This window comes from Magnolia sinica, chromosome 8 (genome assembly GCF_029962835.1).
Source record: "Magnolia sinica isolate HGM2019 chromosome 8, MsV1, whole genome shotgun sequence".
Taxonomy (NCBI): Eukaryota; Viridiplantae; Streptophyta; class Magnoliopsida; order Magnoliales; family Magnoliaceae; genus Magnolia; species Magnolia sinica.
Window position 1 is genome coordinate 33578715 of NC_080580.1, and position 72089 is coordinate 33650803.

Genomic DNA, 72089 nt, shown 5'->3' on the forward strand with positions numbered 1-72089 from the left:
TCGGCCTCGACAATCGGCCTAAGCGAAGGTCACAATGTGGACATTTAACCATCATTGCTCCCAATGAGTGGCCCACATAAAGCCAAACGTATAGTGGGCCCATGGCCCGATTTTCGAGTTTAGGCCATGACAATGGGCCTCACTCATGGGCCTATATACATCACAATGCCCTGCACCACGGTGGGCCATATACAATCTCGATGGGCTATATCCCATGGGCCTCAAATACATCTTGATGGGCCTCGGCACATTGGCCATAAATACATCACATTGGGCCAGAATGGGCCTAAAAAGGCCTAAGGGAAGGTCAGAATGTGGTCATTTAACCAGCATTGCCCCATCAATGTGGACGTTTAACTAACATTGCTCCCAAGGAGTGGTGTACATAGAGCCAAACGTATAGTGGGCTTATGACCTCATATAAAAGCCTAATATACATCGCAATGGGCCTCATATATGGGCTACATATACATCACCATGGGTTGCATCACATGGACCTAATACACGTCACAATGGGCCGCATCACATGGGCATAATACGCATCATGATGTGCCACATCACATGGGCCTCGAATACATCACAATGGGCCTAATTGTATGGGTTAGAAATATATCACAATGGGCCATGTCTCATGAGCCTCAAATACATTATATCGGGCCTCATACCTGGGCTACAATTACATCATAGTGGGCCTCGATAAATGGGTCATAAATATATGACATTGGGCCGTACATATAAGCCTCTCGAGTGGGCCATAAATACATCGAGGTGGGCCTCATGGTGGGCCATAGATACATCAAGGTGGGCCTCATCAATGGGCCACAAATACATCGAGGTGGGCCTCATCAATGGGCCATAGATACATCAAGGTGGGCCTCATCAATGGGCCACAAATACATCGAGGTGGGCCTCATGGATGGGCCATAGATATATTAAGGTGGGCCTCATCAATAGGCCACAAATACATCGAGGTGTGCCTCATGGATGGGCTATAGATACATCAAGGTGGACCTCATCAATGAGCCACAAAATACATCAAAGTGGGTCTCATGGATAGTCCACAAAATACATCACGGGTTGGCCTATGCAACGCTGTCTAGATGAACGGTATGTATGTATAACAGCTTCATAGCTACGCGGGTCCCACTTGCTGACACAATCATAGCAGCTACATGACTGCGTGGGTCCCACCGCCCTGTGATATGGATGGTGTGGATATGGAATACATACATCAAGGTGGGCCGCACCCACTGCCAAAACAGGTACGCTGCTGGGACCCACCGTCCCTCCACGGACATCGTGGATACAGAATGCATACATCAATGTGGGCCCCAACTCCACACATGCAACACGTGTGGAGTGGGTCCCACGGCTGCCCAAAACGGACAGATGGATATCACATATATCATGGTGGTCTCCACATACGTGGCAGGATGGCTTGGATATAACAATACCTCATGATGGTCCCACACGGCTACTGACGTCCATGCAGTGGGACCCATCATCCCAGTTCTGGTGGACGGACGACTGGATAAAACCCATATATTACATGGGTCCCATATGGATGAAACACATATATAAAAGGTGGGTCCACACGTGTGGGACCCACTAGATTTGGCATAAAGCTGATATTTGTGTTTTCCCTTTCATGTGGTCCAGCAGCCTCTGCTGCTGGATGTCTAATGACTGGACGGTGTGAATGCAACACCTGCATCAATGTGGGGTCCATGTACACGTGGCCCACCAGCCACGCACATCGAGGTGGCCTCACGTCCAAGTGTTGGACAGCATGGATGGCACACGTATAGCACATGGGGGTCTACGAATCAAGCCGATATTTGCATTTTCCCTCTAACAGGGCATGCCCAAACGAGCAGCAATGTGGCCGCGACGTGGGCCCCAGTTGGGGCCACTTGGTTGGACGGCGTGGATCATACATCAAGGTGGGCCATCATTCACAAAAGGAGAGAAAAAGAAGGAGAGAGAAAAAAATTGGATGGTGATGGAGGGACCCTGCCATAATGGGCCCCTCTTAGATACAATGCATACATCAAGATGGGTCCCACCACAAGTGGGCCCTCAAATCATTAAAATCACACAAATCAAACCCTAAAAAAACACCTACCTCAAGATCTTTTCTTCCTTCTTCCACCAATGGGTTCTAGAGCTCCAAGGAAATAAGATTCAACAGTTAAGATTGATTTTGGAGGGTGGAGATGGGAGGTAGGAAGGTGGGCCACACAAGCTCTATCCATGGAGCTTGGAGCTTGGATGTTGGATCTCCCTTTGGGATTTTCTTGAAATGAGAAAATGAGAGAGGGAGGAGTGGTGATGGGATGAAAAGGGATGGGTTCTCTTGACTTTTGGTAAGAAAGGAATGGGTTAGGAATGGGTCGCTTTGACTTTGGGTGAGAGAAGGATGGGTGTGATGGGATATGTACTTGACTTGTACATTGATTGATTGATGTAATGTGTCGTAGAGATTCTCTCAAAATTCACAACCCACAGCATTTTCCTCAAATTGAACATGGGCCCACATCTCCTGGCCTAGGTATCGCCTCGATGCGCGAGACGCGGTATTGGAACCGCGGCAATGGCTTGTCGCACTGGTACAAGCCTCGTGTCAAGCTAACTCTAAAATACAGGATACAACTCAGGATTGCATGCAACTGCTGTCTATGCGTCGCGGGTCATCAGAATTTGACCGGGAGGACCGCGGAATTGATGTACTAAATAACTTATATTCTGATTGATTCCATGCTCTTGAGAAAGTATTCTAATATTCTAGTCTGACTTAAGGTTTTCTTTAATCTCTGATTGATCATTAATGAATTCCTGACACAAATGAAGTCATTATGCGCCCACAGGGGAAAACAGTACACCAACAGGAGGGTTATGTGCTCACAACTGCTATGCATTAGTAGGGTTGTGCGCACACAAGCGTTGTGCGCCCTCAATGATTGTGTGCCCTTGTCCGTTGTGCTCTAGCACAATTGTGCGCCGCACAAGCCATGTCCCGCACAACGGGTGCAGTCGATACCTGGGTTCTTCTGAAGTTTGGATCTCTCTCCTCTCCTTGAATCTTGGGGTATATATAGCCTTTCACACGTGTGAACACATCAACATGCCCATTGTGCACAGGTCCCACTTGTGCGGTCATGCCTTTGTGAGCAGACCACCTTTATGCGGACCACCTTTGTGCGGACACCTTTATGTGGACACCTTTGTGCGGACGCCTCTATGTGGACACCTTTGTGCGGATGCCTTTATGTGGACACCTTTGTGTGGACGCCTCTATACAGACGCAACTCTTCATTACATCCTTCCGTTGTTCGGTGCACAACCCTCTTTTAGGAAGAATTTTTTCCTTTCATCTCTCTTGATCCCTTTTTTATGCCTCAACACGTACAAAACCAGGATAATAAATTTTTCATCACTAAGTGTCTTGTAATAGACACAATGATCATATTTACTCTTGGTAAAACCTAACTCATCATGAAAGAATCAAATTTCTTGTACCATTGCTTAGGCAACTGCTTCAAGCCGTACAACGACCTCTTTAACCTGTAAACCTTCTTCTCTGCTGCTTATTATTCAAAACCTTCGGGTTACTTTATGTAAATCTATTCTTCCAATTTCCAATGTAGGAAAGAAATCTTCATATCCATCTGTTCCAGCTCGAGATTGTATTAGGCAATTAGCGCCAATACGAATCTGATAGATACTTGTTTCACTACCAGTGTGAATATCTTAATGAAGTCCACACCTTTTCTTTGAGCATATCCCTTTGCTACCAACATTGCCTTATACATATCCTATCTCTTCTTGAAGATTCACTTGTACTAAATTGCTTTATGGCCGATAGGAAGCTCCACTACTCCCACATCTAATTTTTATACAAGGAGTCTATATCATCACTCATCCCCGCTTTACATTTCTTGGCATCTGTCTCATCAAGAGCATCCTAAAAAGTAGACAGATTCCCCTCATCCGTAATGAGGGTAAATGCGACATTTGAGTCATCCCTATATATCGTCGGTAAAATGCGATCTTATGGAGGATTCTTTCTTACAGGAGATTACTCCACCTGCTCATGTATCTATATCTGCATCTCAGTATCAGCCTGTTGTTGAGTGTCAAATATTACATATTTTTTCATGTTTATATCTTGATTTTATAAACATGATAACGCTTAATTGGTATATTTGTGCATGTTTCCCTTGCAAGGTGAATCTAAGATCTTGGAACGAAAAGAATGTTAAAAGTATGAATTTAATGCTCAAGAATCACCAAAGCAAGTGATGGATCTTAGGAGACCAATATTGAAGATTTCAAGACCTTAACAGTCAAGAAAACCAAGTGGTGGAGAAATGAAATCAAAAGTGAAAAGTGTAAAAATTCAGAGAACTAAACTTCACTGTCTATGTCATCGACCACATCGAAGGCGTTACGTAGAATTTACGTGAAGTGTGTAAATTTGAAGCGGCTTGTGGATTTTCCCAACTCGGTGAGAAAGTTGGAGTTCCACAACTATAAATAGGAGTCCCTAGGATACTCCAAACCATCTTCTAGGGTTTGGAAAGGGATAAGAGGCCTAAGTGGAATGCCGCAACGTTCTTTTACTTCGATTTCTTCACAGGTTCTACTTGATCTTTTTGTTGTTCTTCTAAGATGTTAGTCTTCTCAAGCTAATCTCTTAGCTAAGGCTAAGGGATGAAACCTATGGTTTATTTTGATGTTTATCTTACTTTGATTTTAGTCTATGTTGAACATCATTGATTTCTAGTTTGATTTGAGGATTATTTTCAGTCTTCTATGATTTATTGTAACTTTAATTACAGCAGATTCTGTGGAGGCTTTTGATATCTTCTTGACCTATTTGGAACTAATCCAATGAAAGTTTAGATTCTGTTTTAATCGCTCCATCAACCGATTGGATAGGATAAGACTTCAATTCCAATTGAGTTATCATTAAATCAAGAAGATTGAATATTGAGATTGCTATAGGTGGATTCCTTGATCCCTAGTCTTTTTATCTTTATTATTTCAAAACCTTTTTCTAAATCACTGGATTAAAAAACTCAGACCAACCAAGTTAGACTTAAATTAGTTCTAGATCGTGTTCTCCATTCCCACTGGATCTGACCTTGTTCTCGCCGAGTTATTACTACAACGCGACCTTGTACTCCGGGTTGTGAACAAGTTTTTTGTGCCATTGCTGGGGAATAGCATTGAACATGATTAAGTTTAGGCTTTTCTAGGGTTAGATTTTTTCTTGTTTTCTGAATTTTTCTAATCTAAGGTTTTTAGGATTTTTAAGTTTTCAAAATTTTGTTTTTAGAATTTATCTTTATTTTTTTTCTCTCCTCTTTCTTCTTCTAACATTACTGACATAGTTTGATTGTTTTTTATTTTATAGGATCTTCAATTATAATTCTTCTCTTTTGGTAACTTCTTCCCTCTACCTACTTTCCATATTGCTATAGAATTTTTTTATAATTTTTTTAAGGAATACATTCAGAATTAAGGTTTCACCATGAACATGCAAGAGTGGACATGTAAGTATGCTAATCTACTTCTAGAATATGAGAGATACCGTGAAGGGCTGTCAGATGATTATGTTAGGAAACAACCTATGTCTCAAAATTTTTCTGAAACCACTATCGAGAACCGACCGGAATATAATGCTCTACCGGTTAAGAAGTCTATACGCGATCATATGCAAGAGAATAATTACACTTCGCAAATTAAGAAAACATTACGTGATTATTGGACTGAGAATAATTATCATCCATCCGGCAAGAAGAAAACAATGGGTGATTACATTATGGGTGATAATGCGTACCAACAACCATCAAACTCTCCCGCATATGACTTTTATGACTATGATCAGTGGAAACATCAATATTGGATAGATGAACCAATAATCGATTATAGTGACTATTCTCTTGAATCCCCTATCTTTGAGATCCAACCGAAAACAATATAAGAGAATTCACTTCAGAAATACATGGATGCTCAAAAATAAATTAACCAACAACTCAACCAATTCATTGCAGACATTAGAAAATTAATAGAAGCGATTTAGTCACGCATTATTGATGAGGAAAAGGCTAGTTTATCCCAGCCTCAACCCAATCTAGAAACACAATGTGAGGAAAGTGATCCTAACTCGATTGTGGAGAATACTGAAAGTAAGAATGAGGAGTTGGATTGTGTTAATAAGTATATGGTTCGATTTCCCGAAGAGTCGATATCAATGATTGTCCAAAGGAATGATTAAGAGACATTGGTATCTTTCAAATATAATGATGATGAGCCACTCCACTTACATGACACACTTGATTCCAATGTGGAGGATGAGCCCCTTTCAAATAAACCACACGACTCTTTTGAGGCGTACTCGGCCCACTCTCATGATTTAGATTATGATATGATTAGGGAGATAAATGACTCGCTTGATATGACTCTGGAGTTTGAAACTACCCAGTGGAGGCCACCAATTGAGAAGTCATCCCTTGACAATATAATGCCTCTACTGATTAGTATCAAGGAACCGAGTCTTCATATTAAATCTTCGCCTTCTGATTCACAATTTGTCTATGCAAGGTAAGGCGAGATCTATCCGGTGATGATTGAATCTCGCCAAGATGAAGAGCAAGAGAGCATGCTTCCATCTATTTTCAAAGACAATGAAAGAGTCCTTGTGCATGTCATCACAGACCTCAATGTGAAAAATGAGCCCCTCTCAACTGAACGTCTCAACTCTCTTGAAGATTACTTGGAACACTTTGCAAATTCAAACGATCCTACAATACAAGACAAAGTGAACACCTTGCAAACAATACCTCGGTAGTTGTTACCAACTAAGGGAATCCTTATTCTGAAGAGCTTCCTTCTACAAATCCTGAATATTTACCATTAAAAGTGGAGCTAGAAATTGAGCCAAAGTCTGAAACTTCGGAATGTGTTGAGACGACACAACCCAATGAGAATTTCTCTGAATTTTACCTACTTGTAGTCTCTAATTCACCATATTACCTTAACATTGAAATTTTTTCTGTCACAAGTGATTCATCTATACTTTGCATACATCAGGAGATTAAACGATAATTTTTTACTGAGGTCCATAAATTTCTTTGGACATTCATGCTCCAAGGTGTCTGAGCTTATTGCAAAAAGGGCTTTTGGATGATCTTGTTGATAGAGCTACTAAGAAATTTATTAAGATAATGGTCGAAGGAGGAACATTGCTACATGATTGAGTAGTTTTCCCTTGCTTTTCTAGTTTAGGATTAGAATTTATTTGCTTTCGTAAGTTTAGTTTGCTTTTCCCAGTTTAGTTTAGTCACTAGTACCAAATTTTATTAGAAGATCGTATTCACTTCACAGGTACTCTTTATCTACTTCCCTTTATTTTCATTGCTCTCAATTTTGCCCTTATTTCATATGCTTATACATTGAGGACAATGTAGATTTTAGGTTGGGGGGTAGGTTTCCTGTCAGAACTTCTTCAAATTTGAGCAAAATTGTTAAATTTTTGAGCTAAAATTCTGCAAAATCCTTGGAAATTTTTATGAATTTAAGTGATTTTTAAGATAATCCATAGGGTAGAATTATAAGATACTTAATGTTGATGATTTATGACTCTTAGATTTTAGTTATCTTTATAGATTTCAAAATTAAGCTGAGTCATTATTTTTTAATCAGAAGTTTTAAACATTGATTGAGTCAAGATTTCACATGTCACATCTAACTTATACATCAAAGTTTTAGTTTGATATTGAATTGTTAACTTAATGATTATTAAGCATGATAGGAACCAACCTAGGAAATTTGTTCATCATGTTCAATAAAAAAAATTGAAGAAAAAGAAAGAAAGAAAGAAAGAAGTAATACCCAACAAAATAATAGTTGTCGTCAAAAAAGGTTACCTATTAAAGTTCATTGAGGACTGTTGAAAAGAAGAAAAAAGTGAAATAGTGTGAAAGCCATCGATGGAAAAATCAAAAGCTAGAATGATGAACTGTAAAGCAAGTTTTGGTTTAGGTTTTAATTATCCTGAATGATCTTTTGATTATTAATGTTATCATGAAAATAGAGAATTGAACCTTTGATTGTGATAAGTCTAGACTTCATTATAAACTCATGGATAAAGATCCTATTTGATTGATTGCACATATGATTCGGCTCTAGGTTTTCAAATTTTCACTCTGACTTCTTTCAATTATACTCATTCATACTTGTTTACACAAAAGATTATTTTTTGGAAGATGCTTGAACATTAAGAATTGAAATATCTTTTGCATGTTTTGCTCGGGACTAACAAAATGTTGGTTGAGGGTATGTTGAGTGTCAAATATTGCATATTTTTCCCTATTTATATCTTGGTTTTATAAACATGATAACGCTTAGTTGGTATATTTGTGCATGTTTATCTTGCAAGGTGAATCTAAGAGCTTGGAATGAAAAGAATGTTAAAAGCATGGATTTAATGCTCAAGAATCATCAAAGCAAGGGATGGATCTTAGAAGACCAATATTGAAGATTTCAAGACCTCAAATTAACTGGAGAAGGAAGGAAGTCGAAAGTACAAAGTGCAAAATTTTAGAGAACTAAACTCCATTGTCTATGTCATCTACCACCGGTCGATGACATCAAAGACAGTGTTCGATGACATCGATCACCGATCGATGACATCGAAGTATTACATGAAAATCAAATTTGGTTGCTGGACAAATTGGATATTGTTCTCGATGACATCAAAGCCTAAAATTAACGTGAAATTCGGCTAGCCCGAGTTTTGGTTCGGCTAGCCCAAACTTGAAATTCGGCCAGCCCAAGAATGTTTAGGTGAAATTTCAGCAACCATTTCTTTTAAAATTTATAGGAATTCGCCCAGCTGAAGGACAAATTCAGCTAGCTCGAGTTTTAGCTCGGCTAGCCGAAGGCGTTACGCAGAGTTTATGCAGAGTGCGTAAATTTAAGGTGATTTGTGGATTTTCCCAACTCAGTGTGAAAGTTGGAGTTCCACAACTATAAATAGGAGTCCTTAGGATACTCCAAACCATCTTCTAGGGTTTGGAACGGGATATTAGGCCTAGGCGGAGCGCCGATAATGTTCTTCTACTTCAATTTCTTCACAAGTTCTAGTTGATCTTTTTGTTCTTCTTCTAGGATGTTAGTCTTCTCAAGCTAATCTTTTAGCTAAGGCTAAGGGATGAAACCTGCAGTTTATTTTGACGTTTATCGTACTTTTATTTAAGTTTATATTGAACTTCATTGATTTCTAGTTTGATTTGAGGAATATTTTCAGTCTTTTATGATTTATTGTGACTTCAATTATAGTAGATGTTGTGGAGGCTTTTGATATCTTCTTGATCTATTTAGAATTGTGGAGATAAATCTTGTTGATCATCATCATCTCATGGGTATGATAGGATGACGGAATTCCTTGCAATCAATACAATGGATCTTCATGTGTGAACTAATCCAATGAAAGTTCAGAATCTGTTTTAACCACTCCATTATCCGATTTGATAGGATAGGACTTCGATTCTAATTGAGATATCATTAAATCAAATAGATTGAATATTGAAATTACTATAGGTGGATTCCTGGATCCTTAGTCTTTTTATGTTTATTATTTCAAAACCTTTTTCTAAATCGCTGGATTAAAAAATGCAGACCAATCAAGTTAGACTTATATTAGTTCTAGACCGTGTTCCTTATTCCCTCTGGATTTGACCTTGTTCTCACCGAGTTATTACTACATCGCGACCTTGCACTTCGGGTTGTGAACACCTGTGTCTCATCTCTATCTAAGTAAACGCCCACAACCAACCTTTCGGCTTCCTTATGCTCATCCCTACAAAATAAGGATCTATCGTTGAATTTGATGTCGCTATTAAAGATAATTTTCCATGTAGTCCAGTCGTATAGCCTATACCCCTTCACACCATTTCCATAGCCAACAAAGACGTACATTTTATCCCTTTGGTGTAGCTTATCTTTCTAAACTGATGGTATGTGAGAGTAAGCATCGCAACCAAATATATGCAGTCCCAAGTAGCTTACCTACTGAATACTCCACACTTCATCTAGAATTTTATATTTAATGGCTATAGAAGGGAATCGATTCACCAAGTAACATGTTGTGTTAACAGCCTCAGTCCACAATTCTTTGTCCAACCCAGTATTACTAATAATGTATCAGGCCCTCTTCAAGAGAGTCTGATTCATTCGCTCAGCCACACCATTTTGCTCTGGTGTGTAGGGCATTATGTTATGCCTCACAATCCTTTCATCTTTACAATCTGATTGAATTTCCCAGAAGTTGTCTATCCTTAACACTTTCCCATTTTTCTTTGATCGTTTTTCCACCATTGCCTTCCACTGTTTGAAATTGGTAAAAACATCAGATTTGTTTTTCATAAAATAAACCCACACTTTTTTGTAATAGTCATCAATGAATGTAACAAACCATAACAACCCTCCACCAAAAACCACGGACGACGGCTCCTATACATCAGAATACACATAATCTAGAACCCCCTTACAAATATGTTTCTCATACTTAAAAGACAACATTAAATGTTTACCATATATACAATGCTCGCATATACTAAAATTAATGATTTTAAAAAATGAAATTAAACAACAGTCAAAAAGTACCTTCATACCTCGCTCACTCATATGGCCTAAGCATGCATGTCACATACGAGTAGACATGGAATCCACTACAGATGTTGTAGCTCCATCCGATGAAGTACTCCTGATTAACCTATAAAGGTTTCCATTCCTTTGTGCCTTCATGATTATGAGTATCCCCTTTGAAACTTTACGGACACGATCAAAACTGGTGAATTTGTACCCTAATGCCTCAAGTGCTTCTAGAGATATCAAACTCTTTCCCAAATCATGAGCATTTTATCAAGATACGCTCCATGTCATCAAACATCATGATGCACACCGATCCAACGGCTACCACTTTACAGGCATTATCATTGCCCATAAATACCTAGCCATCATAGCACTCACTGTAATTGGTGAACCACCTCCGATGAGGGGTCATGCGTTACAAAGCCTCTATATCCAAAATCCATTCTTCATTGAAGTACCCAGATTTTGAGGCGGTCAACATGTCAACTACCATTTGTTTTCTCACTAGATTCCGCAATATTGGCTTTCTTAGAAGAACTATCTGAATTCTCATTTCTCAACTTAGGATTCTGATAATCCTTTTGCATTTGCCCTGATATGCCACAATTCCAACACTTCAACTTACTTTTGCCCTTTCCCCTGGATTTGGACCTCGATCGCGAAGATCCACTGTCCCGCTCAGAATTTATCTCCCTCGTAACTAGTGCATCTTTAGAAGCACCTACGTCACTATTTTCTTTCTCATCGCCTTCGATTGAATAGCTAAGATAATGGTCTCAACACTAATGGTCGTTCTATTAGTACACAGAGTCCTTGAACGACTCATACGAAATTATGAGAGAATTCAAAAGTATATATGCCTGATCCTCATCTTTCATCGTCTCTTCCACATCCAACAATTTGCAAATCAACCTATTGAAGTTACTAATGTGGACTTCAACATCAACCCCCTTCGTTATCTTCATATTGAATAATTGTAGCTTTGAGTACAAGCAATTCTTAAGAGATTTCTTCACATGAATATTCTTTAATTTCTTCCACATACTTGCTACAATTTTCTCTCATGACATTATAGAAGACCCCATCCGTTAAGCACAATTGGATAGAGGTTCTAGCTTTCTTATCCATCTTGTTTCATTCTTCTTTTGTCATAGATTATTCTCGCTTTTCAAGGAGAGCTTCATCTAATCCTTATTGAACTAAAATACCTTTTATCTTAACTTTTCATAATTCGAAATTATTTTTATCGGAATATTTTTCTACATCAAACTTCAAGTTAGATTCCATTGATACCTTACTTTCATACTCGATCTACTTCTCAACGTTAGCTCTAATACTAGTTAGAAATCGTAGAAACACTCGGAGACGAATCAAGCAAAGTACACGCAATCACACAACTAAGTCCAAACAATAACAATCCGAATTTTACATGGAAAGACCATTATGGGAAAAAACCACAGCAAAAAGCGACGAGTAATGCACTATGAAAGCAAATATTACAAGAGATAGAGTCTTACTGATTCGAACAAGCCTCAAATCTCTTTCCACAAACCTCAGCTATGCCCTTAAACCCTTAGGAACAATTTAGAAAGCCCTGAAACACCTCTCTCTCTCTCTCTCTCTCTCTCTCTCTCTCTCTCTCTCTCTCCCAAAACCCGATTACACTTTATATATATAGTGTTACAACCGGAATTGAAAATAACTTACGCACTTACGCAATTTTGCGCACATCTTTGATGGGACCTTCGATGGCATCGACACTCCATTGAGGATATGTTGATAGCATTTAACTCCTTTAATTCCATCGAATAGCAACACCAAAATGTTCCAGCAACCAACATGGATTTTCCGTATTTTCTAGATGGCATCGAGTGGTCTGTCGATGCCATCTACGAACCTCTGTTACTGGTAGATTTAAGACATCAACAACACTTTGTTGGGGTGAGGTTGACTAAAGTAACATCTCGCTCTGAAGAGAAGAAGTTTGCCAACATGTTTTGCATCCGCTCCTAGAAATGGACAGATTCAAGTGCCAAGAAGGCGTACCACCTAAATGCTTTTGTAGTTAAGAAGAATCCAAGTACCCGAAGGCAGAATTGTTGCAATGTTGAGAAGTTCCCCATGGTCGTAAGGAAGTGGGTTAGGTGCTCTTTTAGCAAGCCACTTTGAAAGTCCGGACGCTTGTACTTGATGGGAACGACATCTCTTCGATCTCATGATGAGACAAGATTTGATAAACGAACTACCCCTTTCTTTCACAATCATTCTCTTGGCGAACCGCATTGGTCATTACCTATTTCAGGTCTTCCTGTGTGGCCATGGGATGGGTGCTAGCACGGAGCCATGAGACCCAATTCCTTGATGATGTGATGATGCCGATGCACTCTGAGGAGCTGCAAGTAAATCGTTCATCCGTGAGGAGCCGCAAGTAAATCGTTCAGCACTTCGGCTGACTGATGGTTCAATCCTACAGTTTCATTTGCAGAAGGGGCTACAAGTGGAGCTATTGTTCGGGGGAAGGGGGCTAAAACACATCGCAAGGCTTTGAACTCTCAAGCAGATCCGCCTAAATTGGAAAACCCTGGTAAGAGGATCCTCATGGGCCCAAGGGTAGATTTGTTGAGGGTTGAACACGTGATGTGTTATATATGATTCGCGACCTCTCGTAGACATTCATAAAGCATTTAGAAATACACGAGACAGGCACAAGCAAACCAAATGATATTTTATTTCTCTAGACACACCACATGCCCTTAATTACATTTTAGGTAAAATAAGCCTTTATTCTGAAACAAAGCTCAATAAGCTGTTATGCAGTGTATGATGCGAGGCATGCTACACCCAAGAGCATTAGTTGACAAATGGATCACTTGACCTTTTGATGGCATTGTATCCACAATGCAAGCTGCAATATGTGCTGCTTTGGCGAATAACACCCAGAAGATAGGTGATCACTCAGTGAATAGTATGATTTGTCTCATTATCGACCTATATGAGTTGGCTTATTTCAAGATTAGATTAGCTAGGGTAATGTTGGCCTCCGAGGATGTATCACACGATAGCGTATAGTGACTATGTCAACGTGGCTGACAAAGAGCTTACTGTATCTACTGGCTAGGCTCAAAGACCGTATGACAAGAAGTCTAGGCTCATAAGATGAGGCTAAACGATCTCATCTTTAGTCAGCTCAAAGCTTATGAATGATGAGATGAGATGTAATGGGCATGTAAGTAGGATGTATCACACGATAGCGTATAGTGACTATGTCAACGTGGCTGACAAAGAGCTTACTGTATCTACTGGCTAGGCTCAAAGACCGTATGACAAGAAGTCTAGGCTCATAAGATGAGGCTAAACGATCTCATCTTTAGTCAGCTCAAAGCTTATGAATGATGAGATGAGATGTAATGGGCATGTAAGTGTGTATGCATGATGGTGCATGATTTGAGCTTATGAAGCTAATAAAGAAGAGTGAGACCCCGAATAGAGAGCCAAGGAAAAGGCTCGAATGTGGCAAAGTCAAGATGCTCTATGGCGATGGATGCTGTGAGAGCGAGTGCCTCTTTACGATTGAGGATTGCCTCCAATATGCCATATGTGAAGCACGTATATGATGGCATAGCTGCATGTCTCGTCAAGTATCAGTGAACACGAGAGGTTGCATGCGGAAGAGTCTCTTACTTGCTGAAGCAAGAGCCAAGAGAGTTGGCTAGGGAAGAGCATTTTTTGCATTACATGTCTTAGCATTTGCCAAGGGGTGGAAACCATCCATGCAAAGGTGTGGAAAGTTATCATCGATGGGGGAAATTGCAAGAACATCATTATCTCAAAAGGCCCATTGACAAACTAAAACTCAAGACCGAAAAAACAACTTAATAAACAATGCATCTGTTGGAGAATCAACAGTCTGATCAACAATAATTCTTTCATTATATGCATGATCGTGAATACTAGGCATGATGGAGAGATCAACAATTAGATTCTTTCAACTCGGTAAGGACCAGTCGCCACAATGATGAGTTAATCAAGATCGATACATGAAGAAATTTTTGATCAAATGATTACATACAATTGAGCCTATCAAGTTGAGTGGGTTACATCACCATCATTGACTAAGGACCTACATCGATTCAAACTAGAGGTCGAGTTCTCTCACCGAGGAGAATGATGAGGAAATCACTATCTTCTAACAAGATACTAGATGCCACGAGGAGAAAACAATGGCTCCAATCTAATCTTTCGGCCTAACCCTCACGACCACGTTGGCATGCCCGATAATACAACCGCATGGCCCCTCTTTAAGAGTTTCCTAGTCTTTCCATGAGGGGAGATGTCTTCACGCCCTTGGCCTCTCTTGGAAGGCCATTTGTCGCGCTCCAATTGAATGAGCAGTTTGTGGGACCCACGCGCGTTCAAAGGTCAACCAGAAAGAGGAAAGAAACGGCACTCTTTGTGCATATGTAAGAGCGTTTTTGCACTCCTATTTTCTATCCCATTCTCCTTATTCAGCACAGGATCCCTCCTTTGATGCCAAAGCCTGATTAGCAAAGACTAAAGGAGAAAGCAATCACCCACTAAGGGAGTGGAAGACTCACCAAATGCTACGATCTTGTAAGGTGGGACCCACAGGATAAGCAAGGGACCTCTCTCTCACATAAAGACAAGATTATAAAAAAAACAAAAAACAAATAACAAAATTCCAATAACAAGGCTGCCATACTTGACCGACAATTGAAGCAGGCCTTGACAAGGTCTAGTGAATGACACGAGGACAAAACAATGGCTCTTATCTCAGCTTTTGGCATTTTCGGCCCACCCAAGGCCCAGATTATAGCAGGCCATACTAGCATATTTGGAGGAGATGCCCTTGATCTTCACCATTGATGAATTTTCCATTGGACTTCCTTTGCCGGTGATTGTTTTCTCCCCAACACATTGTCAGCCCCCCACAATCAGGTTCAGCATCATGAAGGCAAGCCCTGCATGTCTTCTTCATCAAGAGAAGTTGCCACCCCACAACTTGCCATCGTCTTCTTCATCAAAGAATTGGAACAGACCCCACAAAGAACAACATCACTGCAACAGTTAATAGAGAGCACAAACTCCATACAAGAGCCGTATATCAATAAGCAAGAGTAGCCCCACGTGTGTAAAATCGAATAGCAGCAATCAGAAGAGCTAATGGACCTCATATAAGTCCTCTAGATCAGTCAATATGGATTGAATAAATTGGTTTACACAGCACATTGAATAAGCAACATGCAAACTCTCAAATCATGTCATCATCATTTAAGCCTTACCACAACTAATTCAGGTCAGCTACATGAATCTTGTTCCACCATTCCACTCTACCAGGGCCTTAACTTCAGTTAGACCATAGCACATCAAGTCTTTTCCTACGGCCTCACATCACACCACCAATGTCTTTTTGGACTCTTCCCCTTACCCTTTCACAGCCTTCAACTTGTACCAACTTTCATTTGTCCTGGGATCATATCAGATCATAAATTCTTAAACAGAAGTTATAGATAGCACAAGTGATCCCAAGCATCCGTGGTCCAATCAACAAAAGCTCTGTATCAGTGAAAGATATTGAGCAGAGGAACACACCAATCACATACCATCCCAATCTGAAACCATTTGGGAGCCACTGACATGCTCCAAACTATAGACAACCAAAATCATGCAATCCAACATGATCTCGATGCCCAGCATAATAGATCTAGATGTACATCAATGTGACATTACGCTAAACAGCTTCTCTAAGTGCACACACATGCACAAGAAAGCTCATCTACACACCACTTGTGTGCCAGCATGGCACATAGCTGTGACATCCAATCCATCGCGTTGGTCCGTACATGTACACGTTTTCCCAAAAATAAAGCTGGTCCTCAGCATGTTGGCCCCAGTATTGGAAACAGGTGGATGGATTAGAAAACTTCCCCCCCGTTTTCTCAGAATATACATATATTTTGCTAAGTGTGACCCACCTTACCTGTGGATAAACCTGATACGTGGGCTAGGGCAACAATATGGTGGTGCCGTTCTGATGGGTGCATTGGATCTTGGACCTATCATGCCATGGTGACATGTGAGGTGTGCATATGAGTTTCATTGCACATGCATACAGGCCAAGAAAGCTCTATGCCAAAACATAGATTCCAACTACGAGATGCATGCTTTAATCTTGCCTTCATGACCTGCGCCAAAAAAAAAAAAAAAAACCCATAAATCCCTTCTTCAAGAGATCCACAATGTTAACTTTCATTTGCTGGGTTTGGAAGTCAATAGTCTGCAATAATTGCTAGAAAAAGTAGAATAGATTTCAAAACAGCAATATGATAAGGTTTCCTTATAACCAATACCATCTTTCCAAGTATAACCCTTCCACTTTCCAATTAAAACCTCTCTTTTTCGCTTGTAGATCCATTTACAACCCACTGATTTTAATAGAATTTAATTTTACATCCACAAATTTCCAAACCTGATTGGAGAACATTGAATCCATTGTCGAAATTGCATAGCTTTCATCCATTTGTTTGCATCTCTGAGGATGAAATGGTTCCTTGATAGGTAGCATCAGTGTCCTTGTCTTAAACACAATGGAGTCTCTCCCTCTTTGGTCAGTAAATAAATCAGGTCTGTGCTTGAGGCAAGGATATCCCACGACCTGAGTGTCCTTGTTGTTCGTAACAACAAGAGATGCTGGAAAACTTCAGGCTCTTGTACTTATTCAAACAGTGTCCTCATTCCATTTTAGTCATTTATCATGCATTCATCCTCCAAGAATACAACATTTATACTCTGATTATAAACATTGTAGCCCTCATCTCATTAAGATAGCCTGTGAAATGGTAAACATCCACCTTTGAACAAAATTTGCTCAACTCAATCCACTTGAGATGTTGCAAGGCATTGCCAAATCTGTATTTGACTATAGAAAGATTTATGATTAGCCCACAACTCATATGGTGTTTTATCGCCACATTAATCATACTCTCTTCAAGACATATGCATTGAAGATCCACATGGCTCACTACAGACTTGATCATATCCATTAGTGTACGATTTCTCTTTATAGACGCCCCATTTTGTTGTAGCATATCAGGTAGTGTACATTGATAAACAATCACAATCCCTCAGACAATCCAGGGAAGCATCCGATCTTTCATGTCATCCTCTACCTAATCTAAGAACTTCAATGAGTTTGCCCATTTGCTTCTCCACTTTGAGTCCAATTTTCAGTGGATTTCTCTATCATATCAGACTTCTGATGAAGCAAACAGATATAGACATATCATGAGTAGTCATTTATAAATTTCATGAAATGCAGAAAACCACCACCATCTCTCACATTCATAGGTCCATAAACTTCTAAATTAACAATTTCCAAACAGTTCATTACCCAGTAGGACATTGCTTTTGGGAAAGTAATGCAGGGGCATTTTCACACCAGGCTCGAGTGGGGTAGCCTGTGGGATACGGGGACACACTCAGGGTGGGTGGCCCGTGCAAAGTGGGTGGTTCATGAGAGGTGGGCCCCACCTGTGTGATTCGGATGGCTCGTGTGAGGCGGTACCAATGTGATTTGGGGCCCACGAGGGGGGTTCGGGCGAGGTCCTAACCAATGAGATGTGGGGCCTGGGCTATGAGATAAGGGATTGATTCGTCATGCTCTAACAGTTCGAGCTTTTAGAGCAAGTGGTTAATTGTCCTGCATCAAATTGGAATCAAGAGAGAGGTCTTGGGTTCAAGACTCCTCACCAGGGGTGATTAATGCAGTGACATTCAAGGTATTCCGTATTGGTAACGGTGGCCGTAATGGTCACCACCATTGCCGATACGGGGGCGTAACGACCGTTATGACCCCCATAACGGTTGAAAATTTTCTTTTGCTCGAAAAATTCTGAAAAAATATCTAGAAATTCCGGAATAAAGTAAATATTTCAAATATGTGTTCATTTTTTTGTTTTGAACATGTTTATGATAGTGAAACGGTCCACTATTTGGTGAGAGTGTTGTATCAGGCTGTCTAGTGAATTTGTGAACATGATTAATATGTATCTAATGTTTACACATCGCAATCAGGTATTAGAACTAGAAACAAGGTATAAATACTACTTTTTCAATCTTTTAAAAAGGTCCTCGGAGTTTCTATTCTCTCAAATCACTTCAATCTATGGTTTTAATCTTAAAAATTATAGTAAAAGTGGTCAAAATCTGTTGTAAAATGATTTAGAAGAGTTTTTGGAATAAGAAAGTGAAAAAAGATAGAAGAAAAATGGATTTAAATAAGGAAAAAATTTGTCGTTTTTCGACCGTTGTGAGGGTAACGGTTGTTTTGCCCCATAACGGCCTTTACGGCCACCATAATGACCGATACGGCCCCAAAAAGCCAACTGTCCCGTTTCACCCCCATATCGCGTAACGGTCATGGTCGTTACCTATACGTATCGGCCTTTACGGGCTTATCGTAACGGATACAGAACACCTTGGTGGCATTTTCACACTGGGCTCAAGTGGGGTAGCCTGTGGGATGCAGGGACTCACTCGGGGTGGGCGGCCCATGTGATTCGGGTGGCTCGTGTGAGGCGGTACCCATGTGATTTGCGGCCCACGAGAGGGGTTCGTCTGAGGTCCTAACCCAAGGGATGTGGGGCCTGGGCTATGAGATAAAGGAATTGATTCGCCATGCTCTAACAGTTCGAGCTTTTAGAGCAAGTGGTTAATTGTCTAATCCTAGCTTGAATGTGCCAATACAACGACCTTCTTTCGGGTCTCTGTTCCCGATTGCAGTCATGCACAATCTCCTTCATCTAGGTACCATATTTTCCTTTACCCCTGCAACAAATTAGACACATGTAGTATGGCACGGGTCTTATTATACCAAAACAAGTAATTCATACATACACGAGTCCTTTTTTTATCATCCCAATGGACCCAGCTGCTAATCACTTTTTATACAATGGAAACACTTGCGTTTGAACCTTTTCTGCTTGCTTATAGCTTTGCCCTTTTAGATGTTCTTGTTGGGAAGAAGATTCTGACTTCAGAGGGTTTGACACTTGTTTTTTGCTGCATATTGCATTTACTCTTTCCATTCTTCTTCATATTCTTCCTCTTATTGGGCTTGAACGATCTCCCAAATACGGACTGACCATCCTGCTAATGTAGTACCTTTTTGTACCAACGTAAGTTGTATATAAAACACTTTGGTGACCACTTAGATATTTTTAGAATTGCGGATCATTTAATTCAAAGTAAAAGGTTCAAGACCCTTCCGTCATGAATTCATGATGGAGTTACTGTTTGTATATACATCTACGTCAACTCCAATGACCTCCAGCTCAAAAATGTATATCATCACCTTGAGAATGTGATATTTCATGTTCGATGCAGGACATTCTTTAAAATGAGCAACGTTTCAACCCTAAGTTGTTCGCCAAAAATCTCCTCATGGATTGAGGAGTCATGTGCCACCCCATTATTTTTATGATGATGCTGGAGAAAGTTAGAAATCAACCCCACGTATGTAGGACCTACCATGCCATTAGCATAGACCCATCTCTCATAGGCATTTTGATCATTCTCAGATGATTCTTGTTAAGTACACCAGGAACGGGAGTAGAAAAGATGAACCTGTGACGCCTCCTATCAACAAAATCAGATCTATTGACTATTGAGCTTCTTAGTGCTGAGAATCTCATTTTATCTACAAATTTGTGTACTAAACTACAGTAAACAACCACTCACCCTATTGGCAAAAATTCAATTATTCCAGAAAAGGAGAGCACGAATTGTAAATAACTCATCTATTCAGGGTTTTTAGAATAAATAGCAATAAATCAGCGAGACAATTGTCCCACATCTTGGCAAAATTGATGGACATTCATTTTACACAGCACAATCGAAACCCCAAGTGACCAATTATTCATGCTATGAGAATTCGCCATAATTCATCATCTTATCTTCTCATATTGAAGAAACACAAATGTGAAAGATGGTGATCCCTTATGCAATGCTCTCCTCTTATATCTGGTTTAGGATGAACATGGCAACTTGAGTGTTATTCCCCCATAATGATTCATGCAGTGTTCAACATTTAACCTTTTGTGTTCCAATGGTTCATACTCCAAGAATCACCCTATGCATATATGGCTTCACACTTGGATATTCTTACATACCCACATTAGTCCCACCTTTGAGGGGTAAATTAATGGATGAAGACTATGCAAACACAACTTTGTTTCCTTTAATGGAAGCAAATCACCACATAAACCTTCCAAAAGTTAAACACTTGGGGGTCGTTTGGATGGGAGTAAATGGGGTAAGAGGTATAAATGGAGGTAAATGGAATGGGGAGTAAATGAATTGGGAGTATATGGGGCAGATTTGATATCCTTAAGAAGATGAGAGAATTGGGAGTAAATGGGATGGAATGCCTTTTTGGACTCCCTTAGAGAATCGCATGAGCAAACGCAGGCGTCGCTACACACGTGTCCATTGTACATGTGGCACGTTGATGATACTTCAAAACAATCCAATTATCAGCTACATCACTAAAATCACACCAATAGAATGATCCAAACTGTCCAAGTGTTGGCCATCTAAATGGATGATTAAAAAACGTTGGCAAGTTGCTTGTTTGTGATCCTTTACGTTTGTGGCCCACTCGAGGCTCGGAATTTCCTCTTCTTTTTTTTTTTGATAAAGCATATATTTCAATGGGTTATTACAACCATTCTATCAAATATCAATATGTATACCAATTTGGGATCATCATTATTATAATTATTATTATTATCATTATCATTATTATCATCGTCGTCGTTGTCGTCGTCATCGTCATCATCATCATCATGTGGAAAACAATTTACCACTGATCAACACTTACCTATCATCCATGAACTTGAACCTATTAACCAATGGCCAGCCATCAAGTTGTAATTAGCATCCATTCAAGTAGGCTCTAGAAACATATGGTATCCATCATCAAGCCATATGTTAATTGTACACCTAATTGATAGATCATATCAATGCTGCGATTCCCAAGGGATCTAAAGATCAATCAACATGATTCATACTAGTTTTCAACCTCCGGGCAATAAAGTCAAAAAAAGACTTTATATATATATATATATATATATATATATATATATATATATATATATATATATATATATATATATATATATATATATATATATATATATATATATATATTTGCTTCATTTAGGCCATCATTTGATGATCCTCTCCATCAAATCAGATTTGGGCATGACTCAGCAAGCTAATCCAGCCGCCTGATTCTGATTATCACAAGGGAAAATCATGGTGTGGCTAGAATCTACATTCCGACCAGAATTTTCTGTGCATTGTTTGTGGAATTTGCAAACCAAACAAATGATATTGGAATGGTCGTACATTTTGCACGGTTGTAATTTAGTCACGGAACTAATTAACAGGAAAAAAAAAAAGGAATGAAAAATTACTCTCCAATCAAAAGATATGGCCTGCAGTGCACAAGTCAGATTACAAGAATCTGTCCTCTAGTAGCATTTTGCTAACAGAATCTGTTAGCAAAATATGGAAATCATCGAGAACCACCATCTTTTTCAATTTCCTCAATCCAAAAGGGGTTTAACGTGTTTAGATTCACCACAAAGAACTAATGGATTACAAAACGACTGAAAAAAATCATCAAAATAGATGATTCCCCCAAATTACAAAAATGGGGACCCAATGAAAGGAAGTTTCCAAAGTTTAGTACGAAACATAATTTCATCAAAATGCTTCCACCAAAAACCTTAAGTTTAATGGCGACCAGTGTCTAAACCTATTCCAATTATGTCTGTAATTATTTTCTAAGAAACTTCTAAAACCAAACTCTTCCTAACTTGGAAAGTTTCCAAAACAAGTAGGGCTTCCTGCCCAGAAACATGCAACCTTTGGGAGGTCTTCCTCTCCACACTTCCTTCTATTATTGGTATAATTAGTGAACTGAAATCAGGTTCACACCATCAGAAAGACAGCCCCAAAATCATTTTAAAGAATCCTTCTGAAATTGGTTAACAAACTCCAGCATCTTAATGCCAAGACCATTGTACATTTGATCCACCAACATTAACATGCTTTAACAAATGAATACAACTGCACGGACTGATTTTACAATGTAAAAGAAGAAAAGAAAACAAGAACAGAGAAGGAAGAAGAATCAGATACATAAACCCATAGAGCACACAAAAACCACATGATTGAGTGTGCAAAAATAAAGAAGAATACCTTATCATCTACCCTTTTCTTTCTTTCTTTCTTCTATCATGACAATAAACTTTAAGTTTTGTTAAACAAAAAGACAAATATACAAGCATCCAACCGGCCTATAAACTATTATACCATAGGGAAAAGTCAGCGACTCAAATGCAACTTCTTGGAATTCTAGCCAAGGAGCCGACATCAAAGTTGCAACATTGAGCATGACAAAAGGAGAGGAGCTGACATCAAAGTTGCAACATCGAGAATGACAAAAGGAGACTGAATTCCGCTGCATGCACCCTAGCATCCTCCATAACATTCAATCTTCCACAGGAATACTCATAAAAAGGTTGTGCAAGGAATCTCCTTCCACTAGATTGCCATCGCAAAGATAATAAAAAAATACTTGATAATGCTTAACACAGTGTGTTTAGAGAGAAAAGGGGCATAATTCCTAGCCCCTGTTAAACATGTAAACATGTATGCAACTCTCTTACAGACACATCTTAACACACTTTGTGTACAAAGAATCTACTACACACAACATAAAACCCCTTGTTCTGATGGGGACATCACGCACGCCACCCCCTATGCACGTACGCCAGATGAAGGAGGGCCCCACCGTCGATCTGGATCGATGACGACGTTCAACGAGGGCCTCCTAATTAGAAGACGGAGTTTGGTTCATAGAAGTGGGCCCGATAGTCAAGTAAATCCCATCATGGGAACTCATGATCGGGGCTCGCTAGTCGGATTGATTTCATATTTTAGGTTTTGATTATTTATATTATTTAGAATATGATGAACGCTTTAGATTTCTTTGATTTTGATTTACTTTATCGCCAAGTAATAGGTTGCGCACATGGCGCGAGTTTTGGAGTATAGAGTTTTCTTATAAATAGGCACCCCCCTTGTAATTCTTTTGATTCATTGAAGTCTAATAAAAAATTCCTGCAAGTTTTTTTCTACTCTCTAAGTTTCTGAGTTGTGGAAAAATTCAAGTGGGTGCGAAGCCCTCCCTTTTCGAAGGGCTAACTACCGTGGTGCGAAGTCACATTTATCCCCATCCGCCCCTACCTTCTTCCATCCATATATCTCACCTTCTACAACCATCCTCGCCTCGAATCCATCAGTTTTGCAATGGATCTTCTCCATACAGCCAGTTTCTAAAATCCGGCCCTGCAGGAGGGTTGAAACTTCAGCAGAGCATTGGGCCCAGCTTGTAGCTCGGACCGCCCTGAAACTTTGGGAGTTTGGAGCCCACCCCTGGCCGACCAGGGCCAAGGAATCGGTTTCTAAGTGTGGAACCTGCTCGCATGTGCGGCCAGGCTAGTGGGCATGTGCGTCAGGCCCTAGCCTGCTGTCCACTAGCGGGAATTGTCTCCCGGTTCAGGTTTTCTCTTATTTTCCCATTTTCATACCTATTTTCATAAACCCTAAACCTAGATTGCATTACCCTTAATTTATTTGCCATTTTTTTCACCCTAGAGTTCCTTGAGTTGAAATTAGTGAATCCCTTGGATTAGGGACTGATTATTGTGCATGAGTGGATGATTATTTCTTATCTTTGAGTATTGTTTGCTTCATAATTTATATTAATATAGCCCTAACATGTGTAGGCCTGGACCCACATAGACTCCTTGAATGTTTGGACTTTCATGTGAGATATGGAATTTGTGTAATTGTTTCTGAACTAACGTGATCTTAAGCCTGAAATCTCACACATAATATTTGAATTTCAAGTCCTGTATCAAATTTGGTATCAGAGCTTAGGGTTCTTATAGGGGAATACATTACTTGTTTAAGAGTTAGTTTGTTAAGTCCTTCATGCATCCAGTCCATTACATGTAGCTTTTAGGAGTCCATAGTCCCTTATTTTGTCAATTATATTGCTGGATTTTAGTAACACTGCATAGTTCCCTCATATAGATAGCATCATTTAGTCCTATCTAGTTGCATATAGTCGTCATAGAAAGCCTTAGGTGGAGTTAGTAGTCGTATGCCCTCACGTACGGGTCTTGGTTGGTTTGCACCCTACACTAAACATGGAACGATTGCAAGAGTCACTAAACAAACTATCCTAGTAGATCGAGTCTTTGGGTAAGCACTTGGAACAACGTATATATCAACGCTTTGATCAATTTGATGTGTGCATTACCCAACTAAAGGCTTCCGTCGGGACAAACCCCACCATTGAGGTAGATGGTCAATCTCAGGCAGGTGGCCAGAAGGATAGACTAATGAATGGAGTTGGCCAAAGAATCAGTTATGCGCGTGCACCCACCCCATGAAGGACATCAAGACCACTATTTTGAGGGGTACAATATGTGCGGCCTTGTAGCTGAAGAGAGTGCACCAGAGGCTAGTGTAGAGTTACCCACTGAGACCATTCCAGTAGTGGATGAGTTTCGTGATGTCTGTCCTGATGATCTACCGGATGAGTATCCCCCTAAGAGGGATATAGAACACAACAGAATATGGGACACTATAATACCTACAGCCAAGTTTGCGTTTAATAGTTCTGTCGATAGGTCCACAGGTTTCAATCCTTATGAAGTCGTTACTAGTTATAAACCTGAGAAACCTATTGATCTTGTCCCTATGTCACTGTCTCATAGGCCGTCAGAGCCTGCAGAGTCTTTTGCGCATCACATTCATTCATGGAATCAAGAAATCAGGCAGAAGATCACTACTAGTAATGAACATTACAAATTTTCTGCAGACCAGCATAAATGTTTCAAGGAATTCAATGTAAGGAACTCTGTGATGGTCCGCATCAGGCCCGAGCGGTATCCTCCGGGGGCCGTTCGTAAGTTACACACGCGTAGCGCTGGACCTTTCAAAATTATAAAATGAAACGGTCTCAATACATATGTGGCAAATCTTCCACCCTCCATGGGAATTAGTTCCACATTTAAAGTGGAGGATCTAGTTGCATTTCAAGGGGATCTAGTTGCATTTCAAGGGGCCATTGATGCATTGAATAACCTTTAACTTAACCATCCTGATTCCCCAAACCTTTCCCTTGATCCATGGCCCCCTCCTAACCCTTCTTCCCAGCCTCTACGTTCCATACCTACCCGTCCCAACCCATTTTCTCAGCCTCTACCTCTCATACCTACCCTTCCCAGCCTATTTTCTCAGCCTCTACGTCCCATACCTACCCGTCCCGACCCATTTTTCCAGCCTCTACCTCTCATACCTACTCTTCCCGACCTTTCTTCCCAGCCTCTACCTCTCATACCTACTTTTTCTGACCTTTCTTCACATCCTCTACCTCCCATACCTAGTCTTCACACACCCAGAGAGGAAATAGAGGATATCCTGGACTTAGATAATTTCAACGTCAAACGGCAGGTTTCAAACGTACCTGGTTAAATGGAAGTCACACCCAGCTTCAGACAGCACTTGGCTCACTGAGGAGGAGCTTCAGAAACTTGATCCTGACATCCTGAAGCGGTTCATGAGTTTTATTTCACCAGTGGCGAAATCTTCGCAGCCGAGGAGAATTGATGAGGACATCACGCGCACACGCGCACGCACGCCACCCCCTACGCACGTATGCCAGACGAAGGAGGGCCCCACCGTCGATCTGGATCGATGACGACGTCCAGGGAGGGCCTCCTAGTTAGAAGACGGAGTTTGGTTCATAGAAGTGGGCCTGATAGTCAAGTAAAGCCCATCATGGGATCTCATGATCAGGGCCCACTAGTCGGATTGATTTCATATTTTCGGTTTTGATTATTTATGTTATTTAGAATATCATGAATGCTTTAGATTTCTTTGATTAGTTTTTATTTTGGTTTACTTCATCACCAAGTAATAGGTTGTGCACATGGCGCAAGTTTTGGGGTATAGAGTTTTCTTATAAATACGCACCCCTTGTAGTTCTTTTGATTCATTGAAGTCTAATAAAAAAATTCCTGCAAGTTTTTTTCTACTCTGAGTTTCTGAGTTGTGGAAAATTTTAAGTGGGTGCGAAGCCCTCCCTTTTCAAAGAGCTACCTATCGTGGTGCGAAGCCACATCTATCCCCATCTTGCCCCTACCCTCTTCCATCCATATATCTCACCTTCTACAGCCATCCTCACCTCGAATCCATCAGTTTTGCAGTGGATCTTCTCCCTAAGCTAGTTTCTAGAATCCGGCCCTGTAGGAGGGCTGAAACTTCGGCGAAGCACCGTGCCCAAGCCGTAGCTCGGATCGCCCTGAAACTTTGGGGTTTGGAGCCCACCCCTGGCCGACCAGGGCTAAAGAATCAGTTTCCGGGTGTGGGACCCGCACGCACGTGCGGCCAGGCTAGTGCGCATGTGCGCTAGGCCCTAGCCCACTGTCCGCTCGCGGGAATTGTCTCCCGGTTCAATTTTTCTCTTATTTTTCTCATTTTCCCTAAACCTAGATTACATTACCCTAAATTTATTTGCCCTTTTTTTCACCCTAGGGTTCCTTGAGTTGAAATTAGTAAATCCCTTGGATTAGGGACTGATTATTGTGCATGTGTGGATGATTATTTCTTATCTTTGAGTATCGTTTGGTTCATAATTTTTATTGATCCAGCCCCAACATGTGTAGGCCTGTACCCGCATAAACTCCCCTTAATTGAATGTTTGGACTTTCATATGGGATATGGAATTTGTGTAATTGTTTCTGAACCAATGTGATCTTAAGCTTGAAATCTCGCACATCATATTTGAATTTCAAGTCCTGCATCATGTTCTATTAATAATCCTTTCCCAATTGCTTGGTTCTCCTTATTTAACATCTTGACACATAATTTTGTAATATTACCCAACAGCTAGTAATATACTGTCCAGACATACCTAAGGCCACCAAAGCTCAAATTCTTACGAAATCCTACCATAAACCAATCATTTGATCCTATTTTAGTGCTTTTTTATCATCCAATAAATTTGTGGGCCAATATCAACTATCAACAGCCCCAAACCCTTCAAGATAGCTTGTTTTAGTGCCATTTTAGGCTATGAACTCCTTGGCCACAATAGCACCTGTGTAGAAGACATCATCATTGTCTTCATCACAAGGGATCCATTATAGTAGGTAGGAAGCCTACTATTGTCTTCATCACATGTGGAATCCACTACAATAGATGGGAAGCCTACTACCTAGGTTTCTTCCTTTTTAATGAATGTGATATGGGCCTACATAGGCCCACTTAGATGGGTTAATTTGGTCTACGACATGGAGGGGATTTTGCTTTTGTTAGTAATGGAATCTCTGTAATTATGAAACTTTCATAATATAAAAGAAGGTGAGGAGAGGGTGTGAGCCCGTACTTCAGCCAATTTTCTTCTCTCTCTTTCTTCTTCTCTATTCCATCTCTCTTTCCACTATTTTACATGGTATCAAAGCTTCGACATTTCTAATCCTTCTTTTACTAATCTTCTTATTCCTTCTCTTCTTTTATCCCTTAGTGTCCCTTATTTTGCTCATGCTGAAATTTTCTTAAGAAACCTAAGGTTTTAATGCAGGGGCATTTTCACACCAGGCTCGAGTAGGGCTACCTGTGGGATGCAGGGGCACACTCAGGGTGGGCAGCCCGTGTGAGGCAAGCCCCATCCGTGTGAAGCGGGTGGCTCGTGTGAAGCGGAACCCATATGAAGTGGCGCCCACAAGGGGAGTTTGGCCGAGGTCCTAACCCATGCGATGTGGGGCTGGGCTATGAGATAAAGGGATTAATTCATCATGCTTTATCAGTTCGAGCTTTTAGAGCGAGTGGTTAATTGTCCTACACCAAAGTAGTATCAGAGCAGGAGGTCTCGTGTTCAAGACTCCTCACCGAGGGTGATTAACGCAGTGGCATTTTCACATTGAGCTCGAGTGAGGTTGCCTGTGGGATGTAAGGGCACACTCGGGGTAGGCGGCCCATGTGAGGCGGGTGGCTCGTGTGAGGCGGGCCCCATCCATGTGAAGCGGGTGGCTTGTGTGAAGCGGAGCCCATGTGAAGTGGGGCCCACGAGGGGGGTTCGGCTAAGGTCCTAACCCATGCGATGTGGGGCTTGGGCTATGAGATAAATAGATTAATTCGCCATGCTCTATCAGTTCGAGCTTTTAGAGGAAGTGGTTAATTGTCCCGCATCATGTTTCTTTTTGGTTTCTTTTGTATCGAGCCTTTTGTAATGGTCTATATGTGCATGGAAGAGCGAAGACATCAGCTTCTTAAATGATATCACCCGAATTGTTGTAAACATGTGGGTTGTTTGCCTGTGTTGGATGTTGTGTTTGTGACTATATTTCTTTGTGGCCAGTTGGAAGTAGTAGACATGTGGGTTGATTCTTCTATCTGAGGTGATATGTGCATCGTGTGAAGTGTCACGTGTGGTGTTCACTGATTGTGCTCAGTCAGCCCGCGTTTATGTGTGTGAGATACTCTTCTTTTATGAGTTATGGAGATAAAAAGTGTCTCGAAATCTAGATTTATAAATCCATTTTATTTTTTAGGGGTTTAAATACCCTCTCTTAAGTTAAATGAGACATTATTTACAATGGTCTAAGTCAATCCAAGTTTTTTTCGAGGCCAAGGGAAAATTGAGATATTTGACCATAGAGAAAACTGATTAAGAATCCAGTACTTATGACCAATGGATATAGGGAAACACCTAATTTATGACCTAGTTATGGAATAATATGGAACCCTTCATAAGTGCAAATGTCATGTTTTTTTATATGGTTAAGTGTGAGATGCTCTACGAGAGATGCATTCATCCAATAAAAACATCTCTCGTACTTCTAAGTTATGTGAAGAAATATTCAAGCTCTAATAATGAGATAAATCCTTAGAGACGAATATTATTCCAAACTCAAAGGAATGTCGTAAAAGTTGAATGTGTATTAGGCCCGGACTACCGATTTGGAGAAATTACATCGGCAATGTGAAGAGTTTCAAGTAGCCAATGAACCGGTTCATGCACATATTTTGGGTGCCAAAGATAGGTCATCTTTAAACAAGTTGTATGCACGCCTCTTAACGTGTCTCTTTAGGCTCTACAAGTGTAGCCAATAATAGCTTGCTCTAGCATCGTTCTCTAGCCGGGGCCACGATGGTGGTAGTTGTAACATGAGAAGTGGCCATGGTAAAGGCCGTAGACCTAAAAAGTGCACACATTGTAGGCTCTCTAATCATTCTGTTGAAAAATGTCAAGAGCTCCATGGGAAACCTGCATGGGCTAATCAAGCTTCCCACACTCGAGAACAATGGGCCTCCTCTAGTTAATTTTACATTTACTGCTCCACATACACATATGACTACTAGTGAGATGGTTACTCTAACTCTAGAAGAACATTCCAACTTGAACAATCTACAGAATCATTCCGTTCCTACTATTGTAGCTACTTCCACCCCTGAAGCTACATTTGTGACCATGTATGGCTTGTTTAGGATCCAAGTCTCATACTTCATGACTAATTGACTCTGGAGTGTCCGACCATATGACAGGTCAGTCTAGTGTATTTTCGTGCATTGATGGCTCATCAATAGGCTCTTCTGTCCATTTGGCAGATGGTACCCAATCCAAAATATGTGAAATAAGTACCGTTCATACAAGTCCCTCTCTTTCATTATCCATTGTTTTATTTGTTTTAAAATTTCCTTTAAGCCTTTTGTCTTTTAACAAACTTACTAAATCCTTTAATTGTTGCTTAAATTGTGTTTACCAAAACCTAAAGACAGAAGAAGATTGGTAGAGGACATGAGCATGACGGGTTGTACTACTTTATTGTGATGTTGTGGGCACAACAGCACAAAAGGACACCTTAGCTTATCAATGGCACTACCATCTTGATCATCCATCATTAAAGATCCTTAAGAGTGCTATTCCTTTTTATTTTTTTTCTTTTTTTTTTTTTTTTTAATCGTCGATGTCCTATCTAAGGGTGCACATGGAATCGGTACAACCGGTAAACCGGACTGGAACCGACCAAACCGCACGGTTTGGTTCGGTTCTGAAGTGCACCAGTTCCAGTTCCGGTTCCGAGAATCAAAGAACCAATTAGTTTGGTTCGGTTCTCGGTTTGGGATTATGTAGAACCGAATCGAACCATGAACCGAACCGTGGAACTGACGTTGGAATTGAACTTGGAACCGAACCATCCCAAGCAATAAATATTTTAAAAAATATAAAATCATAATCTCTTTGTTATCTTCATGCCACCCCTGTTGCCCCCATTCCATTCTCTCTCTCTCTCTCTCTCTCTCTCTCTCTCTCTCTCTCAAGACTAGAGGAAGTTTAGAACTTATTTTAGACTATAACCAGGCCTTTGGAATCAAACCACCATACCTGAAAAAAGAAACAAAAAAGAAAAAAAAAAAGAAAAGAAAAAGAAAAAAAAAAAGCGAGAGATATTAGATTAGATAGAGTAGGTAATTGAATAGATTCATACCTGTGGAAGGAGAATCTGCCGCTGCGGAGGGATGGCATGAGTTTTAGGGTTTTGAAAGAGGGGTCGAAGCTATTTGCTTTAACTTTACCTTTTTAGCTTTTTCTAAAGTATGCTTTTTCCACCGTTTAAAAGCATATGTCACCGCCCGTGGAACTGACCTTGGTATCGAACCTAGAACGGGACCATCCCAAGCAATAAATATTTTAAAAAATATAAAATCATAATCTCTTGATTCTCTTCATGCTGCCCCTACTGCCCCCATTCCATTCTCATCTCTCTCTCTCACAAGACACCCATCGGCCACCCACTGCTTGATGCTCCACCTCAACCAGCAGGCATGGCTTTATTTAAGGAAGGTAAGATCTAAATAAGTTTGGGTTCAAGTATTTTGTCACATTTGATGATTGTTCAAGAATGGTATGGCTTTATTTAAGGTAAGATCTGAATTATTTTCTATTTTTAAGACTTTCCACATGAAAGTGCAAAATCAGTTTAGTTCAAAAGTATTTATGTTTCGGTCTGATAATGCCAAGGAGTACATGTCCCAAGCTTTTATTTTATTTTATTTTTTTTCTAAAACGAGAATCCTACATCAAACATTATGTGCACACACCCCACAACAAAACAAAGTTGCAAAATGGAAAAATTGTCACCTCCTTTAGGTAATTGGAGCTCTTTTAATTATATGAATGTTCTTAAGAGTTTTTGAAGTGATGTCATACTCACAACATGTTTTTTGATAAATCGAATACCCTCATCTGTTTTAAGGGATCAATCACCTCATCAAGTTTTGTTCCCAAATATCCCGTTGTTCTCTCTACCTCCTAAAGTTTTTTGATGTGTTTGTTTTGCCCATCAATTAGAGTTTGACCGTGATAAATTTGATCCTCGAGTACTTAATATATTTTTCTTGGATGTTCTTGCACAAAGAGGACTTATCATTGTTATAGTACATCATTTCAAAGATTAATGTATATGTGCAAATCAATGTTGTCAAATCGCATATGCGATAATGTGCGATCGCATATGCCTATGCACATATGCAATCGCACAATCGCATATGTGGACGCTTTTTTTAAAAATAAATAAATATAAATAAATATATATATATATATAATGTAAAAAATATAAGAAACTAAGAAAACTTTTCTAAGTTAATAAATAACTAATTTTATATATTTAAAATACATTTGCGAGAGATAAAATCAATTAAACATCAAGTCATCGACATCTAACAATATAGTTAACAAGAAGTAACAACAAAATCAACAAGCTATTTATTTATTATTGTAGAAAATCAACAAGCTATCTTCCTTGAAACTTGAAAGTTCTTGAATCTTGATCTTCCAACTTCCAAGAGAGACGGAATGTAGGAGAGAGAGAGAGAGAGAGAGGGTCTGTTTGATTTTCCATGATACATGTAAATCCTAGTAAATATAATTATTACTTTTTCACTCCGTTTGAAAATTTGAGAGTAATTCCATCTCGAAAATCGATATAAAAGTGTTGACTTAAATCTGTGGACCCCACCGTAACGTATATGATATATCCGCACCGTCCATCTATTTTATTAGAACATTTTGGCAAATGAGCCGAAAAATTAGGCAAATCCAACGATTAAATGGCCCACACAAAAGGAAACAGTGGCCTTAATTCGTCCACCGTTGAAAGTTGTTTACTTCACTGGGCCCACATTGAGGTTTTTTTCATAATCTAATCCATTCATAGAGTCACACAGACATGGATTAGGCGAAAACACAAATATCAGCTTAATCCAAAACTTTTAAGGGCCCCTGGAAGTTTTTAATGGTAAGCGTACAATTCCCGTTGTTTCCTGTGGTGTGGTCCACTTGACATTTGGATCTACCTCATTTTTTTGCTCATGCCCTAAATCTAGCTAGCATAACAAATGAGCAGTGTGGATAGGTCACATACATCACGATGGGCCCCACATTGATTTCATAAAATTTTCGATTTAAGTATTAAAAAAGTAAGTTGGCACATCTACATTGGAAAATATGCGGTAATTACCCAGGTAAATAATTATTACCCATTTACATGGTAATTACGGTTGAGCTGAAAAATCAAACAGGCCCTAAGATCACTTAGAAGTAGGAAATACAAGAGAGTGAGAGATTAAGACCACTTGTAATTAAGAAATGTAAGAGAAAAAGAAAGTGAGAGAGTTTTGGAGTGAGAATATTGCAAATGGAGGAGATTTGGAAGCGTTTTTATAGGCAAAATGTTATTGTTGTTGTTCCATGATCACATATGCAATTTGCATATGGATATGCGCATATGCGATTGCATATGCGGTCGCACATGACAACACTAGTGCAAATGTTACCTTTTTTCAACCTACCCTGTTCTTCTCAAAAGATATCAAATCTTTGGATACAAACGTATTCATATACCTATCACGGTCAACAAAGATATCCAACCTCCATCATCTACTGCTTCTTCCATTCCCACCATGCCTTGGCTGAAGGTCTACTCATGACGAAAATGAACAGTTGGTATAATCCGATCATTATGTGTTGTCCAACATATCTTCTTCAAAGACTTGTGATCTAGTGAGTTCTCTTGATACTTGTGATCTAATGAGTTCTCTTGATACATCTGATATTCATATTGCACTAAGAAAAGGTAAGCGTGTGTGTACCGATCATCCCATCTCTATATATGTTTCCTTTCATTGCTTTTCTCCAAATTTTCGCAACTTTGCCCAGTCCTTGTCTTGTCACTTTGTTCCCAAGTCATATATCATATGAGTAAGCTCTGTTACATAAGAGGTGGAAGCAGGATATGGAGAAAGATATGGATGCACTCCATCGGAATGACACTTGAAAACTGACCACTCTTTCGACTGATAAAAGTTTAGTGGATTGCAAATAGATCTACATAATCAAGTTTTATCCTAATGGTACGGTGAACGTTTGAAGGCTCGTCCAGTCGCTAATGGGTATACTCAAACACTTGGTGTTGATTATGGTGAAACTTCTCTCTTGTGGCCAAGTTGAATTCCATTTGAGTTTTATTGTTTGTAGTTGTTAATCATGGATGGCCCCTCTTCCAACTTGATGTAAAAAATGCCTTCCTCTATAGTAATCTTACAGAAGAAGTTTAAATGGAGCAACCTACCAGATTTGTTGCTTAGGGGGGAGTCTAAAAAAGTGTGTAAATTGCGAAAGGCAATTTATGGGTTAAAAGTCATCTGTTTTCGTACGGAATGATATCTCAAGTCTCACTGTGCTTGTAGTATATGTAAATGATATTGTTGTTACTAGAAGAGACAACAAGGGAATTGAAGAACTAAAGAAGTATCTTTAATAACATTTTCTCACGAAAAGATCTAGGTTGTCTTCGATACTTCCTTGATACAGAAGTAGATAGATCTGAAGGAGTTAATTTATCTCAATGGAAATATCTTCGAGATTTACTCATGGAGATGGGTCTTCTTGGGACCAAGCCAATTGACACTCTAATGGGTCCTCATCACTAGCTTATAAGTGATCATAGAGAGGCAGTGGAGGATCCGAAGAGGTACAGAAGAATGGTTGCAAAACTTATTAACTACTACTCAACCAAACAAATCCAATGCAGTGAGTGTGGTAAGCCAATTTATGAGTTCTCCAAGAGTACCTCACATCGAAGCAGTTATTCGAATTTTGTGCTACCTGAAAGGAGCACCAAGTCAAGGAATTTTGTACAAAAGGAATCGTCATCTTCAAGTCACAGAACATTCCAATGTCGACTGAGCAGGTTCCTTAGAAGATAAGACGATCCACTAATGAATATTATACACTTGTGCAAGAAAATCTAGTTACATGAGAAAGCAAGAAGCAGAATGCAGTGGCCCAATCAAATGTCTAAGCAGAGTACAAAATAATGGCTCATACCTCCTATGAGTTTATGCGGATCGAGAAATTATTGTAAGAATTATGATTTACAATGCACTTACCTATGTAGTTATTTTGTGACAATCAAGCTGCTTCACACGTCCCAAACAATCCAATTTATCACCAAAAAAAAAAAAAAACAATACATCAGATCGACTATGACTTTATATGTGAAAAAAGTTTCCAGTGGTGAAATCTCTACTCCGTAAATTCAATCTCGGGACCAACTCGCCAGTGTGCTCACCAAGGTTCTTCGTTTCATTTGGGCTACACATATATTCCAAGTTTGGCATAAAAAATATCCATGCCCTGGCTTAAGGGGGAGTATTAATGAGTGTGATAAGGGCTTATAATGGCTCATACCTCCTATAAGCTAGTGTGGATCAAGAAATTGTTACAACAATGGGATTTATAGTGCACCTACCTATACAACTATTTTGTGACAATCAGGCTACTTCACACATGGCAAACAATCTAGTCCATCACAAAGTCGACTACCACTTTATGAGTGAGAAAGTTTCTAGTGGCAAAATCTCTACTCTATATGTTCGACCAACTTACCGGTGTGTTCACTAAGGCTCTTCATTCATATATATATATATATATATATATATATATATATATATATATCCAAGCTTGGCATAGATAATATCAATGCTCCAACTTGAGGGAGCATTTTAATGAATGTGATATAAGCCTCTACTTGTACCCACTTAGATGGGTTATTTTGGTCTAGGAAATAGAGAGAATTTTTGTTCTTGTTATTAATGCCATTTTTGTCATTATGAAACTTTCATAATATAAAAGGAGAAGGGAAGGGGAGGGAGGGAGGTGAGGGAGGGGTCAACCCAAACCTCACCTCATTCTCTTCTCTTCTCTCTTCTTCACTATTCCATCTCTCTTTCCACTATTTCGCACATCCCTCTTGAGCATTGACCTCTACACATACATTCAACCTCACTTTGGCCTGCATCACTTTAGAAGGTTCATTGTATGATTAACTTGTCAACATTGCTAGTGACAGATTTTAGAAAGGGGCATATGTACACGAATCAACCCTGACTACTTTAAGGAAAGGGTGTCAACCCAACAGATTGAGGACCTCTCAAAATCAACTTGGTTTGTCAAGATCATTATCGTATCACAAATCGTAGTAGAGGTTGAATCAAAACAAATCATAAATCCTATCGTAAATCATAAGATTTTTTTTCCTAATTTGTTTATAATATTTTTTTAAAAATGAAAATGTACATAAATTAGAAAAAAAAAATTAAAAAGTCATTGATCATTCATTTCACATCAATTTGCTCCATGAAAAGTAATACCGGTCATCATACTGGCAATTGAGAACTTGTATACAGATTACTTATTGTGATAGTGTTAAAGGACTTGTTCTGCCTTTATGATTTGTCTTTCGATAAATTTACCTTAAAAAACATGTAAGTGTCCTTTAATAATTTTACTGTCGTTGAGTGTAGAATTAATTATGTAGGGAAAACCAGCACTTGATTTTGTTAAGTGAAGAAAAAGATATTTTGATTTGTCTTTTTTTTTGGGGGGGGGGGGGGTTAGATTTTTTAATATCAAAATCCCTGAGAATAGTCGACAATGCTTGGAAGGTTCTTCAGTGGAGCCTGGTAGCAATGATCAGGGTTGGGGCTTCATTGTTGAAGGCGAGGGACTAGTCGTTTCAAGGGTTGGAGGAGGAAGAAAGGGTACTAAAACCGATAAGCAGCTCAAAGCTGTGGACCTCTCTTTAACTGAATGAGAACCTCGACAAGATAATCTAGGCTAGTTTCCTTTTCAAAGATGGGTCCGTCATCTCCATCTGCCAATGGAACAAGTGGTCTTTTTTATGGGAGGATGTATGGTACCAAATCTAGGAGCTCCCACATTGGGGTCCTGATGTCTTTACAACATTGGGGTGGGTCCTGCATCGGCGAGGCGATCACCTTGATTCCGTTACAAAGGGATGCAAGGAGCTCCGGATAGCTAGGGTCTGTGTCAGGAAGAAAAAGAAGATGCAGGCCCCAGAAAGGATCTTTATAGTGGTGGGGGAGGAGAAAGTGTCATTGCAGGTGGTGAGGGAAGAGAGGAGGAGAGAAATGACGAGTGGAGGTAGGAAGGTGGGTTAAGGATGCCCTAAAAGAGGTGGTCGGAAGCGAAGAAGCAATGGCAAAGGACAACGGAGTGCAGCTTTGATGCTCCTGTGTTCCACCTAAAGGCACGGTAGTTACGTGTCGATCAAAGAAGAAGGCGTAAGTGGCGTGGTGTCTAAAGGCTTGCCACCACCCTATCAGCCGCCCAATGGACCACGAGAGAAGAGATGGCTCACCACATGTCCGATGCTCTGACAACCCAAGTGACCTCTAGGAGGAGAGGGTGACCAATGTAATACTAGCTAGCAGGCTTAGAGTAGGGTCGGAAAAGGCTTGGGCTATAGGTTGTGTTGAGGAGCAGTCTGGAGGCTGGTGCTGAAGCGGTGGGGTCAAGCCAGACACAAGTCCAACTTGGAAAGCAAGAGAGCGAGACGTGGGCCATGTGTGTGATGGAAATCATAGCAGTGGGGGTAGGTGATGTGCCTAACCAGGAGATGTAACCACATATCTTAAAGGGAGAGGCTTCTAATGCCCTCGCACGCGTCTCTTCCTCCACATGTGTGGAGGGTTTAAATCAAGACCCACGAGAGGTACTTTCATCTTGTGTAGATGAGATCTACCAAGGAGCATGTGTGCCCAACTACTTGAATTGTTGCACATGGGAGGCCCCTCCTTTTATTCACAATGCTATCATTTCCTTATTCTCATTTAAGGCAGTGGGCGTGGAGAAGAGGTCTGGGGGCCCTAGGGGAGTTCTGGAGCTGAGCACGGTGACTGATGGGAGCAGAAAAGAGGCTGAAGAGGGAATAGAGCAAGCTCCAATGATCGAGCATCCTCTCTTCCTTTTTCTCAAGAGGCTTAAAAACAAGCAAAATAGAAGTCCTGCTAGAAACTGAAGAATCAAGAGGGCATTTCCAAATCGGGTAACTTCCTAATTCATCAAGGAATCGGGTAACTTCCTAATTCATCAAGGACTATGCAACTTCAGGGGTTTAAAATTTACATTCTTCATGCACTGCTCTAAAGCACATAAAATGTCTGACAAAATGGAAAAAAAAGGAGAAATAAAAAAGAAGCAGGCCACAGGTACCTCTCTGATGAAATATAAAACAGAAGGAGAGCTTCTTCAGTATTTACCCATTCATTTGACCAATCTAGGCAGCTAATTTCAAAATTTCGCGATGCATCCATTGCTAAACTTCAACCCCAACTGAGATAAAATAGAAAACAAGATACAGATAAATAAAGCTGTTCAATGCAACAAAGGAAGCATTTCTTTAATGAATTTACAGGCAGGTGCAGAAATTTGGGGGTGGTGGTGTACCTGGGACCTCACAAAGTGCTGTCCTTTCCAAGCAGTGGAAACGTTAAGTTGTCGCCATTTGAACTTAGCATCTTTCTGTCCGTGTTGTGGCATGGTGGGTAGCTTTCGGTGTTGAAGGCAAATACCTGAGCCGGTAACTAACGAGTGCCGGTCCGAAAATGCTGAATTTACCAGCACTGCTGAAAGCTGCTTCTGCATCAGCACGCCTTTTAAAGACTACCCTTGCACGACGGGTCTTTCTCACTACTTCTGTTTCTGATTCTTTTAGACACCCAAATCGGTTGAATATCTTGCTTAGATCCGTTCCGGAAGGAAGAGAATCGGCTTCAGTAAAATTCAAAATCAGTGCCGTAGGGGAGCAATCCTCCTCACAATTGTCATCCAAGTTGCCCCCTTGGTTTTTTGCTGCATATTCATGATTTGCGTCATCAACCAGCAGTTTCTGTTCGGATTCCAACTTTGGGCTCAGTTCAAGAGAATTTGATGATTCACTTGCGGGCCTTTTCTTCTTCATTGGGCTCTGCAACTGGGATTCTCCCTTTCTCTTGTGGCTTTTGTGTGGTGGTGATTCTTGAGGACCGCTAAGTACAGTAATGTCCGTCCAATACGTATCCTTCATATCGTTTTGCTCAGAGTTGAATGATTTTCCTGCATCGGTTTTGCTATCATTTTCATATTTATCCTTCATATTATTGGATTTAAAGGTTCCGGGCTTAGAGTTGGATGATTTTCCTTTATCAGTTTTGCTACCTTTATTTTTCTCCAGTGGTTTCTTGTGCTTTTCAGAACCAGAAAGATTCCAATAGAGCAGATTCCGGAAACTGGTGAAGAACCTAACTATCGTTGACATGAAACTGTAACCATTCATAGGATCTCGTGCCATCAAGGAGAGTTGTGATAGCATCTCATCAGGAGAGGAATACTCCTTGTCAGTTCCAATCCACCTGTGTTGGGTCTCTTCAGGAGAGCGGAGACAAACACTGACATGGACAGCTTTATGTCCACTTGGTTCTACCTTAATTGCATTCTTCTGTAACCTTTCTCCACTGTGCTTATGGATTTGAGAGGGCCCACTTGGCTCGCTTGCAATTCTACAATTGCGCCCCCCAACCTTTAAAGATTTTTTCAGAGGCAGGGAGTCAGTACCAGCAGCACTTAGTGAGGAAGCCCTTTTTTCCCTAGTTTGCAGCAAGTCATCAGAAAATGAGTCAATGGCCTTATATTTCTTAGCAGAAGAAGGTGAAGCCAAATTACCACCAACTTTTCCATCAGCACTACCTCTGTCACCATCTACGAGATTAATAGCCTTCTTCCCAAACATCAATTCAGCCAAGCTTCTCTTTTTTCTGTTGTGATCAAAACCATCGTCCCAAATGTATTTCCATTTATGAGACAAACCGTCCTGGCTTTTCAGATTTCCCTGTCCAGAATCTAAATCCAACACCTGCCCTTCGTTTACTGAAACTGGGATTCCACACTTGACCGTGCCTTTGAGAGGTTTTCCATCAGCAGGTGAAAAGTCGGCACCGTTCTCTAGTAACCCTCCATATACATGGAATACAGGCAGCTTTGAAAAGCCCTTTGATCGATAAAAGGCTGTCAATTGAGCCTTGGCTATCACGAGCTCGAGTTCGTCGCCTCCTGATGGGAACAGAGCTAATTCCTTGATATACTCAATAAGCGTATCAGGTTCAAACGGAGAAATGTCAGCACCACCCGCATTGTTTGCTTCTTCCCGAATCCCAGTGTTCTCGATCATCTGGCACTTGAGGTTGACATATTGTTCTTCACCCATGCATGAGCATGCGAGCCCCAGCTCTACGCGCCTAGAAACTTCATCCAAGGCACAATCAACAGCATTAACAAAAGCCTTCAAATTGCTCTGCTTTACCATTTGCGGGAAGTGCATCTTGAAAGGCTTTAACTGGGATGCTTCACACCAAGAAAATGTTTGATCCCCAAAATATGCCACCAAAAAGTTGTCCTTCTTCTTATGTTTCATTGCCTGTTTCGATGAATCTGAGGGATAAAAAATCTGTCCAGGCCACCAAGGATGGCTCCTCACTTTACCCCAGACCAAATCATAAAAGGAAAACTCAGCTTTTTCCTCGGGAAGGTAGCAACTGGCACTGTGCTCTTTTTGAACAGTATCAGTTCCATGACTTGCAGCTGTACATTTCACAGTTCGCTTCTCTGCTGTTTTCTGAGCTGATGGCGAATTATCAGTACACACCTTCATAACATCATTGCCCTCATGCTCTTCTAATACAGAAGATTTCACATCAGACCCCACCCCTTCAAACTCATTTCCTGCAATCCCATTTTCAACTGTGCCATGAGAAGCACCCAAGTCTACAACTAGGCTACCCACCATATGATTCTCACAAAGCAAAGGGCCAACTTTAAAACCATGGGCTCCGACAGTTTTCTCTCCATCAATGCTATGATAATGACCCAAATCTACCACCAAACTACATGTCATATGCTTCTCGCTAATCAGAGAAACTCCCAGGTCAGGAACAGGCGTTCCCACAATGTTCTCCTCATCGACCCCAAGATCTACAATCGAATTATCCATAATCTGATTCTCATCACAGAGAGCCCCCACTTCAGAAATGCCATCCCCCACTATTTTCTTTTCACCCGTGCCCGCAATCTGCTTTTCATCTGCACTACGATAAATACCCATATCTGCAACTAGGCCAGCCACTGCCTCATTCTCATTAAGCAAAGGAAACCCAACTTCCACAACATGGGTCTCCATGATTTCCTTTTCATCTGCACAAAAAGAAGTGCCCAACTCTACAACAGGACCATCCAACACCGGATTCTCAACATGAAGTGAAACCACTGGTTCAGAAACATTGGCTCCCACAATTTGGCTCCTAGAGCTGCCAAGAGAAGTATCTGAATCTATACCCAAACAGCTTGTTATCTCATTCTCAGTAAGCAGAGAAACCCCAACTTCTGAAGCACAGGTTTCCTCAGCTTCCTTCCCAACCACCACGACAGAAACAGGAGAACCTCCTTCTGTCTCGTCAGGAGGACTCTTTTCCTTTTGATCTGTTTGAATTTGAGCTCCAATAATCTGATTCTCCTCATGTACACAATAACCAAACTCAGAAACATCAGCATCCGTGTTCCGTTCTTCACATAGCAGAGAAACTTGATCTTCCGCTGCAGGAACTCCAATCGCCATATCATCATGTAAATTGTTTCGTACAGTAGCTTCCAAGACCTTCCCATCTGCCTCTACATGCACAAAAGCACCTCCTTCCATGACACATCCACCCAATATCCGATTCTCATCAGGCAAACAACTCTCTTCATTTCGATCCGTTTGAAGGCGAGCACCCATCATCTGATTCTCCTCTTCATTTACACAATCACTCAACTCAGAAACATCAGCATCAGTGTTCTGTTCTTCGCATAGCAGAGAAACTTGAGATTCCACTACAGGAACTTCAATGGCCATATCATCATGTAAATCATTTGGTACCGTAGCTTCCAAGACCTTCCCAACTGCCTCTACATGCACAGAAGCACCTCCTTCCGTAACACATCCACCCAATATCCGATTCTCATCAGGCAAACAACTCTCTTCATTTCGATCCATTTGAAGGCGAGCACCCATCGTCTGATTCTCCTCTTCATTTACACAATCACCCAACTCAGAAACATCAGCATCCGTGTTCTGTTCTTCGCATAGCAGAGAAACCTGAGCTTCCACTGCAGGAACTTCAATGGCCATATCATCATGTAAATCATTTGGTACAGTAGCTTCCAAGACCTTCCCATCTGCCTCTACAGGCACAGAAGCACCTCCCTCCGTAACACATATACCCAATATCCGATTCTCATCAGGTGAACAACTGTATTCCTTTCGATCCGTTTGAAGGCAAGCACCCATCGTCTGATTCTCCTCTTCATTTACACAATCACCCAACTCAGAAACATCAGCATCCGTGTTTTGTTCTTCACATAGCAGAGAAACCTGAGATTCCACTGAAGGAACTTCAATGGCCATATCATCATGTAAATCATTTGGTACCGTAGCTTCCAAGACCTTCCCATCTGCCTCTGCATGCACAGAAGCACCTCCTTCCGTAACACATCCACCCAATATCCGATTCTCATTAGGCAAACAACTCTCTTCATTTCGATCCATTTGAAGGCAAGCACCCATTGTCTGATTCTCCTCTTCATTTACACAATCACCCAACTCAGAAACATCAGCATCCATGTTCTGTTCTTCGCATAGCAGAGAAACCTGAGCTTCCACTGCAGGAACTTCAATGGCCATATCATCATGTAAATCATTTGGTACCGTAGCTTCCAAGACCTTCCCATCTGCCTCTACAGGCATAGAAGCACCTCCCTCCGTAACACATATACCCAATATCCGATTCTCATCAGGTGAACAACTCTCTTCCTTTCGATCCGTTTGAAGGCAAGCACCCATCGTCTGATTCTCCTCTTCATTTACACAATCACCCAACTCAAAAACATCAGAATCCGTGTTCTGTTCTTCGCATAGCAGAGAAACCTGAGCTTCCACTGCAGGAACTTCAATGGCTATATCATCATGTAAATCATTTGGTACTGTAGCTTCCAAGACCTTCCCATCTGCCTCTACAGGCACAGAAGCACCTCCTTCCGTAACACATCCACCCAATATCCAATTCTCATCAGGTGAACGACTCTCTTCCTTTCGATCCGTTTGAAGGCGAGCACCCATCGTCTGATTCTCCTCTTCATTCACACAATCACCCAACTCAGAAACATCAGCATCCATGTTCTGTTCTTCACATAGCAGAGAAACCTGAGCTTCCACTGCAGGAACTTCAATCGCAATATCATCATGTAAATCATTTTGTAATGTAGCTTCCAAGACCTTCCCATCTGCCTCTACAGGCACAGAAGCACCTCCTTCCATAACACATCCACCCAATATCCGATTCTCAACAGGCAGAAAACTCTCTTCCTTTTGATCCGTTTGAAGGTGAGCACCCGTTGTCTGATTCTCCTCTTCATTCACACAATCACCCAACTCAGAAACATCAGCATCCATGTTCTGTTCTGCACATAGCAGAGAAACCTGAGCTTCCACTGCAGGAACTTCAATCGCAATATTATCATGTAAATCATTTTGTACTGTAGATTCCAAGACCTTCCCATCTGCCTCTACAGGCACAGAAGCACCTCCTTCCATAACACATCCACCCAATATCCGATTCTCAACAGGCGGAAAACTCTCTTCCTTTCGATCCGTTTGAAGGTGAGCACCCGTCATCTGATTCTCCTCTTCATTTACACAATCACCCAACTCAGAAACAACAGCATCCATGTTCTGTTCTTCACATAGCAGAGAAACCTGAGCTTCCACTGCAGGAACTTCAATCACAATATCATCATGTAAATCGTTTGGTACCATAGTTTTCAAGACCTCCCCATCTGCCTCTACAGGCACTGAAGCACTTCCTTCTGTACTGCATCTGCCCAATATCCGATTCTCATCAGGCAAACAACTCTCTTCCTTTCGATCCATTTGAAGGCGAGCACCCACAGTCGGATTCTCCTCTTTATTCACACAATCACCCAACTTAGAAACATCACCATTCATGTTTCGTTCTTCAAATTGTAGAGAAGTCTGAGCTTCTTCCACCACAAGAACTTCAGCGGACATAGCATCATTTACACTATTAGGTAACGTGACTTCCAAGATTGAAGAGTTTGACTCAATAATCTGATTCTCCCCACCAACAGAGATACCCAATTTGGAACCATCTATATCCGTCAGTTGATTCTCATCCAAACCATTAGATAACTTAACAAAATCATCATCGGTCAGATTCTCATCAATGGACGGAAGCAAAGAAGAATGTACTCCATTGACGATCCCACTCACAGTTCTGGTGTCCTCTTTCATTTGACACTTTTCGGGGCAAGATGAGCCATCTGTACGTCCTTCGACGGTATCGACAACACTGCTCTGATTTTGGTCCAGAAGAGAAGAGTCATCGATCCATTGAGCTCCATTGTCGGGTTTCAGAGAAATTGCAATGTCTTGGAATGTGGGAGCGTTTGGGTCGTCGAGGTGAATGTGGGTGTCGTGGAATGAGGGTTTTGTTAGGGTTTGGAATGAGGCGCTGTCGGAGGAGGAATTTTTAGACGCCATATGTGAGAGAGAGAGAGAGAGAGAGAGAGAGAGAGATAGGACTGGGAATGACTGTTAGGGTTAGGGCTAGAGTTTGAAGGATTGGGCGTACCTGAGAGAGGATGCGCACGAAGTCCGACACAGACGTATGGAGTTAAGGGCGGGAACGGGAAGGAAAATTTTTGGGCCTTCGTTTCTCGTCTCTCTTCTCAGAGGGGGGGAGACGTGGGAAACGCGCACATCCGCATCCCTTATATGCCAGTTGGCAGGTAAGAGGGCGATTCGCGCGAGGAGAAACTGAAATGGCGTTTTTCCAACATCGTGTACGTGTAGGAAAGATCGGAATCCTCTGCAACACCTGTTTTACGCCCCCGTAAAAGACCCGGACGCGGTTTGGCTAGTGACGCTGCACTAGCCAGGTGGCTAGTGGTCTGTGCTATGTGGGCCCACCATGATCTATTTGTTTTATCCACACCGTCCATCCATTTTTACACATAAATTTAATAATTTATTCCATATATGAGGAAGATCAAAATCTCAGGTGGACCACACCATGGAAAAACAGTAGTGATTGAGTGTCTACCATTAAAAGTCTCCTATGGCCCACTGTAATGTTTATTTGACATTCAACCTGTATATTAGGTCGTACAAACCTAATGAAGCTAAAAAAACATAAATATCAGCTTGATCCAAAACTGTTGTAGCCTTAGGAAGTTTTATGTGGAGAGAGTTCAATCAACGTTGTGTGGCCCACATGAGATTTTGATCTACCTAGGATTCGGGTTCATTCCATAAAATTATCTGTAAACATGGATGGACAGCATGGATGTGACACATACATCATATTAAGGTCCACAGAACACCGACCATCGGCCATTGGCCAGTGGCAGGGGAGTAGCCAATCCGTTTCCACCGCCAGGCTGTATTCGGGGACGCGGATTTCCTGTCCCAGGAAGTTCCTGCACAAGGATGCTGGGTAGGGCCCACTACCATGTTTGTTGGAAATCTATCCCGTTCATCCATTTGGCAAGCTCATTTTAGTACAAGTGACCAAAAATGATGTGGATACAAAACTCAACTGGGCCACACCAGAGGGAAAATTGGGAAAAGAAATACCTACCGTTGAAACCTTCCTGGGCTCTGCCTTGATGTTTATATCCCATCCAAACCGTTTATAAGGTCATTACCACTGTGATGAAGTGAAAATACAAAAACTTTATCCTAAAACAAAGCTTTTACGGTCATAAGAATGTTTCAACGGTTCTCACCGAATCCCTACTTTTTTCTCTCATGTGGCCACTTGAGTTTTTGATCCAACTCATTTTTGGTCGGATGTTGTGAAATGAGTTTGAAAAACAGATAAACAGAATAGATTTCTCACTAACATGGCAGTGGGCTCCACCCAGCATCCTTGTGCAGGAACTTCCTGGACAACTTCCACCATTAGTAGCGGGCCCAACGGGCCTCACTTCAATGCCGGACCTTCCATCTGATTCATCCATTCTGTTCAAAAATAATTCTAGTGAGCCCATCCATATATATTTCGGTTCCGAAGATCAGCCAATAGTGTTGTGCCTGTGCCAGCCCCCTATAAATCATCGCTATAGATCATAGTTGAATCATTATTAAAGGTGACTACTAATAAAGGCGTCATACCATAAAATACAGGTCAACTACGAAAGACCAAGTCACCCACTATAGTGACATGCCATACGCTTAGTTAGGATTCATCATCATAAATAATGGTTGAATCATTCTCTATTGGTAGTTGCTGAGAAAGGCATTGCCTCATAGGATAGGGTTTAATGTGAGAGACTGAGCCGCTAGCCATAGTGTCTAATCATGAGGGACTAGGCCGCTCGCTACAGTGTCAGGTTTTACCCTTGATTGGGGCTATGTATACTAGGGGCCTGTAAATCATCACCATAATGGTAAGAAGAGTCCATCACTTGTGGGTGGTAATTTGGTCACCGTCATAGGGTGGTAATGCATCACTTAGTCAAAGTACTATGGTAAGTGAAATTAGGCATCACTCTGACAGATTACTATGATGAGTAGAATTAGGCATCACTCACTCAAATTACTATGATGAATGGAATTAAGCATCATTCATTCAGCAGCATGATTATAAGTGGATGAAAGCAAAAATAGCCTTGACCATCGGCATATGACATCAATCGTGGATGAGAACCAAAGTAACCTTAACCACTTAGTATGCAACCTTAATCACAAATGAGAGCTGAAGCAGCATTAATCACTTGGTGCGTGACCTTAATCGAGGATGGTGAAGTAGCCTTAGCCACTAAGCTCTATCCATCAAGATGCATAATATGGATTCGACTCACTCTAACTAATTACTTATGAGCTTAACCTATAATCACGCCAACTACTTACGAGCATAAATTGTATTATTAAGTCATCCCACTCAGGGTTCAAAAGGCAAACTAACATGCTTCAATCACTTACGAGCTTAAAGGATCGTATAAACTCCAATTACTTGTAACTTAAATTTTATTTGCTCCAACTATTTATGAACTTAAACTATAGTTTTACTAATAATACTCTAACTACTACGAGCCTAAATTGTATTTGTTTTAATTACTTACAAGCTTAAATCATGGTCTTACTAAAAATGTTCCAATTACTTACGGGCTTAAATTGTGTTTGCTACAATAAACTGTTCGGAAAACCCCAAGTGCAGGGCTGCGATGTAATAATAATTTAGTGAGACCGAATTTGTACCCATATGGACTTATAATTGTGCAATTTTTGGAACACTTTAGAACTAAAACTAGAACTAAACTAATTAATAGAATCTAAATTAAGAAGTAATTGTGAATGAAATTATTAAAGATAAAATACTAGAGCGCTAAGGATCCACTTAAAGTTATATCTTAATGTTTAATTCACTTGATTCAATTGGATTACTTAATTGAAATCAAAGTTATGTCCTATCATATCTAGCTGAATAATGGAGCGGTTAAATCATTATTCATATATCAAAAAACATTTGAATTTCAATTGAATCAGTTCCCACATCATGCACTAAAGTATTAATTGCAGGGGCTTCAAAGCATCTATCTTGCCCGTAGTCTACGATAGATCAATCGATTTTACATATCAATCTATTACAAAAGAGATAAGAAATTACTCTTAGTCTTCCTAAGCATCTAATGTACTTAGAGTCGACAATGGTTTAAAGTAAATTAGAAATAAATTTTCATTCAAACCAAATATCAATGAATTATTCAACAATCAAATCAAATACTTTAATCAAAGTAAACTAAAACATTAAGAATAACTACAAGCTTTACCTATTAGTCATAGCTAAGAGATTAGCCAATCAAAGACATGTTGAGCTAAAACTTAAAAAGCAAAACATAAAAATTAACTAGAATGAAAGGATCGAAGAAGAAGAACAACACGGAGGCTCTATAATTTATTGATTTATCATTTCTACCCTAATTCATATCTAAGAAAGCTTAAAACATCCATTTAAATAGAAAAAATCTACACCAAATTGAAACTAATTTCAATTTATACATTTTTGTTATGCCTCAGCAGCAAACGACTGGAACCTTTAATCTCATTGAACATAGCATTCAATCGCTCTGAATTAACTCTCGATTACAACTGAATTTCTTCGATTTTCATCTGAAGTCTCTGTTTTCCTTAAGTTGCACCGAACATATCTTCAATGACACCAAACCTGTCTTTGGTTGGACCGAATGTCGAGCCAAATTATGTCTGAAAATCATAGTTAGTTGTTAGACTATTCTGTGCACATTTGGTCGGATCGAACCGACCTTAGGTGGGACTGAACTGTCTGTTAATTCTGTTGTCAAACTTTGTGATTTTGCCAGTCTTTTCTCTCCTTTACACTTGGTTTTCTTAGATCTTTAGCACTTGAATTCTTCATTAATCACCTCAAAATCTCTAAATCTTCACTTGGTCATTCTTTGAACATTAAATTGTCTTTAATCATTCTTTTCATACGTAGGAAAACATACGTAATTGGATCAATTAAGCGCATCTATGCTTATAAAACCGTTGCATAATGAGAAAAAATATATATAATATTTCACACTCAACACACACCCCCCAACCAGCATTTTAATCCCAAGCAAAACATGTAAAAAAAACTAATCTCCAAAATTCAAATTTCTAACATTTCTCAAAAAAACAGCATTATGTGCAACCTTATATATATGTAAGTATAATTCAAAGATATAAAGAAATCATCGAACTAGTAAACCATTAAACTAAGTTATCTTTTATTAATTAATTAACAAAATCTATTCAAACATCAAGTTTTTAGTGTGCTTAATGAATTTCTAACTTATAATTCATAAAATTTAAACTCTTCTCTTTATAATGTTAACTATGATTATTACCTCAGAGTGGACAGATCAACACAAGTTATTGATTTCAAACCCATCTCCTTTTCACTTATTTTTCTAACTTTTGATTTTTTTTTTTTCATTAACAACTTTCACATTATCTTTTCTTCTTTCTTTTCCTTTATTATTTTCTCATTTAGGTATATTCAATAGGTAGCTATTTTTAATTCTAATTTTCTTTAGATGGTTTGTTTATTTGTTTTCATACCAAGGTAGATAAGGATCTCCAGAATTAGTTCTTAACACTCTTAAGTAATTATGAAGTTAAACATTAAGAATTCAAGTTAACTTCACAAAATATGAATTAGGCATGAAATGTGAATTAGGCTCAATTTATGTTTAAATTTTCTATCAATAAATTGATTAAAAGAACTTACTCAAAAATCTACTAATTAATTGGACTCTAGACTTTCAAAAATTACTTTCTATCTTATCATCATACACTCAAATATATTTAAATACACGTAATATCAATTTCCAAAAAGAAATTTGAAATCTTAAATTTGAAAATTTTTTAAAATATTTTGCTCAAAAACTTATATATATATATATTATTTTGTTCCATCTAATCTCATCCCCTAACCTAAAATCTATGTTGTCACCAATGTAAAAGATATGCAATGCATTATAACATAAGACAATGAAAATACAAGAGAAATGAGTAAGAGAGAGAGTACCCAAGGAATATCAATGTAATTGTATGAATTCTTCACCATTTAAAGGGGTTAATACTGAAAAAATTAAAACAAGCCTAACTATTCTATCCTAATCCTAAGAAAACAATAAATGGATAGATTGACCTCCATCAGATTAGAAGGTCAGTCTTGATAGACAGGCTCATTCAGAGGGATGAACAAATCCTCTGAATCAAATTTCTCAACAAATGGTTTAAGGCGATGACCGTTCACTTTGAAAATGTTACCATTCATTGGATTTTTTATCTCGATAGCTCCATGAGGATAAACCATTTTGACTTTAAAGGAACTGGTCCAATGAAAACTCAATTTACCGAGAAAAAGATGAAGTCTCGAGTTATACAGGAGAACTTTCTAGTTTTATTCAAAACTTTTTTAAAGAATGTTCCTATCGTGAAACACTTTCATCCCGTTCTTGTATATCTGAGAGTTCTCATAAGCATCATTCCAGATTTCATCAAGTTCATTCAATTGTAACTTACGCAGTGAGTCGGCTTTGTCAAAATTGAAGTTGAAATTCTTTATAACCCAATATGCTTTATATACCAACTCTACAGACAAGTGGTAAGCTTTCTCATAGATAAGTCTATAGGGTGACATACTAATAAGGATTTTTATATGTTGTACAATAGGCCCACAATGCACCAGTCAATTGAAGTGACCAATCCTTGTGATGTAGGTTAACCATTTTCTTCATAATTTGTTTAATCTCCCTATTTGATATTTCAATTTGGCCTCTCATATGAGGGTGATAGGGGTGCTCACTTTGTGCGAAATACCATATTTCTTCATTAATGATTCAAAACGTCTATTGTAAAAGTGAGATCCTCCATCACTTATGATGACTCGAGGTGTTTTGAACTGGGATAAAATATTTTCCTTTAAAATCTTAATGATTGTTCAATGATCATTATTTTAGCAAGAAATTGCCTCGACCCATTTAGAAATATAATTAACAGCGAGTGGAATGTAAATAATTCCTAAGGATGGGGGGAATGGTCCCATGAAATCGATGCACCAATAATCGAAGGCTTCAATGATAAGAATGGGGTTTAGTAGCATCATATTTCTATGGGATAAACCTCTTAATTTCTAGCATTGCTTGCACGTTTTACAAAGTTCATGTGTATCTTTGAGCATAATGGGCCAATAAAAGTCATACTGCAAAACTTTTGTTGTGGTCTTTTTAGCCGAAAAGTGGCCAACACAAGCATATGAATGAAAAAGGAGATGACGCTTTGTTGTTCATTATCAGGCACGCATCTCCTAATAATTTGATCTGAACAATACTTAAAAAGATATGGATCATCTTAGAAGAATGTGCGTACCTTGGCAAAGAATTTCTTTTTATCATGCGCAATCCAGTGAGTAAAAATTGTAACTATAGCAAAATAATTAGCAATATCAGGGAACATGTCATTAATAGGTATTGTCTCCATGGAGTTAGATAAAACAACCCAAGAGAGATGGTCAACCACTACGTTTTCTACTCATTTCTTATCTCGTATTTTAATTTCAAACTCTCAGAGTAAAAGGATTCATCTTAGCAAACAAGGCTTAGCATCCTTCTTAGAAAGAAGGTACTTTAGCACCTCATGGTCAGTGAATATAATGATTTTGGATCCTAGCAAGTAGGATATAAACCTGCCAAAGTGAACATTATGGCTAGGAGTTACTTTTTCGTATTAGAGTAGTTTACTTGGGTAGTTTTTAGAGTTCTAATTGTATAATAGATGACGCAGGGTTTATGTCATCGCGATGAGCACGATTCCATCTCTCTTTGGGTTATGATCATTAACCCAATTCAATTTCCCTTTAGGTCGCAATCATAAGCCCAATCCCATCCCCATTTAGGTCTGGCCGTGAGCCTGATTCCATCATCTCTTAGATCACGATTAAGAGCCCGATGTAAAAAAATCATAAGTGTCATGGCCATAAGCTTGGTATTCAATCTATAAAGCTCGATCCTATCACCATTCATGAATACATCCATTTTAGAACTTTATGGTATATGGCTTCACGTACCCATGATTAAGTTCTATCCATAACCATTATAGTGAGGGACTGAGTCACACAACTGAGTCCTACTTTTCGTATCTTTGTATTTGGCTACATGTCACACCTTTAGATCAGATCGGGCTCTATCTGTTAAAGTTAACTATGGTGCTCCAAAAGCCTTGTATGACCATAAATTCTTGCATCATTAATTGATTACGATTTATCTTACGTGCAATCAAGCATTACAAAAATATCTCATACATCATGTACACAATTTACAATATTTATATTTGGTTATGTCTCATGTGCCATTTATATCCTACTACATGCCTAACAAATAAGTTGAGTGCATGTACAAAGTATGGGAAAGTATATTTCGATAGTTGGGCTAATTATTCTTTCAAATCTTATATCTCTACTTCGTTATGAAACATATCATCAGAATGATCAAGAATGTATGTTAAGTTCACTTTAAAGTCTTTATTGATACGTGTTTAACAAGCAATGCCTATTATAGATTGGATAGCTATGGTGATCCTTCAGTTTTCCTAAGCCTAATAATAGCAACACTATTCCTTTACTTTACGGGCTTCTAACATTATCATCAGTCCTTCTACCTAATGAGTTTTTGGTATTATTATTAGTTATTCCACATTATAGTGAGCTGCTCTATGTAATATCTATGGACCCGTCGCATTCTATTTTGCCCTACCTTTATAGTGTATCAGATGACCTCTCGATATATATTCTCTTTATAATGAATTCTTTTATGATCGGAGTTATGGGAGATCTTTCTAATTTTAGATTTCATGGGCTATAGTAGCTTAGACTCTTATATCTTTTGGATAAGCATCAAATTTAAAGAATTTATAAAGAAGATTATCTATAGGGTAAAGTTCAACTTTGCTACCATGGACAATTGATGAAGATGAAATCACCATCCAAGGGCTCCCTTATGTTCTTTTAGAGTAGAGATGAGCATACTCTCTTGTTCTTTGTTAAGGTGGGAAGAAATCACCACCGGGTATGTCTCGTCTTGACCCAAGTAAACATATTTAAGATCGGCGGGCAAAGGTTTTAGGTCAAGTTTCAGTGCCTTGAGACTAGACGGTAGAGGCATTGTATTGGTTTGGGGAAAAGTTTCAAATTGTGGCCTCCACCGATTAATTTTAAGTACCAGTTTCACATTGAACAATTTGGCCATCTCCCTAAACATGTCAATTAGGAGAGTGGGCTAGCAAGTCTCCTAAGAGTCAGAGTATAGAGTTAAAAGTGTTCTATCTTCCACAAATGAATCGAACAAGTTAACTTTGTGGGTATCATCAATATCATTCGCTTGTTTGCATGTGTTAAAGATGTTTAGCTCTAATTTCATATTCCTAAAAGATAGTTTCATTACTCCATTCCCACAATTAATGATTGCATTTGATGTATCGAGGAATGGCCAGTCAAGAATGACAGGAATCTGAGTGCTCACATCTATGATGGGTTGAGTGTCTAATACAATAAAATCTACTAGATAGTAGAATTTTTCGACTTGGACTAACATGTCCTCGATCATCCCTCTCAATATATGAACCAAATGATTAGCTAATTGTAGTGTGGTCCTAGTAGGTTTTAATTCACCTAGGCTAAGCTGCTCATAGACTGAGTATGAGATCAGATTTACGCTTTTTCTTAAGTCAAGAATTGCATGCTCAATCTGGTGATTCTCAATCACATAAGTGATGGTTGGGCTACCTGGATCTTTGTATTTTTGTGGCTCATCTTGCCTCAGGATGACACTCACTTTTTTGGTAAAAAAGATCTTCTTTTGTATGTTTTGTTGTATTTTGACCGTACGTAGATCTTTTAGGAACTCAACATATGAGGGAATTTACTTAATGGCATCCAAGAGAGGAATATTGACTTTCACTATTTCAGAACCTCCAAAATATCATGAGTGTTAAGACAGAGGTTTTAGTGAAATCAATCGTTGAAGGAATGGCACAACCGACTTGTATCGTCTTTCCGGTTCATTTTCTTGTGGAGCATTGTTAAGTCCATCATCTCTCTCAGCTTCTTTTGAATCCTTAGGCTTCTCAGCCCACTTGTATGTGTTTAAGATGGGTCTGTTGAATGGTCATTGATAGTTGTTCATGACATTTGATTGCTCATGTAACAAATCTTGAAACACAGGAATTGTGGGACAATCTCGTGTTAAGTGTATGTTACTAGCACAAATACCACAAGCAACCTCAATGGTCTCGTCGGGTTTGATCGTCTTTACCTTCTTAAGTTCCATGGCCTCGACTTTCCTTATAAGATTGGCTACCCTAATGCACATATTATCGTCTTCCCTTAAGACATACATTCCTCTCTTCTGCCTTGATTGAGTTGGTTTAGAAGTGGTGGCCCTTGAGGAGGTGTCCCATGATTACGCGTTTTTAGCAAGTAGGTCAAAGTAATCCCATACATCATTAGCCTCCTTATTCACGAATTCGCCATTACACATCATATCTACAAACTGGTGTATGGGTAAAGTCAATCTGTCATAGAAAAAACTTATTAATCGCTATATTTCAGAGCCATGATGTAGACAAGAATTCAAGAGATACTTGAATCTCTCCCAACATTGGAAGAATGTTTCTTCCTCTTCTTGGGCGAAATTCATGATTGCCCTCCTTAAGGTAATTGTCTTATGGACTGGGAAGAACTTTTTACGGAACTCTTAGGTCATCTCAACCCATGTTCCAATGGATTGCGGCCTTAAGGAGTGGAGCCATGACTTGGCCTTCTCTTTCAGAGAGAAGGGAAATAATTTCAATCTCACAGTGTCTTCAGAAACATTATTGAATTGTAGGGTAGTGATTATCTCGTCAAATTCTTTCAGATGTAAATATGGACATTTAGAATCTAGTCCATAAAACTTTGAAAGTAGTTGAATCACTCTTGGCTTCAAATCCATGTTTCCTGCATTGTGTGGGAACACTATGCAGGAAGGTGTACTCGCCCTCGCCAGTTGTAGATAATCTTATAACGTTGTAGGTGGGGGAGTATTATACACCTCATTCTTGAAATTGTGGGTAAACCATTATTAGTAAAGTATGTAATTATGCCCAAGTGTCCTAGAAGGGGGTGAATAGGACTTTTAAAACTTTAATCCTACTTAAAAGTTAATGCTACTAATCTAAATATAAGGAAGTAGGATTAATATAAAACTATTCACACTTAAAAGATAGGATAATGCAACATACAATAGTCGTAATGCATCAAACATTTAGTGTGCGAAAATTAATCATATCATGAATCAACACAACATAGACAAAAGCATGTATCACAAACATATCTATATATAGTGGTTCGACTATGTGCCTACTCCACTCTCGGCTGACGCACTCATTTGCTTGAGTGTACCGGATTTCACCGTTTAATGGTTTTAAATCAAGTTAATCATAAACCTTTACAACCTACACAAAGTTAATTAGGGTGCCTACACAAGACAACTCATAATGACTACACAAGGCAAACTCTAATCCTCCACAAGGCAGTAGGTCCTACACAAAGACTTTACACGTATTCTCCTCTCAGAGGCTTACGAAAGGTCTTAGCGAGTTTGAGAACCAAACTCTGAATCACCATCTTATACAAGGAAAGGGCTTTCGACATAATAGACTCTATTACTTATAAGTGAGTGAGCCCCGTTTAGCACATGCTGATGACGATCCTTATCCTGATGACGCGTCTTTAGCTCCTTTGAACCACAACAACTTGTAGATGCTCTAATCGAGTACAAGGTTATTGGGTTAGGGTTTGGTTCAATCTTCTCTAATTAATGATGGGTCTTTAAAAGCTAGAGAAGATTCTCATAAGCTAAGCATTCATGAATCCTAGCACAATAATTTGTCATTAAAGAGTGCTGCTAGATGATCAATGAAGGCCAAAAATCATTCTTCAATCCAAGCTATAAATATACCAATAAATGCCTTTAAGCCATGGATTAAATGATGATCTCCTATGGGAAAGAGGGCTTGAGAGGAAGGGAAATAACTTAGGTAATAACTCTCTTAAAGCTCTCTTCAATGCTCTCTCAAAAAGCCAAGTAACAACTCAAGTATTTATATAAAGTCAAATCCAAATAGTAAAAAATCAGGTAGAAATATGTTCTTGTCGATGCCATCGAAGTTTCCTTCGATGTCATCAAACATTCTTCAATTGCATTGACTTTCTGCACTATGGTTTTCAAATAATCGCATAACAGATTCTATCTGATGCTATCGAACATCCTTTAATGCCATTGAAGGGCCCTTTAGTGTCATCAAGAGATAGCTCGATGCCATTGGGATTTTCCTTAAAAAATATACACTGGTTGCTGGACAGATTGAGCCAAATTTCGATCGCTTTCGATGTTATCGAAGATGTCATCGATTGCATGTCGATGCTGTTAAGTATCAAATATTGCATATTTCCCCCTATTTATATCTTGGTTTTATGAACATGATAACACTTAATGAGTATATTTTATACGTGTTTGTATTGCAGGTGAATTTGAGAGCTAGGATTAAAAAGAATGTTAAGAGCATGAATTTAATGCTCAAGAATCACCAAGGCAAGGGATGGATCTTAGGAGACTAATATTGAAGATTTCAAGACCCCAAGATTCCAAGTAACTAAGTGGAGAAGGAAGGAAGTCAAAAGTGCAAAGTACAGAAATTCACAGAATCTAAACTTCACTGTCTATGTCATTGACCGCCGGTCGATGACATCGAAAAATTACATAAAAATCAAATCTAGTTTATCGATAAATTGGATGCAGTTCTCGATGACATCAAAGACCTTTTCGATTGCTCGAAGACCTGCTAGATGACATCGAAGGTAGTTCGATGACGTCGAGATTTTTAAAGATTTCTGGAGTAACCTGCTGGAATACTCTGGACACATTCTCGATTGATCAAACACCCTTTGATGACATTGAAGGTCTGATCGATGACATCGAAGGTATGTTCGATGACATGAAGAGTTACATAGTGCGAATGGCATTACGCAGTGTAAAAAGACGCAACTTCTGGATTCAAGTTACATTTGATGACATCGAAGGCGTTACGCAGAGTGAGTAAATTTGAGGCGTTTTCCAAAAATGGTCAGACAAAGGCTATAAATATGGGTTCTTTGAGGAGTTCTAAACATGAATTAGGTTTTCAGAAGCAGAGCCAAAGGGTGGAACAATCTTCCAAGAGTTTTTCTTCCTTCCTTATTTATTTTTAATGTTTTCTTTAGGAGATTTAGTTTCAATCATGCCTATGATTAGCTAAACCTCTTAGCTAGGGCTAAGAGGTGAAGCTTGTAGCGTGTTGGGATGATTTTCTTGTTTTGATTCGTATTTTTCTTCAACTTTATTGATTTTTAGATTAAATTTGAGGAATATTTTCAGTTTTCTATGGTTTATTGTGACTGAAATTATAATAGATGCTACGATAACTTTGAATATCTTCTTTTTCTATTTTGAAATTGTGAGATCGGCAAATCCTATTGTTCACTATTGTCTCTTGGACATAGTAGGATGATGGAATCCATTTCAACCATCACAATACTTCTTCATGTGTGACTAGGTCAATGAAAAGTTCAGATTCAGTTTAATTGCTTCAATTTCCAATTGGATAGGATAAGACTCCAATTCCAATTATGTTTATTGAATCAAGTAAGGTAGCATTCTGATAGCTACAAGTGGATCCTTGGTGCTCTAGTTCCCTTTTGATTATTGAAATCTTATTCACAATTACTCTCTTTTATTTTAGATTTATATTTAGAGCCCTTCAATATCATCTGGATTTTTCTTGAAAATATCACTTGGTTGTTGGATATATTGAGTCAAATTTCGATGTCATCAAACATATTTTCGATGCCATCGAAGATGTCATCGATTGCATGTTGATCCCATCGTGAATAAAATGATTTTCCTATGAAAACTCTCTAGATTATTTGGTCCATATTTTGATGCCATCGAACAACCTTTTGATGTCATCGAAATTTGAATTTCGATGTCATTGAATGGCTTTCGATGCCACCAAGAATATATGATTTTTCCTTATAAGCTTGCTGGATAAAATAGTCCCATTTTCGATGCCATCGAACTGTATTCGATGCCATCGATAACTTACTTTGATGCCATTAAAAGGGATTCAATTGCATCGAGTATACTAAGAGTTTTTCAACGTTTGTTAGAGAAAAGTGGCCTTTGATCGATGCCATCGAAGTGGGTTCGATGTCATCATGCTTCATTCGATGCCATCAAACTTATCTAGGATTTTCACAGTTTGATTATTGGACTATTAGGCCTCCGTTTCGATGTCATCGAATAGGTGTTCGATGCCATCGAAGCTACTCGTTTGCACTTCGATTGCAATCGGCAGAACATGAATTTTACCTATATACTTCTATTAACATAAACTTTAAACAAACTTTAATTTAAGCTTACCAAAGGTTTTACAAATATGATTTTGTGCAAGTTTAGATTTATTTTAAGTGGGTCTTTTACCTGATAGGGTTTGCTTGGGAGGTGTGGCTTAATATACCTGTAAAGCACACTCAACTTCTTCAACTTGGTGAGTCTTTGGTCTTGTAGTCTTCATATGGGGCTCACTTGACACTACAACTCAACATTTACGTATATTGACAAATGAGGGCACTTTTAATCTCCCCCTTTGTCAATTACGTGACAAAACCCTAACAAACCTTAGATAGTACATATAGCTCAAGATTACATAATTTTTAATATTACAACTCAATTACAATGAATATACGAAGATTCGATCTTGGTGCTTGAGTTGAGTTGTCTTGAGTTAATACTCCCCCTATCTTCTTGCATCACCATTAAGTCACAACAAACCACACCTAATGGTGGGAGATTGTTTCTTACCCCCTTTTGTCAGTTATTAGCAAAGGGTTAGTAGTGAAATTAGCATGCCATACATGATTGAAGTTGGAGAATTAAATACTTATGCATAATTGGAAGATAGATGGAAATAATTAAACAATCACGTAATTTAGAAATAGGAATTAAGTGAAAGGAATTACGTAAAAAGAACTACTACATGCCACAAATATATAGATATATAAAAAAATGCCCAAATATGGCATGATCATCCTGAATAAAATATCATCATCCACATAAGCCCAAAAAAAAATCATCCATGCACCATAATAACAAGCCCAAGTAGGGCGCAAATATCCACAAACAACACATATAAACATCTGTTGGGGCATAAAAAATGATTAAGGAGGGAAAGGCATGAAAGGAGAGAGCGAGTTGCGCAGGTCTCAAGTTGCGCGGGTCCTACGTTGCTTGTGACCGCGCAACTCGCTCGAGTTGCACTGGGGCACGCAAGTTCCATTAGAGAAAGAGAACCTAGTGATGTGAAGTGGGGTCCATGGCATAAGAATCGAGGGCTCACACGTGTGAATGCCTATAAATACCCCCTTACCCCCTCATTTGAGGGGGGGATGTTCAGGAGATTAGTCTCTCTGACAAGTATTGAAGGCAGAGAGAAGGGAAGAAGGAGGGTTACGCGGGTTATCTTTGAGGGCAGTTGTTATGCTGAGATTTTTGACAGATGATCAAGCTATTTCAGATATTTTTAAGGGATCCCATCAAGGGAAACCCGCACAACTCGTCTCCCCTGGAGATTTGATAAAAATGCACTGGAATGCTGTCAAAATTTACATTTTGATTATATTTGATTTATGTATTCTTTTCTTTGTTAAGAGATTTTATCTTGGAATCAGAGGATTAAGAGGATGTTAATGAACTCAAAATAAATTAAATTGATGAATATTCTCTTTGTTCTACCTTTATCGATGTTAAATAAGACATTCTCCCGAATCAAATGCATTTCGTTTCTGGTCGAAACAAAATGGCAACTTTGTTGGGGAATTCTCTCTTATTCAATGTTAATTTAGGTATAACTTAGGGGATTTTATCATTGTTTGGTATCTTATAAGATGCTAAAATGGCAACTCTCAGTGGAGACATCCTCCCTTTCATCTCTAAAATAAAATCCATTTATAAATAAGCACCAGCTGAAATTGCACATGATATCTGACAGGAGCGTATGCATTCAAATTATAGTGGAAGAATGGGTAACCATTATCCTTTGGAATGAACGGGTAAAGCTGCGATGGTCACATTACGTTCTGGAAAAAGGGTAAAGAGTCCTTACAGACATAACACAAAGGTAATAAGGAAAGAAATACACGAAGAGGTCCATAACAGTACTAGAGAAAAAGGGAAAGATAAGGTGGAAGAGGTGGACTACGATGTGGTTAGTCATTTAAAAGGCATACCAGCTTGGCTAAGTGTATATGATGCACTGCGATTGTTAGAAGATTCTATAAATAGTTTAATACAGGCCCTATCTTAAAAAGGCCGAGCTAAGAGTCCTAGAGGGGGGGGGGGGGGGGGTGAATAAGACTATGCCAAAATAAAAATTAAATGTAAAATTTAACAAATATAAATAAAGATAGCAATTAAACAATCCCACAATGCAGAAATGAATAACAACCTTAAATGTACATGTATTGAGAGGTTGATACAGATATTGTTTTAAGGACAACCTTACACAAAAAAACTAATGGCTTATGGTAGGACAATCTGATTCTTAGAACGGTTTGTGTATCAAAATCCCAAACTGATATAAAGGAATAAAAAATAAAATAGCAAAGAAAATAACTAAGCTATTACATCATTCCTACACATATATAAAAAGATTACAACATTCTCCACAAATGCATAATGAGAAATTACAACATTCACACAAATCCACAATCAATCAATCAATCACCACAAGACAAGAAATTATTGTGGTTTGCTTGTGTGTATACCAACTGTATACCCTAACTATTTAGAAAAACAGCCACACAACTACTCCACTCCCAATATCCTCACATAGTGGATATTGGCGTTCACTATGAAATAGATTTTTCAAGGTTCACGTAAAACCCTCACAATTGTGTCTTTTAAGTGGGCTTACACAATTAAAAACCCCACACTCTGAGTTTTCTAGATCACCTCAGACAAACCACAAAGAAAGAGATTTTTCTGGCACAATCTCAAAGAAACCAAAAGAATAATTGATTTATAAAACAGTAAAATACTTATCTAGATATTCTCCTTTGATGAAGCCCGGTAGAACTAGTTCGGAGTAGAAGTTCAATGTTCATGCTTACTTATGAAAAGGTTTTAGGTTCTAAATGATTTTTAGATTAAATCACTTTGGGCTAGCTTGATTTAATTTTGATTCCAAGAAATGGGAAAACTTCAATCCCTTCTTCAAATAAGATTGGAATGTAGAATACAAAATCAAATGCAAACAAAGTTAAATAAAGAGAATATTAAATGAACACTAAATAGCTTAAGAATATCACTAACTTATCTCTCAGAGTGGTGTCTTGATTTTGCTTGAATTGAATATCAAACATTGAAAATCGTGCTCATTCAACTGGCCTAGAGGTCTGCTCGACTGGTCGAAGGAGCAACAAACTTTTAAAAATTTGGGCCCGATAGGATCAGGCCATTCCACGACTGGTCGAAGGGCCTACTTGACCGGTTGAGTGGCCTCCACGACCGGTCGAGGTTATATAAGAAAAAAATTTAAAAATTAGTAACAAACCTTAGACTGATCGAGGAATTTCTTAAACTGGTCGAGCCAGTACTAGGACTAGTCGAACATAGTCTAAGACTAGTTGCGAAATAGTTTATACACTTATGTAATGACCCAATTAAAGTATGCAATCAACAATGACCTAACCTATGGTCAATCTAGGGTCTTTCATACCTTATAAGCGATGTTTGAACATTAAAACATCTTTTACTTCGGTTGATTGTTGATCTTGATGAACATGAAGCTTGTTATCTTAACGTACATGAAGCTTGAATTTGAAACATTTTGAAGCTTGAACTTGAAATATTTTGAAGCTTGAACTTGAGGTACTTGAGTTGTATTTCACCTTGAGCTTTGAGTACCAAAGTAAAGGCTATTATCTTGACTTAGATGAAGCTTTGAACTATCAGTTGATGTTGTACTTGAATTCTTATACTTGTAATGCTTGAATCTTGAAATGGAACACCTTGTAATGGATCATCTTGAACTTGTACAAGAATTGCATGATATTGAACATGAAGATGAGCTACATAAGATATAGATTTCAAGAGGTTTTGACACCACAAAATTTGACAATCGTAGGAGCTAGGAAACATAGCACTTACATATCTGATAATAATGTCAGGAGAGCATTACTTATAGAGATGGAACATGATGAACGAAACAATTGTATGCCAATCGTTTCTTTCTCTGATGAAGACTCAATCTGTGGTGAAGATCATAATAGATCGCTGATGGTTGAAGGCCATGTCGGCAGTAAACAAATAAAACGTATAATGTTAGATAATGGGTCTACAATGAATTTACTGCCACTGATGATGTTAAGTGAACTTGGATATTGCTGCTCTCATCTGCGCCCCAGTGGGATGATGATACAAGGGTTCAACCAAGATGGACAAAGAGCGCTCGGCAAAATCACATTGACATTAGAAATCGGGGAACTGATAATGGATGTTGGTTGTCATGTTATCGATGCAGTAACAACATATAATCTCCTTTTAGGAAGACCTTGGATGCATCAATATGGCATCGTGCCGTCAAACCTTCACCAATACTTCAAGTATTGTAAAGACGGGATTTAATGTAAGGTGATAGTTGATGCAAAACCATATATGGAGGCAGAATCTTTCTTCACTGATGCCAGTTATTATGACGAATTTGCCACAGGAAATAATGAGAAAAGCAATAATAATGAAATGATGAAAGATAACACTATCACAGCACAAAATAGAATTGCAAAGATAGCGATGTCCGATAAAGAGAAGGTGAAACAGAAATTCTATTTTGTACCAAAACTTTTGAGACGGCCAGGACAACCTCCGCTGACATTATTATCACCCGAGCAGATATAAATTTTGCAGGAAAATTATACAATGCCTTTATCACAAGCCAAAAGGAAGAAACCATTCTCAGTTATGCCTAAAAGGTTCCATGTTGAGGCCAATAAGTAGAACCCTGAGCCTATCGACTTCTATGTAGCATCAGAGGGGCAGATAGAAGCAAAGGGAGATAATAAGATGAAATATGCAAAGTTGACACCCAAAGATTTGGAAAGGTACAGCTTTGCTAGCAAAAGAATAATGAAGAATATGGGCTTCAATTATGAAGAGCTAGTTCATTTGAACAGTGGAAAAGGTATTTTAATCCCGGTTGGGGTTGATGAGAAGAAACAGGAAAGATTTCATGGGTTGGGGGGGGGGGGGGGGGGGAGTCTTCAGTAAACACAATCACCGTAGGGGCAATAGAAGAAGAGGAAATTGAAATGGTTAAACATCCCGAAGTGGCTCCCAAACAAATAGAAGATGGGGGGCAACCGGCGATTGATAGCTTGCGAGAAATAAAATAGGGACAGAAGAACCCCGGAACATATTCATAAGCGCCGATCTTTCTGAGTGGGAGGCCAATCGATATTTGAGACTTTTAAAAGAGAATAAAGATGTATTTGCCTAGACATATGCTGAAATGCCAGGCCTAGAACCATCAGTGGTAGTGCATCGGTTAAGTATTTCTAAAGACAAGAGACCAATTAAGCAAGCGCAATGGAGATTCCATCCGGAGCTGGTTCCTTTGATTGAAGAAGAAGTGGGTAAACTCATCAAAGTTGGGTTTATTAGGGAAGTCAAGTATCCTAAGTGGATATCAAATATCATCCCAGTGAAAAAGAAGAGTGGACAAATCAGGGTATACATCGACTTCAGGGACTGGAACGAAGCATGTCCTAAGGATGACTTCCCACTTTCGATTACAGAGCTGTTAATCGATAGTACGATGAAATATTCTGTCATGTCCTTTATGGATGGTTACACGGGATATAATCAAATAAGAATGACTTCTGAAGATGAGGAAGCTACGACATTCAGAACCTCGCTGAGAATTTATTGTTACAAGGTTATGCCGTTTGGTCTAAAAAATGCTGGTGCAACATATCAGAGAGCGATGCAAAACATATTCCAAGATATGATGCACAAACATGTTGAATGTTATGTAGATGATTTGGTGGTTTGATCAAACGACCATGAAGAACATTGTGAACATCTAATTTCAGTATTCTACCGTCTCAGAAAGAAGCAACTGAAGCTGAATCCTTCTAAATGTGCATTTGGCATTTCGTCAGGGAAGTTTCTCGGTTTTGTCGTTAGACATCGAGGAATTAAAATCGACCCAGGAAAGATCAGAGCCATATAAGAAATGCCACCCCCAAAAACACTAAAGGAATTAAAAAGTTTATAAGGAAAGTTGGCATATATTCGCTGTTTTATTTCAAACCTTGCAGGAAGGTGTCAACCATTTTCTCATTTACTGAAGAAAGGAGTAGAATTTGCATGGGACCAGTCATGTCAAAACGCATTCGATTCAATTAAAGAGTTGTTGAAACATCCCCCAGTATTGGCAGCACCTGTGAATAATAAACCCCTTATTCTCTATATTTCTGCATCAGAAAGTTCATTAGGGGCTTTGCTAGCACAAACGAACGAGCAAGGGAAGGAAGTCGCGCTGTATTATCTGAGCAGAACTTTAGTGGGAGCCGAATGCAATTATGTGCTTATCGAGAAAGTGTGCCTAGTTCCGATCTTTGCAGAACAAAAATTAAGACATTATTGTCTCTCCCACAATATAATTTTGATTTCGTGAGTGGATCCTCTGAAATTCTTAATGACAAGGCCAATGTTATCAGGGAGATTAGCCAAGTGGATGCTTTTACTACCAGAATATGTGATCACGTATGAATCGGCAAGAGCAATAAAAAGACAAGCAGTAGAAGATTTCTTGGCATCCCATCCCATGTCGGATAGCGAAATGATAAACGATGATTTTTCAGATGAACATGTGATGATAACAGAACTATGTGGCCCGTGGCAAATGTATTTTGATGCTTCTTCCAAGACTTCAGGAACCGGTGCTGGGGGTAATATTTATTAGTCCACAAGGTGATCTATTGCCATATGCTTTTACATTAGGCACAACATGCACCAATAATGAGGTTGAGTATCAGGCCCTCATTATAGGGATGGAAATAGCCCAGGAAATAAAGATAAGGGCCTTGTGAATTTTCGGCGATTCTAAGTTGGTAATAAATCAGCTCACGATAAAATTTGAAGTAAGGAAGCAAGAACGCTTCCCATGTCATCACCGTGCGTAACAACTTTTGGAGTAATTTTAAGATGTTGAAGTCAAATACATACCTAGGTCAGAAAATGCAAAGGCAAATGCTTTGGCTAGTCTGGTTGCAGCCTTAGCTTGTTCTAATCGGAGCCCTCTATAAGTAACAATCGAAGAAAGAAGGTTCTTACCGCTTACTGACGATGTCAAGATTGCTGAGGTATTTCCCATATTATGTTTAGAGATCACGATTGATGATTGGCACCAGCCTTTTGTGGATTATCTCAAATATGATATCCTACTGGAGGATCCCACACAAAAGATACAAATAAGGTAAAGAGCAAAGAAATTCATTATGTATAATGAAGAAATTTATAAAAAATCCTACAACAAGGTATTGTTGCGATGTTTGGATACGAAGGAGGCGAATCAAATATTGGGTGAAGCACATTCAGGAGAATGTGGAGCTCATCAGGCTGGTAGAAATTTATTTCATCGAATACGTCGAATAGGGTATTATTGGCCTACAATGTTCAAGAATGCAATTGATTATGCAAGACGATGTCATGAATGCCAAATACATGGTGATATAGGACATGTACCTCCTGAAGATTTACATTAATTAGTGGCTTCTTGGTCCTTTGTAGCCTGGCAACTTGATGTTATCGGTCCCATAAATACATCATCATCCAGAGGGAAACAATATATCTTGGCAGCGACATATTACTTTTCCAAGTGGACTGAAGCTATTGGGTTGAGAAGTGTTAAAGAGAGGGACGTCGTGAATTTCATACGGCATGCAAAAATATATCATTACGGTATTCCGAAAAAGATTGTCACTGATAATGGGATGCCATTTAAGAATAAGGGAATGAAAAAATTGTGCTGGAAATATGATATTCAGCATTCGTTCTCGACACCCTACTATCCACCAGCTAATGGATTAGCTGAAGCTTTTAACAAAACAATTGTGAAAATATTGAAGAAAACTGTTGCAGGGAACAAACATGATTGGGACGAGAAGTTGCAAGAAGCTTTGTGGGCTTATCGAACTACTCATCGTACTGCCACGAAAGCAACACCATACTCTCTAGTCTACGAGGTTGAAGCTGTTATCCCTATAGAGATGCAAGTTGCTTCGCTCGGAGTGGCAGTACATCAGTCAGTGACAGATGATGAGAATGCTAAGATCAGATTGGCTGAATTAGATCTGATAGATGAAAAGCGATTAGCAGCTCAGCAGCGATTACAGTTGTATTAAGCAAGAATCTTTACCACTTTTGATAAAAGGGTTAAGCATCATTCTTTCAAAAAGGGTGATATGGAATTAACGCTGAAAAGACCAATAGTGGTCACTCACAAGACAAGAGGCAAATTTAACCCTAAATGGGATGGCTCGTATATAATATTTGAAATGTATTCTAATAGGGCATATCGAGTAGTGGATCAAGACGGACAGGGTATAAGTATACCAGTAAATGCACGTTTCTTAAAAATATATCGTCCATGAATATGCGTATAGTTTTGATTCAGAAGACCTGTGGCTTGACTCCGTAATTGTTCTCATTCAAAAGGGGGCAGGCAAGAGTGCAATAAAGATGGATCTTTATATTCCTTTTTAGTGCTATATTCTCTTTCTTTGAGTATTAATGAAATGCAGACTTTCGAGGTGTATCAAAAGCATCAGCCATACCGCATCAGCCATACCGTCAGGTGAAAAGCACCATATATATATATGTTGCCAATCGCCAAAATGCCAATGATAACACCGATGATTATCGCTAATGATTATCACGAGAATAGGTCATTAGATGGAAAATTGAATGATCTATCACGCATGATAATAAGAAAGCATTTCTATAAAATTGAACCATTACTACTATGCGACCGAGTCAAGACCAAGCATTGATGATAAGTGCCATGGATATCGCCATAATTGCCAAATTAGCAATAATCGCTCGTATAAGGCTATCTTATCAAAATTACTATCACCACCAAGCTGATATTATCTTCCACCAAGCTGATATTATCTTAAATATTATATGAATGTTGGCAGAACATTATCAGCAAGGATGAAATATCAATTATTGATTTATATGGCTAACCACATATAAAGTTGATGACAGTGATGACAGCTTATCATTTAAGGCAGCTTGGCCAAGCCTTATATGGCCAACCATGCATAAGATCTATCATTGTCAGCAACATATGTATATCATTCGGGCAACAGTGGAGTCTGTGGCCTTAAAAAGCCTATAAAGAGCTTCATATGCACCCATGCGGGGAATTGATGAAGCAGTTATGTAAGACCCATGCCGTTTGTACAGTTTCAGGCAGCGTCATGAGGATGGCCGGAGAGCGCCCCTTGTGAATTGGTTTGACCTTGCAAGCGAAGGAAAAGTGAGTTTCCGAAGCAGGATGACTCCTTAGATCCTTGGTTTGATTTCAGTAATAATGCATGGGGGCAAGTCTCTGAAGTAGGAGACCCTCCATTAATGGACTGGCGACCTTAGATTTGGTACACTAACGGTAGCCTTACATGCCTCGTGAACTCTAGAGAGTTACTGTGGCCAACCTTGTGCGTAAATCTTATCAAGTCCACAACCCTAGTAGCTTCACTGGGCCCCTCTGATGGATCATGGTTTGTGAACTTCCCAGCTGCGATAAGCCCTGCGAACTCTAGAGAGTTACAGCGGCCATTCGCGTAAGACCAACTCCAACTACTTATGAGTATAAATTGTGGTTGCTCCAACTATTTATGAGCCTAAAATGTGTGTGTAACTAACTAGAATTGAAGCTTAGTCTCGCCCATTCTGAATATCATTTAGGCAATGTTATTCTAACCATTATTATAATTTATCATTCATGCTCCACATATCTATCAAATATACTTATGAGAATTGCTTAAGTTCAAAATGATGCAATGATAAGATAAATATATACCACATGAAGATATGATATTAAGATAGATAAGTTTCATATCAAATATTAAAAAAAAAGAAAGAAGAAAGAAGAGAGTCATATTTCCTGTTCAAAATGTACTCCTACTAAACTTAACCGAATGTATTTACTATTGTTCTATTCCGAAGAGGATAAGCTTTCAATGATGATATGCATGTTCTTTTGAAGAGAACGATGGTGCCTGTCTGTCTCTTGTCTTCTTGACGCCTCGGGAATAATGTCTTTCACAACTTGTAAAGGAGGAGGAGGAGGATGAAATTGCACAGAATTACCATCTTCTTTTGAAAAATTTAGAGATTCATGGGTACTTTGCAGAGATACTCCAAAAGCTATCCAACCTTCAAGAGTATCGGCCAATGGTGCTTTATGAGAAGTGTGTTCCGAGAAAATCATTGCACAGGATTAACCAGAATAGGGGGAATGGTTAGTCTCCCTGTAATAACCGATGCCTTGGTCTTCTTGATAACTCCTTAGTCGAGGTGGAGGAATGAATATCACATGGTCAGTTGAATGATATCTACACACCAAATAGTATTGGTGGACCCACCAATGCATCAATGAATAGGAAGAGTGAACTGGGTATCCTTGGCCCGAGAGTCTAAAGCCAGATCTAGTGTTAACACTCAAGAGTTACCTCCATATTGAAGCCCAATTATTCGGTTCGATGCCATCGTTCCTCATGGATCCGATAACAATATCACAAGTCACCGGCATGGTTTGGTCAAACCCAAACTCACGGGCAAATCTGCTTGGATAATAGGGTTCACGCCAAAACATGCTGCCTTCTCTTAAGGGAAGAGTACTAGATCTGATGAAAACAAGGAATGAGTGCTCACCATGAGAGATGGAGTCATTATCAACAGCTTCTATGCCTTCCGAGTGAATAGTGAAAGGAAATGATGAAAGTTAATAGGATCGCCGTCTTCTATTTAATGAGAAACCCAACCATTTGATTTTTCAACCATCTTCCTTAGTTAGTAGTGTTGGAGAGGGAGCCGATGAGTATTTGAATATGCTTTTGGTGAGTCAACAAAAGTCCAAGGGAAGTATACTCCCAAGCAACCTATAAAGAAATTCCAAGGAGCGTAGATCGGGAAAGGTTAGAGTGATGAATCTATGGGCCCAAAAATTATATCATTAAAAGCACGATATAAGGAACATAGAACTGAAGGTGCTAATGAATGCTTTTGACCCTCAGCCATAGCGCCAGCATCTACGAAAAGGGATGGTCTGATGGCTTATTCTGAACTAGGGGAATATTACCAAGCTTAACCAATAAGCTAGGAAGGCAGCTAATTCACAAGAGTGACTATATTCGGTAGTGCTTATAATATTCTCACGAATGGTTTTAAGATTCTGATGGTTATAGCTTACAAAGCTATTAAGGTAAAATAATAAGGTTATTTTAGAAGAAGGATGAAGATTTAAAGAGAAAAGAATTAAGAGAAGAGAAGTATACTGTAGTTTGTGAGAGAAATGAGCCAACCATTCAAGAGGAGTGATGTGTTCAAGATGGGGAAAATTAACCAGTTCATTGAAAAGTTCTAGAGTAGTTTTCAAAATCCTGGATTTAGTTTTTCTACAAAAGCATGAGACAATTCTTCATTTGAAGGAATATAAATATCAAGGATGTCACCCATGATAGGAAGACCTGTTATATAACAAAGGTCCCATAAGGTAATACTCATCTCACACAGAGGAAGATGGAATGAGTTGGATATGGGGGACCAAAAGTTAAGAAAGCCTCCGAAGATAGCTTTGTTTCCATAAAAATACTCTGATGTGGCTACGATGGCATCATAAAGATTAATTCGTTCCAAAATGACCACATGTTTTCAAGCAATAGCACGGGCCCAGGCACGATGAAAATCTTGAGGAGACAGGAGACCCTCGACTATGAAGTCATCTGTCCTCCAGGGGGCACGATCGATAAAGAAATGTTGACAAGCAGTCTCGAAGAAATGAGTTGGAAAAGGCCGATGAGAATCATGGCAAGGTTGTAGAAATCACATTTTGTATATCATGCCAGCTTTCTGATGTGAATCCTTTCCTTCTATCCGGCCTTCTAGGATTTGGAGTTCTCTCATGATCCAATTATCTATGAAGACAAGGCAGCCTTCGTTGGTGGATGGTTCGCTATGAGGGATTGACCAATGCCGTTGAAGATTCATGGGATAAGAGATAATTTTATCCGAGTAGGGGTGGTGGAATTCCAGTAGTTTTTTATTAATCTCCACGCATGTCCAAATATGACGAGGGAATTGTTCACGTGTGGAAGAAATCGAAGGATTCCCTTTTCTCGAGGATGAAGCCTTTGAAGGATTCATAGTGATAAGGAAGAGAAGAGTTAAAGAAATTTCGATAGAGTTTCGAGACAGATTTATCGCACCAAGGGCGAATGAGTTGCTCAGTTGAGTTCCACGCGATAGTAACGTGGATAATCTGCGAGCAAGGTGGGTTTGGTTGGAAGATTGAATTTTGAAGTGAGGAACAGTTGAATAGACCAGTATTTATAGGCTCGAGGCACCGCCAGAGAGTTGCACAGGCAAGAGAGTTGCGCGAAGTTGGGCAAATTAGATTCTCCATGACAAAGTTTGATCCTTCAAATTGATTTAGAAAAAAATTAAATTTTGGATCAAGGGGGCATCTATTGGGGCATCAAAAATGATTAAGGAGGGAAAAGCATGAAAGGAGAGAGCAAGTTGCGTGGGTCCTGAGTTGTGCGTGACCACGCAACTCGCCCGAGTTGCACTGGGGCGCACAGGTTCCATTAAAGAAAGAGAACCTGGTGATGTGAGGTGGGCTCCATGGCACAAGAATCGAGGGCTCACATGTGCAAATGCTTATAAATACTCCCTCACCCCCTCATTTGAGGGAGGGATGTTTAGGAGATCAGTCTCTCTAGCAGGTATTGAGGGCAGAGAGAAGGGAAGAAGGAGGGTTGTGCAACTCATAGCAAGTTGCGCGGGTCCGCGCAACTCACCAACCGCGCAACTCCTATATGAGTTGCGTGGGTTATTTTTTAGGGTAGTTGTTATGCTGAAATTTTTGATAGATGATCAAGCTATTTTGGATATTTCTAAGGGATCCTAGCAGGGGAAACCCACACAACTCGTCTCCCTTGGAGATTTGATAAAAATGTGCCGGAATGCTGTCAAAATTTTCATTTTGATTATATTTGATTTATGTATTCTTTTCTTTGTTAAGAGATTCTATCTTGGAATCAGAGGATTAAGAAGATGTTAATGAACTTAAAATAAATGAAATTGATGAATATTCTCTTTGTTTTACCTTTATCGATGTTAAATAAGAAATTCTCTCGAATCAAATGCATTTCATTTCTGGTCGAAAAAACATCACATCTGATTATTGATATACAAAGAAATGATAGATCAGACTGGCTAGGGCATCCAAAATGATAACCAATGCTACATACCTAAGACTCTAACTATGCAAGTTGAGCTGATCACTAGGCTGAAGGACCATCCTTGCGAGGAGTTTTATCGTCTCGTCGACACATGAGTGCTTCTAGGATGTCCTGAGTGGCTCACTCCACTCTCTCAATGGCATGCTACATAGTCTCTGAGGCACGCTGCAGCCGCATAAGCCGCTCACCATGATCGCTGAGTCTCTACAAGGACTCCCGACGATTGTAAGATCGCATGTGTCGTCTGGTGCTCATGTCGGGAGTGCAGTGGAGCTCACGAACTGGATGACAATCATCCTCTATAGGGTAATCTGTCTCTGCCACCTCTGTCTCTGCTGCCTCCATCTCAGCTGCCTTTGCCTTTGCCTCGGTCTCTCCAGGAATGTCATCGTCATAAGGAGAAGATGCTAAAGTGGATGTGGTCTTATCCTTGAGATTCATCCTCTTGATGTTTAACTTAGTAAATTTAGGAGGAGACCGCGGATAGTCGGTAGTGGGTAGCAACCCCACGTGCTAGGACAGGAGACATACAATGTGTGGAAAGGGAATGAGAATGTCTCGTGTACTCTAATTTGAAC

At 39.4% G+C, this 72089-nt stretch overlaps 1 protein-coding gene across 4 annotated transcripts; it reads right to left on the minus strand.

Annotated features, from left to right (window-relative positions):
* Nucleotides 1–15834: 15834 nt before the first annotated feature.
* On the minus strand, nt 15835–44788 carry LOC131253211 (uncharacterized). Of its 4 annotated transcripts, XM_058254111.1 has the most exons (4): nt 38639–44788; nt 38452–38524; nt 16661–16865; nt 15835–16147 (listed from the first exon to the last, which is right to left on the minus strand). In XM_058254111.1, exon 1 carries the CDS (start codon nt 44565–44567, stop codon nt 38703–38705), a length of 5865 nt encoding a protein of 1954 aa, XP_058110094.1. In that variant the 5' UTR covers nt 44568–44788; the 3' UTR covers nt 15835–16147; nt 16661–16865; nt 38452–38524; nt 38639–38702. The 4 variants fall into 4 exon arrangements, with proteins under 4 accessions (XP_058110094.1, XP_058110095.1, XP_058110093.1 ...); XM_058254112.1 differs by lacking the exon at nt 16661–16865; XM_058254110.1 differs by lacking the exon at nt 15835–16147 and having other exon boundaries at nt 16255–16865.
* Between the last annotated feature and the right edge of the window lie 27301 nt (nt 44789–72089).

Excerpts from the sequence above, each read along its gene's own strand:
- LOC131253211 (XM_058254112.1), bottom strand. The coding sequence starts at position 44,567 with ATGAAAGAGGACACCAGAACTGTGAGTGGGATCGTCAATGGAGTACAT.